The 72,089-nt window shown below is 41.5% G+C and overlaps 3 long non-coding RNA genes across 3 annotated transcripts; all 3 read left to right on the forward strand.

The window, feature by feature from the left end:
• Nucleotides 1-10,432: 10,432 nt before the first annotated feature.
• Nucleotides 10,433-14,685, forward strand: LOC140582865 (uncharacterized). Its single transcript, XR_011985658.1, has 9 exons — nt 10,433-10,642; nt 10,955-11,157; nt 11,498-11,566; nt 11,661-11,894; nt 12,279-12,385; nt 13,282-13,450; nt 13,583-14,274; nt 14,390-14,517; nt 14,604-14,685. It is a non-coding gene; the product is annotated as an uncharacterized lncRNA (long non-coding RNA).
• A 1,066-nt stretch (nt 14,686-15,751) lies between these two features.
• Nucleotides 15,752-16,797, forward strand: LOC140582682 (uncharacterized). Its single transcript, XR_011985493.1, has 3 exons — nt 15,752-15,833; nt 15,949-16,004; nt 16,598-16,797. It is a non-coding gene; the product is annotated as an uncharacterized lncRNA (long non-coding RNA).
• Nucleotides 16,798-29,585: 12,788 nt separating this feature from the next.
• On the forward strand, nt 29,586-30,397 carry LOC140582692 (uncharacterized). Its single transcript, XR_011985508.1, has 2 exons — nt 29,586-29,694; nt 29,802-30,397. It is a non-coding gene; the product is annotated as an uncharacterized lncRNA (long non-coding RNA).
• Nucleotides 30,398-72,089: the final 41,692 nt, after the last annotated feature.

Genomic DNA, 72,089 nt, shown 5'->3' on the forward strand with positions numbered 1-72,089 from the left:
AATGGAAAGACCTAGGGCCATGGATCAAAGACTGTGAAGACAGACAAGACTGGATTCCAGTCGAGGATGGCGGAAGTATTACTACTGATGGAACCATTCAAAGACATACCATCTCCCTCACAGTAGATGTCAGGAGAGAAGCGTTCCTCTCTGGAGAACATCGCCAGACCACGAACCAACCAGCCCCACTAACTGAACCTGAGTGGTTGTCTGAGATACCAGAAACCCTATGGGCAAGTGGCAAGAATGACTTTGGGAGAATCTGCACCGCGGCACCACTGCAAGTCCAGCCAAAGTCCAACCACAGACCAGTAAAAGCTCAGTACCCACTCTCACCTGAGGCAGAGAAGGGTATCACCATGGTGCACCAAGAACTGGTACAAAAGGGGGCTCTGAAGGAAATTCCCTACTCCCCCGTTAATTCTCCGATCCTGCCTGTGAAGAAGGCGGTTTGTACAGGACCTGAGGGGGTTGAATGACGCCATACATCCCCGTGCACCTATTGTTCCTAATCCAGTAACTATCCTATCATCCATACCACCTCAGGCTCAGTGGTTTTCTGTTATTGATCTAGCAAATGCATTTTTCTCTGTCCCTGTTCACCCAGACTCACAGTACTGGTTTGCGCACACCTTTAGAGGCAAGCGTTATACGTGGACAGTGGTGCCCCAGGGGTACACTGAGTCACCTAGCGTTTATGCTCAAGAATTAAAGCCCCCGGGCGGGAGCACACTAATTCGATATGTAGATGACCTGCTGTTGTGTTCCACCACTAGGCAGAGTTGTGAGCAAGATACCAAAGCGCTGTTGCTGTTTCTAGCCCAAAATGGCCATAAAGCCTCAAAGGCAAAACTGCAGTTAGTCAAACAGGAGGTTCAATATCTCGGACATGTCCTCAATCACCTAGGCAGACGGGTAGAAGGGATTCGCAAGCAGGGTTCCCGCTGCCGCTCGTCACTCTCGTCATTGACGAAAACGGAACCCATGGTGACGAAGAAAAACGGCATCAAATCGTCACTCTGGCGAATTCAATTTTCAAATGACGAATTTTGAATTTTTGAAAAGTCGTATTTCATTTTTTCCCAATTTTCAACCGTAGCACCCGTAGGGCCTAATCAAAACTGGCCCGGCGCCCCAGGGACATTCTAAAAAGCTTAATGTGAAAACGCTTAATGTGGTTTAATGTACCAAAATAGCGACCAATAATCACCAAATTTCGCACACACACATCAGGTCATAAAGACTTTCCCCTGACAAAAAATCAAAACCGAAATACAAGGAATATGGACTTTATTTTACGTTAAGCGTTTTCCCCTCCATTGACGCCCATTATAAGGAAAAGGCTTAATGTAACTTAAAGTACCAAGACAGCCACCAAAAATCACTATATTTCTCACACATATATCTGGTCATAAACACTTTCACCTGACAAGAAATCTAAACCGAAATGCTAAGAATAAAGACTTTATACTACGTTAAGTGTTTTCCCCTCCATTGACGCCCATTATACTATAAGGAAAAGGCTTAATGTAAAATAAAGTCAATATTCCTTGTATTTCGGTTTAGATTTTTTGTCAGGTGAAAGTGTTTATGACCAGATATATGTGTGAGAAATATAGTGATTTTTGGTGGCTGTCTTGGTACTTGTCACGTTCGCGGGGCAGGCGATCCGAAGCAGGAATCAGGGATACGGAACCAGGAAGTAAGGTAAACGGGGTTTATTCGCGCAGGATCCACAATACGGGGAATTAGGAAGGGTAACATCACTGACAACTCTGGGGAAGACTGACTCAGACGAGGACTAAATACAAAAGACAAGCTAAGGGTAACGAGCCACAGGTGGGAACAATCAGGCAGAAACAGGAGGTAACGAGGTGGGCGTGGCACACATTAGGATCGTACGGAGTGGGGCGTGACAGTACTTTAAGTTACATTAAGCCTTTTCCTTTACAGTTACAGTCAATGGGCCTACTACATCTCTTCTTTCTACTTCTCCGAACTGCAGAAAAAAAATGAACAAGAGATGTATATTCAGTGAGTTTAATGATTAATTTATTAAGAAGCGGCGAGAGAGTGACTAAAAAAAACGGATGCTGAAAAAAAGTGGAGAATTTGATTAGTAGAAGCAAAAATACAAAGAAAAGTGAAGAATTGAAATCAAACTCCAGGGGGAACCCTGCGCAAGGCCCCCATCCCAGATACTAAAAGGCAATTGATGAAATGGATGGGAATGGTCGGCTACTGCCGTCCCTGGATCCAGGATTTTGCTGAAAGATCCCAACCTTTACTAGACCTTATGCATGGGGGACAAGGACTTAGACCTAATGACAGACTGGACTGGACGACTAAGGCTGAGACGGCATTCTCTGACCTTAAACAAGCGCTATGCAATGCGCCCGCTTTAGGAGTACCAAATTTTTCCAAGCCATTTCAATTGTATGTGGATGAACGGCGTGGTTTCATGACCGCCGTCCTTGGCCAGATTCATGGTGACAGGTTGCGCCCCATTGCGTATTATTCCAAACGTCTGGACACAGTGGCCAGCTCTCTGCCAGCCTGCCTCAGAGCTGTGGCAGCCACTGCGGAGGCAGTCCTCATGTCTGCAGATTTAGTCCAAATGCATCCCCTTGTGGTGCACACCTCGCATGCTGTGCATGCCCTAATAACGCAGGCTAAAACATCTCACCTTACCACTGCGCGTCTGATTCACTACAAAAACATCCTGCTTGCTCTCTCCAATGTGACCCTCCAAAGGTGTTCCACAATAAACTCGGCCACACTTCTTCCCACTGAAATGGAAGGCTCCCCTCATGACTGTGTTGAGGTTGCTCAATCCCTCGCTAAGCCTAGATCAGACCTAGTTCATTTTTGTGGATGGGTGCTCCCTTAGGCTCCCTGATGGGAGCCCATCTACCTCTTACGCTGTGGTTGCGTCAGAGGGCCAATTGCTGTCTGGAGGTAAGTTACCGTCCACCTGGTCAGCACAGGCTGCAGAGCTGTTCGCCCTAGCCCAGGCCTGCCGCCAGTTCGCAGGTGAGGATGTCACGATATTCACAGATTCCAGGTATGCATTCGGGGTATGCCATGACCATGGAGCCCTCTGGAAACAGAGGGGCTTCCTCACCAGCACAGGTAAACCAATACAGCACCATGAGTTAGTCCGAGACCTTCTTTCTGCCATCCAACTGCCTCACTCCATTGCTGTGGTTAAGTGTAAGGCTCACACGGGGTGCTCTGACCCGGTCAGCATTGGTAACTCCTGGGCCGATTGGTGGGCTAAGAGGGCAGCCTTACACACTGATGCCCCAGTGGCGCTCATGCCTTCACGGGTATTACATGACACTCACACCCTCCTTGATGTCCAGTCGGGTGTGACAGAGGGGGAACTGGGGAAGTGGAAGAAAGGTGGTGTGAAAGGGCCAGATGGGCTATGGAGACAGAGGGAGACGCAGTTACCATTCATTCCAAAATCGGCATATCCGGGCCTGGCCCGAATGACACATGGATTAGACCATGCTTCAAAAACGGCTATGGTAGAGATGCTACCTGTGTGCCCAACACAATGTTGGAAGGCCAGTATCCGTTACACAATCAGTAACGAAACCTTCAGAAGGTCCGTTTCGGCATTTACAAATGGACTTCATTGAGCTCACCCCATGTAGGGGATACAAGTACTGTCTAGTGATCATAGATCTATTCTCCAGGTGGGCGGAAGTTTTTCCATGTCACAGAGCAGATGCCCTGTCAGTTGCAAAGAACCTCCTTCGGGAGATACTACCTAGGTGGGGAGTACCAGGAAAATTAACTACGGATAATGGCTCCCATTTTGCAAATCAAGTCATTCGTCACCTAGGTCAGTGGCTGGGGATTGATCTAAAGCACTACTGTGCTTATCACCCGCAGAGTGGTGGAATAGTGGAAAGAGCAAACCAGACGATTAAAGTAAAATTGGCGAAACTGTGTGCTGAAACTGGACTTGACTGGGTGACTGCTTTACCTCTTGTTCTCACGGCCATGAGGGGAAGAACACATAGTGGAATGGGGTTAGCTCCATTTGACCAATGCCGCTCCCATACCCGGGAGGCATGCTCACGTTAGAAACTGTTGATGGCGATTTACTAACCTATGTGTCTAGTTTACAGATTTCCTTGAAGAGGATCCATAGCCAGATCAGGGCTGCTCAGGTCGGACCGGAGCCAAATCAGCCAGAGACCATAGGACCAGGAGAGTGGATCCTGATCAAGTACCTGCGCCGGAAGCATTGGCATCAACCGAGGTGGCGAGGACCATACCAAGTCCTTCTCTCTACACCTAACGCCGTGAAGGTCGACAGTATCTCCTCCTGGGTCCATCAGTCGCACTGCAAGAGATCTTTAGTCCTCCTGAAAGACTATGATTTGGAGACGTAGATTGGGGTATTGGGCCCCAGGTATAAGCATTATTATTGGTTGTGTAATTTTGTGTTCTATTATTGCTTATGTAGGGTATATGTATGATCATGTGAATCTAAAGGAAAGCAGAGATGATAAAAAGGGTGTGGCCAAATTGGCTGACCACAAAGGGTCAAGATTGGTATTGGGAGTGTGGGAGCTCCATCTACCTATGGTTACCATCTAATTGGGTAGGTGTTTGTGGTCTTGTGCAACTACAAGCCGCAGTCCATATGGTGTTCACAGGAAACACTGGCCCCCTCCATGTCCAGACGAAGCGTTTTCTTAAGGCCATAGATAATAATGACTTTCCCCCAACTGAGCATCAGCTCTATACAAAGCTTCAAAAGTTTGGAATGAGCCTGTTTCCCCATTACGGCATGACACAGGTTTGGAACCAATTAGAGACCACTCATTACCAATTGGCCAAGTTCGTTAATGCCTCCATTGTTGCATTCACTGCAGTGAAAGAGGAACTCACGGCTGTCCGTTTAATGACCACCCAAAATAGATTAGCCCTAGACATACTGCTAGCCAAGGAAGGAGGAGTTTGCGCTATGGTGGGAGACCATTGCTGCACGTACATTCCCCCAAATGACGAGGACAACGGAAATTTGTCACAGGCCATCGCCAAAATGCATGAGGTAGCCCATGCGCTGTACAGTCAGGAGTCTCATGATAATGGCATATGGCCATGGCCCCTGAATGTGTTCCAGGCATGGTTTGGGAAGTGGACCTTGATTATCCTCTCTGCTCTCCTTATTGTTTTATTGCTTGTCTGTGTGTGCTTCTTTGTTCCATGCTGTATACCATGTTGTTCTACTATGGCTCAATTTCATCCTCGGGCGTCACATCATCAGATGGTACAACTTATGCAGGACGTTCCACCACAGAGGAAGAAGCAGCAGACAGCACGTTCTGCTGCCTCCCATGCCCAGCTGGAATGGACTGCTCCTGGGAAGCCTTACTCCTCGGACGAGGACGACGTCAGTGTGTGATACAAGAATGATTTTGTATCAAAGGGGGGAATGTAGTGGAAAATTACCACCAAACATGATGTCCGATGGTTACTAAGGAAGTTAGGCTGCAAAATAAGGTTGCTATGCTTGAAGAAACAGATGCAAGAGACTGGGGAGGGGGTTTTAGACCTTACCCATGTTAAGCTAGACAAGAGATGAATTTTTATTCTATATATGGTAAATATAAGATGCTTGTGCAAGACGAAAAGCTTGTCCTGAGCATAGAATGTGCAAAAGCAGACATGGGTCTTCCGGTTGTGGTTGCAGAGAAAGGTCATTTGTCTGTCAATATAAAATGAAAGCAGCTGCGTCTGCTATTTGGAGAACTTCTCAGCACTGTCTGTGGAGAGTCTCCCCGAGCTCGCATAGAAAGATATTTCAATAAAAGAAACCAAGCTAAACCATTGGACTCATCTGTTCCTTTCTACCTCCAAATTTCCATAACACTCTCTGATTGGCCGTGTTAATATATTAAAAATGTCAATTCTGCCTATATTGTTATACCTCTTCCAATCCATCCCACTTCCTCCGCATTCCTCTTTTTTTGTCCTAATGAAATTTTTTTTTACAAACTTTATTTGGAACAACAAGCGCCCTCGCCTCAGACTTTCCTTGCTTTACTTGCCCTATGATAGAGGGGGGTTAAACCTACCCAACCTGAAATGGTACTACTGGGCGGCTCAAATTACAGCAGCAATGTTTTACTTTAAGAAGGATTACCCTCCAACCTGGGTATCTATAGAGGCTCATTCTATTTCAATTCCTTTGAATTAATATCTTTATTCAGCAGATGTTAAAAAGCTGATTAAGTGCACAAAAAATCCATATACCAGAAATACTATAAGAGTTTGGTTTGAGGTTCTTACTCATTTAGGTGAATTACCACGACTTTCATGCTTTTCACCAGTTTTTGGTAAAGAAAATTTCCATCCCGGTAGAGCAGATCCCAGTTTTAAAATCTGGTCGACTCAAGGTATTAGCAAGGTGTCTGATCTCTATAATGAAGGAAAATTCATGTCCTTTGAAGGAATTAGGACAAGGTTTGGAATTCCGCAAAAACACTTTTTCAAATATTTGCAATTACGTAGCTTCATTCAATCAAGGCAAGGCCAAAGCCTGGTTGAGCCTCCTCTTTCTACTTTGGAAAATATTACACTAAAATGTTTGAAAGGTAGAGGTCAAATATCTCTATTATATAAACAATTTGTAGCCAATTCTAAAGAATCATTTAATGACAGACTTCAAGCATGGCGATCAGACCTGCAGGTTAATATAACCCGAGAAAGAGTGGCAAATCGTATGTTTAAAAGCCCAAACCCAGACAATGAACACTCATCTGAGACTGCTTCAGTATAAATGGATAGTAGACAATATATCACTCCAGTCAAGTTACACCATTTCAACCCGAATATTCCTGATGAATGCTATAAATGTAAGCAAGAGAAGGGAACTTTATTTCATTGTATGTGGGAATGCACTAAAGTTAATTGTTTTTGGGTTAAAATATTGAACATCGTAAGTAAAATCATCGGTAAAGTAATTCCTATTGATCCCAAGCTGTGTATATTACATATTTGTCCTTTGAATTTTAAAATTACCAAACATGAAAGATTGCTGCTGATTCTTTGTCTGCTGGAAGCCAAACGTGTAATTGCATGCTTTTGGAAAAAAAAAGAATGTCCTGACGTGCCTCAATGGATAAAGGGGATGACTTCATGTCTTGCTTTAGAAAAGATTACCTACTTTTTGAAGAACAGACTTTGTGTGTTCTGGTCCATCTGGAAGGTGTTCTATGACTACTTGCAGAGTCTGAATGGTGACTCTTTTGTGGAACTGATGGACATTGAGAGTATATAGACAAGTATCCTATAGTTACATAGGGTTATAATAGAAAACGCGAACGTTGTATTAATCTTTATGACAAAGTTTAAAAATAAAAATTGTTGTTTGAAAAAAAAAAAAAAGTTTCACTTATAGTAATGTTTTTTCAGAGCATAACGTTAGACCTTCTTATGCATTAACATTAGCCTAATAACAAACCACACAGGCGTATTAATTTCAGAAAGGCACAATTTATTCATGATAAAATGAGAATGAAAACATAGAGAGTTCATCTCCTAGGAAAATGACCATGATCGATTTTACCTCACCAAATAAGCCTGGATTAAACAGAAAACTTAGCTTATCTTGTTAGTTAAAGTGACTAACGTTGACTGTACCGGCCTCAGAAGGACAATGGTAAGTAATTCAACTTATAAAGACGTCAGCTTGCATTAGTAGATGAAACACTTAGACGAATAAATGAAGGTTGTAAAATAACACATTTTCAACAAGCTAGACTTCTGCTGACTACTTACTTTGACCAATTATGCACGACAAACAGTAAAATGACAGACGAACACAACGAACATGTCACTCAATGAGAATGAATGACGCAACCGACTGGCTGCTTCTAGCGCCGAGGTGATTTAAATGGTACGGTCCACATTAGGAGTGTCTGAAATTGTTTTACATAGAGGTGAGGTTAGCTTTTTTTTTTTTTACAACAAAAGAAAAATGTTAAGACCCCTTCAAACTGCTATTTTTGTCTCTTTGGGGGGGGGGGTCTGGGTCTTGATTGGGGGGTACTGTACCCCCCGTAATTCGAACCATGCGTGACAGGATAACCAATCAGAAGCATCGAATAGTTTAAAAAGTTCGGCTGTGGAGGGAAATAGCAAAAGAGGATGTTTTACATAAGAAAAACATGAAAAGCAATAAAAACACTTATTAAAGATATTAGCCAGGTTTAGCATACAATCTTATGATGTAACTAAAATTGTAATCATGAATAATTCCATAAGTAACTGTAATTTAATTACACTTTTTTAACTGTAACGGATTACAATTACATTTTTTTTAAATTAAATTACAAAGCTCCGTCGAGATTACTCACGTTAACTCTTACAAACGCAAACTCTGCGCGACCTCTGCAGTCTAGTTCAAATGTTCATTCAGTCCGAACACACTTCAGAACTAAAACAGTCTCTGACATTCAGATAAAACGTCAAATCTGATATCAGCACCTTGCATTTCGCGGACAGAAGGCTGAATGTATCTGCTTCCAACAACAAGTCATTTAAATTCGTTCATAAAACGCATTTGCTGCAGCGATTTTACGAGGATCCACAGACCATCTGTGACTCCTGGTATTAATCCATTGGAATTTTAACCTTGTATTATACACGCAGGCTACTCAGTGCGTCTGATGTGAAGTACCGGGGAGCGTGGTATTTAGCCGTGAACCGCCTAGGTAATATAGCCGACAACAGTAGGGAATAGGCGGCGCGATTTTTCATTGGCTAGGCTCAAAAATATTCAAAATGTAATAAAAAAACAGTGACACCAATGAGTACATGCAAACGTGAAAGTATGAGCCCAGAAGCTATTTCTATTACATTTAAATCACATTTTATTAAATTTAAATGACATTGAAATTAAAGTTAAACGTAGTCACACGGGTCTGGAAAATCAAAGCAGGTGTTACGGAAAATTCAGTTTCCCCATGTTCCCCCTGTCGCACGCTGATCTGAAATCACGACGTCACCCGCTGCTTCGTAGATATACGGTTTCGCTGTCGTCTTAATGTCTTACTTTATTTCTTTCATATCTTTCTTAATGTCTTTAGTGTGCTGCGGGAAACAAACTATTTATGCAAAAACATCGCCTGTCTTTTCGATATCTGTGTATTTAAAGAACTGAAACTATTTCAATCGCTGGTAATACTACTTTGCGTAATACTGTTTATTCTAATTATGGCGTAATTGTACGCAACTTACTCGTTACATTTAACTACTGCTGACAGCGCTGTACATGGAAATGCATGGCTGAATCACTTTTCATGAAACCATCAATACGTTTGCGTATAGATACGAAAGGGGAACACTATTAGCGTAAGGCTGGAATATATGGTTCCCCTCGATAAAGCAGACACACAGCAAGTCTGGACCTCGATACTGATAATACAACTTCATTATTACATTATGCAGTTATGTGCCTGAATGACTTTCAGCCATCTCACGTGGTTCTTCGCACAAATATGAAAGGGAAACACTATTTCCTAAAATCCAGGATATTCAGTTCCCCCTGCTAAAACAGGCATGCAGCAACTCTGGGCCTCAGTACTGATAGCAATAGTTTATAAGTATTTAATCATATCTAAATAACTTCTAGCCACCCCTCATACTTCCACAGACAGTAAGGCAGGGGGAACGGATTTTCCCAGTGCCCGGGAAAAACTGTTCCCCCTACTTAAATCACAAAGACAGTGTTTCTAAAACATGCTGCTCTTTATGTTAACTCTGCTATAGGTACATGGACATGTCATTGAATAACTTTCAGCCACCCCTCATACTCCCACAGCCAGTAAGGCAGGGGGAACGGATTTTCCCAGTGCCCGGGAAAATCTGTTCCCCCTACTTAAATCAGAAAGACAGTGTTTCTAAAACATGTTATAATGCAGAATGATTCACCACATTCCCACTTACTTAGGATTAAACCTAAGTTATGGTTTGAGATCTTTACTCAGACTCCCCAATTTCACTTGAACGTATCTTCAATTCTTAAATATCAAGAATAAAGACTAAAGTCTGTTGTTCATTAAAAAAAAAAATCACAAGTATTTCAATGCTGCCACAACTTTAATAATAAATCTAATAGATTTAGAAACATATTAATTTGATTTGTATGGACCTTTGCTTCATATGGTGAGCAATAACTGTACTGCCTGGATTTTGTTAAGAACATTCATAAACAAATAACTACATTTTACTTCCACTCAATCTTTTATACGCGCTATATTTTATTTATTCGTTTGTTTGTTTGTTTGGGGCAGTGGTACAGATTTTTTGTATAATCAGGCCCTGGTTTATTCCATGACGCATACGCTTTCTCTGAAAGATCATTTTAACAGCATTGCTCTGTCGTAAATATCTACGTCGTTTGCATCATTGTACGTTTCTCAGTTCTGGAAGGCGAAAGAAGATAGCGGTCGATTATAGTTTTTCGAGTGTGACTACTAACAGATTGACAAAATGGATCCAATACAGTATGGTATAATATATACATATTTAACAGCTGGCAAATATCCTGATTCCCGAACTAAGGCAGAAAAATATGTCATTCGACGACGTGCGCAACAGTATTCCATCAAAGGTAAAATGTATTCTAAACAGGCCTACCATAGTGATCTGTCTTAAATCATGAGTCATACAAATATTTTACATAGACCTACATTACTTAAGTAAAAGGTATAATTATGTTACATAAAAATATACTTTCCATGTCTATCCTAAGCCTGTTGACCACATCTTACCTAACAGGCCTAGCTTTATAGGCCATTATTTTACATTTTGCCTTTGTTACAATATATGGCGTTTTGTATCAAAATGAAAATACCAAATTGGTATGTGGCATACACATATTTTGCAATCGAGGTTCTGCTTTATTTATTTAATCTCTTGACAGATGGGGTGCTTTATTATGTCCGCCGAAAGGGCACAAATGAAGAGCGCTTGGTTAAAGTTGTGCGAAGTGCTGAAGAGGCAGATGACGTTTTTAAAGAGTTCCATGCCACTGCCACAGGTGGACAGAGTGGAAAAGAAAGAACGCAGGATGCAATTTCCAAACGGTATTACTGGCCTAGCATGACTGCCGATATCGAAAATTGGGTAAGTTTTTAATTATTTACAATTAGGCTAATTAAAGCCTATGATAAGCATTTGCATGGCAAATGACACGTAGACGATGTAACATGTCTTAAAGACTGAAATACAATTGTAATCATTATCTAAAATTATAATAAGTCTATAAATGTGTGTTCTTACTATGCTATAACACTAAATCAACTGTTGTCTTCCAAAATTAATGTATTGGTTCCTACATAATACATCATTGATATAATATCTTTTAAAGAATAGTTATTTTAGAATGGATTCATCTATACATTTATTAGAAAATAGTTCTTAACATTGCTCTTTAAATGTATTCATGTTATATGTTTAAATGCAGATTAAACAATGCCCAGCATGCCAGTCTAAAAGGGTAATAAAACTCAAAGAAGCTTATATTCCAATAACTGTAAGTAACTTAATTTGTTTCTCATTTCTGTGATTTTATAGCTATTAGCATTATTCCATTTAATAATTACTAATGAACTTATTTCTGTTTGTAGGTAAATGAACCATGGGAATTAGTTGGTATGGACCTTATTGGAAAATTGCCCTTGACTGAAAAAGGCAATCAGTACATTTGTGTACTGATTGATTATTTTACAAAGTGGGTAGAGGCATATCCATTACCCTCAAAAGCAGCAGGAGATGTCACCATGTGCATTGTGAATTTTTTTTACCGATTTGGAGCACCAAAGAGGATTCTCACTGATCAAGGCAGAGAATTTGTTAATCAGGTTGGATATATGTCATTTTTTGAATAGCAAGTATGGGCATTATAACAGCACACACATATCTTTTCATTTTAATTTTTCTGGTTTGACAAAGAGGAATGTGAAGTAGTTTAATACAATATTAATGAAAACATTACATTTAAGTTGGACATCGGAATAATTTTTATATTGAAAAATGTTCAAGAATAGCCTTGTACAGTTCAGATACATATTCATTCAGGGTTTGACTGAGAACAATTTTGTCTGGATAAAAGGTATATCAAAACCAGAAAATTATCTACATTATCAGCAATAAAAAAAAAACAACACTGTATACTAATTTTGGTTAGAAATGTCACCAAAAATGTGAAGTCCACGGTGTTATTTTTCCTGCTGGTCTTTCCCTAGGTAAACAGAGAAGTATGCACCTTGTTTGGTATTGAGAGAAGTCTCTGTTCACCTTACCACCCTCAAACTAATGGACTGGTGGAACGGATGAATGGTACTATACAGAGGTAACTTCCTGTTTGCATGACTTATTTAAGGTATTACACTGCATATTATGTGTAAACAGTGGTGGAATGTAACAAAGTATTTGTACTTTGTTACTGTACTTAAGTACATTTTTACATATCTGTACTTTACTTAAGTAAAAATAATAATGCATACTTTTTATTTTACTCCATTACATTTTGCGGCAATTATCTGTACTTTCTACTCCACTACATTTCTACAATTTATGCCGTTAGTCGTTACATTTCATGAACACAATTTCCTTAAAATCTTGCATGAAAAAATAGTTAGCCTATTGCATTCTGCCGTTGCTTGCCATTTCCTACCAATCAGGTGGCTTTATTAGCTCCAATGATGGCAGAGCGTGCGTCAATTAGCAGCACGAGCTGGTAGACTGGCTTGATTTCAAGAAGATGAGACATTCAACATGGACCCATTCAACATGGTTTATCTTAATGGTATATTAATGGTGATACCTAGTAGATAACTTGTCATCCACATAATTCTAAGTTAGGATACAGACAGTATTGCAGAGTGCACGCACAATAAGCACACCAAACTTTCCAATACACATATACTGTATAGTTCCTTGTAATTGTTACGAGCAATGACATCGGTAGAGGCGTAAGTCAGTATATCTACTATTCTTTTACAAAATGGCACACCCGAGACGTCGAGATAAACCATTGGTGAGTACTTTTACTTAAAAAAATACTTTAAAGTAAATTTAAAAGTAAGTACTTAGTACTTTCACTTAAGTAAGATTGTTGATGTAGCACTTCTACTTTTACTTGAGTACATATTTTGCACAATATTTGTACTTTTACTTAAGTACTAAGCTTCAGTACTTCCTCCACCACTGTGTGTAAACTCCTGAAACTCCTTCTGTTCTCTTTAGAACCCTTTCAAAAGTTTGTGATGAAAGACCCACATTATGGGACACCTATCTTGATGCCGTCCTTTTCAACATCAGGACCAAAAAACAACTGACTACAATGTTTTCCCCATACTTCCTTATGTTTGGCAGGGAGGCTCGTTATTTTTCAGAGGTCCCAGAGTCTTTTGATGTGAGTATATTTGTGGTAATAATTTATATTTCTCAAAACATCTGTTTCTTCACATTGAAAGATAGATATTATAATGATAACCTAAAAGTATCGGTGATGTAAAAGTAATGTTATTTATTTATTATTGCCTAGATTAATGAAACAGTGGAGACAGTTTTGGAGGACGAAATTGTCAGTCCTGCTCTTAAAACTCAGGACCTAATATTCAGTGCAGTGAAGAAAAATATGACAAAAGCAAGGGAAAAAACAAGGAGAAGAAAGCTGGGCCTTGGGGCTACACCACAAAATCTTAAAATTGGCGACAAAGTTCTCAGGAAGAATGTCAGGAGTCTGGAGAGAAAAGGAGGAAAGCTTGACAAAGAGCTTCTGGGGCCATTCACAATAACCTCGATTGAAGGGAAGAATGTTGGTTAATGAGAAAGGGATAAAGTTTCTCAAAATTAATTTGGATCATCTGGTTCCATATATTCAAGAACTGCCACGTGTGCCTCACAGACTTCAAAAAAGTTTCTCACAACCTCCAGCACCCACCCCTCAGGACCCACAGTCTCCTGCACTGACCCCTCAGGACCCACAGTCCCCTGCACTGACCCCTCAGGACCCACAGTCCCCTGCACTGACCCCTAAGGACCCACAGTCTCCTGCACTGACCCCTCAGGACCCACAGTCTCCTGCACCGACCCCTCAGGACCCACAGTCTCCTGCACTGACCCCTCAGGACCCACAGTCCCCTGCACTGACCCCTCAGGACCCACAGTCCCCTGCACTGACCCCTCAGGACCCACAGTCTCCAGCACCGACCACGTTTTCCAAAGTTGAGAAAAGTAGGTGATACATTTATTGTATAATGCTGTATTATTTTCATTTTAAGTTATTTAATTGTAAAAGGTTTTAAGGTTTTTAAGTGGCTCTTAACATTGTGTGTAATAACTTTGGCAGGTGTCAATGCAGCTTGGTCAGGCAAAGCTGAGGAAAAGAAAACGTTACTGCTCTCTAAGATTGGTTCCTATAAAATATTTAACTGGGATATAGCACGGATTGCACCTGGGAGAGAACTTGAGAGTGAGGTAGGCCAGTCACACATGATTCAGACAATATGACTCTACATGAAAATATATCAGTGTCATTAAAAATGTTGTCTGTCTTTCCAAAGGTTATAAATGGATACTTATTTGCACTGATAAGGCAGCATAACCAGGAGAGAGTTGAAAAGGCATTTCTTATTGATTCATATGCCATGACTAAGGTGTGGCGGGGATCCTACAGAATCCTTAGAAAGGTGCAGTATCAAAGTAACTGACAGTCTTTCATAATGAAAGCTGTGAATGAGTATTGTATTGTATTGTATTGTATTTTATTGTATTGTATTGTATTGTATTGTATTGTATTGTATGAAATTTTCAGTTGAGACAGTGCTGTTATGGTCTGCATAATTTAGGTGGACCCAAATGGGTTCAAGTTGTTTCTGGGTGTTATTGGGGAGCATGGACACTGGACTCTTGCTGTAAGTAGATATACACAATTATGACACATTAAATAATATATAATACAACATTTCCATACCCTTGCCCTTATTATGTTATGTAGTGCTGGGATACTGTAAGTACCTGCTCTAGTTGAGAGATCATTTCTGTCTCTTCTTCACTTCTCCACAATCAACCAATTTGTAATCATTAATTTATCTGCTGGTTTTTTTACATAGATTTCCTGTCAAATTATCTGCCTCATTTGTTTCAGTTTTTGGCTTTTGACTTTTTTGGGTGCAGTCATTCTGTAGCTTTATTTGCATAAATGTATTTTTATGTTGCAAGTACACGTCATTTAGTGTTTATTTCTGACTATAAATTTTTTGCACCGTGGTATTTGTTATATACCCATCTATAAAGAAAACTGTTTTTTTGGATCCACTGGGGGAATCAAAAGAGAAGATCCACAAACGCCTTGACAGCACAAGGTACCAATTACAGATATTGTCTGTCCCATTTGACAAATGAAAGACACACACGCATGCATGCACGCACACACATACACACACACGTATGAACTGTATAATAAAATAATATATATGACAAAATAAATATTCAATTAAATTACAGAGCATTTATGAGGAGTAAAGGATGCAATGTATCCAGATGGAGGTGTGAGACTCTCCCACATACACAGCAGAGAGATGTGGTATCGTGGGGTATTCGTGTGCAAGGTATGCAATAAATACAAAGTTTTTTTGTATTCTATTTGAAGTTTTGCATTTCTTTCTGACATTTTAAATATTTGTAGTTTGCAGAGAAAATACTGGAAGACCAGCCTGTCTGGTTCTCTAATAATCCACAGACGATTGACCAGTTCAGAAAGGAAATGGCCATAAGACTTCTCCAGGAGTCAGGTAAGTAACATAAAGGATCTACAACTCTGTTTGTTTTGTTGTATCAGCAAATATGCACTTTGTCATATCTTCCTTAATAAAGGGTTTTCTTCTGCATACATTTTATGTTTAACAGATGACATCACTGACGTCTGTTCAATCTGTGGAGAAGTTGAAACGGACAACTCATGGGTAAAGGAGCAATCAATAAATGCAGGCAGTCACATATGCACACTGACTTTTTAAAACTTATTTTATCTAAAAATGTGATAACCCGCTGTATTGCATGAGTACTGCCTGGATAAAGTGAGAGTTCACTATAGGACACATACACAAAACACACAATCACATTCACTCTCCACTTGGATACTTTAACACTCAGCTCAGCTACTGTCTATGTTTTTGAGATAAAACCAGAGTACCCCGTAGAAACCCCCACTGAAATGACTGTATAGAAAGTTGCAAACCTAGTGCTAAGAGACAAGCATACTGCCTTCACAGCCACTACGCTTAACAAAATGATTGGAATCTTCTATTTTAATCTGCTTCATTTGGTTTAGTATTGTACTCCATATAACATTTGCTTAATGAGAAATTTCACATAGTGCTGATTTCCTATAGGAGACTTGTTTATCGTTATATTTTTTAAATAATCAAAATTAGTCGGCAGTCTCAATGCTACACTAATAAACACTTGCAGTTACTATAAAACTACATGTCATATTTTTATTGAGATTTGATATTTATTAGAAATAATGTTGTGGTTATTTTTGTTATTTTTTCAGATTGCCTGCAATGGATGTGACAGGTGGTTCCATTTGTCTTGCAGTGGAAACCCAGCCACAGATGTGGACTTATTTTGTGCAGAATGTCTAATTACACATAAGACTGCTTAATTTTTTAATGAATAGTGAATTATTTTGGCATTTGCACTTTTAATAAGAAGTAGTTTGGAATCTTTGAAACTTCTGCCTTATTTATTTATTTATTTATTTACATGTGACGTTTTGTTTTTTTGTTGTTAAGTTTGGTTGTTTTTCTGTATTTATGTTAATTATTTTGTAATTATATTTTAACATTTTTTATTGTTAAGTTTTCGGAAAGATACCAAAAACTCGTTAAGCGAGTTTTCAACTTATGCATGTTAGCATTTTCTGAATGGTTCTTTTGCACTTTTAACTGAAGTTTGCAATTATTTAACTGGTTATATCTGTTAAACAGCTATTTAATTTATTTGATGTTGTTAACTTTAAAAGATTTATTAAAATAATGTATAAAATACCTAAGCTTATTCTTCTAAAAAAAAAAACCAAACAAACAAACACTGTCTTTCTGATTTAATTAGGGGGAACAGTTTTCCCCGGGCACTGGGAAAATCCGTTCCCCCCGCCTTACTGGCTGTGGGAGTATGAGGGGTGGCTGAAAGTTATTCAATGACACAGGAACCTATATCAGAGTTAACACAAAGAGTAGCATGTTTTAGAAACACTGTCTTTCTGATTTAAGTAGGGGGAACAGATTTTCCCGGGCACTGGGAAAATCTGTTCCCCCTGCCTTACTGGCTGTGGGAGTATGAGGGGTGGCTGAAAGTTATTCAATGACATGTGTACCTATAGCAGAGTTAACATAAAGAGCAGCGTGTTTTAGAAACACTGTCTTTGTGATTTAAGTAGGGGGAACAGATTTTCCCGGGCACTGGGAAAATCCGTTCCCCCTGCCTTGCTGGCTGTGGGAGTATGAGGGGTGGCTGAAAGTTATTCAATGACACAGGAACCTATATCAGAGTTAACACAAAGAGCAGCATGTTTTAGAAACACTGTCTTTGTGATTTAAGTAGGGGGAACAGATTTTCCCGGGCACTGGGAAAATCCGTTCCCCCTGCCTTACTGGCTGTGGGAGTATGAGGGGTGGCTGAAAGTTATTCAATGACATGTGTACCTATAGCAGAGTTAACACAAAGAGCAGCATGTTTTAGAAACACTGTCTTTGTGATTTAAGTAGGGGGAACAGATTTTCCCGGGCACTGGGAAAATCCGTTCCCCCTGCCTTACTGGCTGTGGGAGTATGAGGGGTGGCTGAAAGTTATTCAATGACATGTGTACCTATAGCAGAGTTAACACAAAGAGCAGCATGTTTTAGAAACACTGTCTTTGTGATTTAAGTAGGGGGAACAGATTTTCCCGGGCACTGGGAAAATCCGTTCCCCCTGCCTTACTGGCTGTGGGAGTATGAGGGGTGGCTGAAAGTTATTCAATGACATGTGTACCTATAGCAGAGTTAACACAAAGAGCAGCATGTTTTAGAAACACTGTCTTTGTGATTTAAGTAGGGGGAACAGATTTTCCCGGGCACTGGGAAAATCCGTTCCCCCTGCCTTACTGGCTGTGGGAGTATGAGGGGTGGCTGAAAGTTATTCAATGACATGTGTACCTATAGCAGAGTTAACATAAAGAGCAGCATGTTTTAGAAACACTGTCTTTGTGATTTAAGTAGGGGGAACAGATTTTCCCGGGCACTGGGAAAATCCGTTCCCCCTGCCTTACTGGCTGTGGGAGTATGAGGGGTGGCTGAAAGTTATTCAATGACATGTGTACCTATAGCAGAGTTAACATAAAGAGCAGCATGTTTTAGAAACACTGTCTTTGTGATTTAAGTAGGGGGAACAGATTTTCCCGGGCACTGGGAAAATCCGTTCCCCCTGCCTTGCTGGCTGTGGGAGTATGAGGGGTGGCTGAAAGTTATTCAATGACATGTGTACCTATATCAGAGTTAACACAAAGAGCAGCATGTTTTAGAAACACTGTCTTTGTGATTTAAGTAGGGGGAACAGATTTTCCCGGGCACTGGGAAAATCCGTTCCCCCCATCTTACTGTCTGTGGAAGTATGAGGGGTGGCTAGAAGTCATTTAGATATGATTAAATACTTATAAACTATTGCTATCAGTACTGAGGCCCAGAGTTGCTGCATGCCTGTTTTAGCAGGGGGAACTGAATATCCTGGATTTTAGGAAATAGTGTTTCCCTTTCATATTTGTGCGAAGAACCACGTGAGATGGCTGAAAGTCATTCAGGCACATAACTGCATAATGTAATAATGAAGTTGTATTATCAGTATCGAGGTCCAGACTTGCTGTGTGTCTGCTTTATCGAGGGGAACCATATATTCCAGCCTTACGCTAATAGTGTTCCCCTTTCGTATCTATACGCAAACGTATTGATGGTTTCATGAAAAGTGATTCAGCCATGCATTTCCATGTACAGCGCTGTCAGCAGTAGTTAAATGTAACGAGTAAGTTGCGTACAATTACGCCATAATTAGAATAAACAGTATTACGCAAAGGAGTATTACCAGCGATTGAAATAGTTTCAGTTCTTTAAATACACAGATATCGAAAAGACAGGCGATGTTTTTGCATAAATAGTTTGTTTCCCGGAGCACACTAAAGACATTAAGAAAGATATGAAAGAAATAAAGTAAGACATTAAGACGACAGCGAAACCGTATAACTACGAAGCAGCGGGTGACGTCGTGATTTCAGATCAGCGTGCGACAGGGGGAACATGGGGAAACTGAATTTTCCGTAACACCTGTTCTCCACCTTCTGTTCATTGAAAGGTGCTACACAGGCGCGCACCCTCTACGTAAACAAAATGCATTTCTTTCACTCACGAAATACATTTCGTCTACAAAGTGACATTCCTCCATTCAGTTCCAGTCCGTTTCCAAGAAGATTTTGGAACAGTAGTTTACGTGCATAAGCAGTTGTTTACATGCATAAACAGTTGCTTACGTGTGTAAGTTCTAGAACCCAGAGCATAAATTTGATCGTTGTCGGACGATCATCTCAGTTTGACATTTTCTGCAACACGCATTAACTGCAAACTTCTTTTAGTCACCAAAATGTGCAAGGTTAAGAGAGTAGTCTACCGTGTGGAGGTCTTTTATGAGCAGGGGGGCGTTACACGGTGTATCGAGTTCACCATCACAAAGGGCAGAAAAAGGTGCTTTGTCAAATATGACGCACCAAATGCCATCGTGAAAGCAGGGTCTGAGTGGAAGTTTGCTGGGCAGTACTTCGTGAGAAGTATTGTCCAGAATTTTCTCTCATTGGACCACACTCTGCATCAGTGCCTGGAATCATGCAGCCCTCCTGCTGACGATGATATCTGCAGCCCAGCTGCAGAGGCTGAGACAGGTAGGCCTACTGCATCACCTGTAGATCACACACCTTTCCACTGAGTGACTAGGAAGAAGGTAAAGAAAAGTGGAACAAATGCCTGTACACCCCATTCAGTATTGTTTTCAGGTGTGGGACCTGAGGCAGACAGTGAGGGAGACGCCACTGAAGCTGTGGGTAACAGACATGTGAGTTCTGTCCTCGTTGAGGTCCCAGAGACCAGCATCAAGGTACTGAGTTTAATCTTAAGGGGGCAGTTTCCCAGATACGGTTTAAATTAAGTCAGGGGTTGGCCTTAATCTGGAATAGTTAATCATGGTTTTAAAAATGGCTTTCTGAATGACTAATTACTGATTACTGCACTATGGAGTCCTGACTTGCGGTAGGCAAGATCAATTTAAAATCACCTATACTAGTCTGAATTAGCTGAACTGAGGTTGTCTTATTTACAATTTATAGGCAAATGAAGAACCCGATCAGTTGGATGATTCACGGCCTGGAATAATGGAGAGCCAGCCAATGTTGGAGCACATCTCAACTGACGACCATCCGGAGGGTTCAGATGAGGTGTCACACACATCTACCTCAAGTATGTGAGAACATTTCACTTTGCCTTTTCTTTCTCTACTTTAACACTTTCATTTACTTCTGTGTCATCTGATATGAAATATCTCTTCATGCAATCTGCATTTATTTGACCATACATATGGACTTTTCTTGTTTCAAGGACAAAATGATGTGGACAGTACTCAAGACCTGCAAGTTGATTCACCGCTCACATCTGCAGGAGCAATGTCAGCCAGTACTGCTCACCAAAGACTCTCTCTCCAGGAAAGGCTGGCAATTGAATTTTATTAGCAAAAGCTAAAGTATCTGCAGGAAGAGCATGATATTAAAATGAAGATTCTTCAGTTACAATTGGAAATGCTGATGGAGAGAAAGATGCAACCGTCTCAGATGTCTCATCAGTACCAGAAACAAAATAAATAAATATTGCTGTCTTAACTCATGTTGGATGTTATAGCTGTTTCTGTATCATACCAGATAACATGTACACTTCTGCTTTTAAAATGTATTTGCTCATTGAATAAGAAAATTTATCTGATCCGAGTAGAACGATGAAAATGTCACAAAGCTCTTTACGTTTAACCGGCCAGAACCTCAGCAAGCAAGCCTGAGGTGACAGTGGCAAGGAAAAACTCCCTCTAGCAGGAAGAAACCTTGAGAGGAACCTAGACTCGGAAAGGGATCCCATCCTCCTCTGGGCGACCGGGGAGCATGAAACTGTATTAACATTGATATTAATTTGAGTCCATATACTGTAGTTTTAAAGTCCCAGTTGGTTTCATGTAGTTATCTCCAAGGAGTCCAGGTGAGGGTTCAAGCGGTGTAGTGTCGGCTCGCGATCAGCTCGGAAAAGAGAAGATGGAGAAGAGTTATTGCCCTACACCTAACCTAACCTCCGGCAGTACTAAAGTAACTATGGCAGCCTGGCTAAAAGGGAGACCTGGAAGGAAGCACAGACATGAGGGTTTCCAGGGTTTTTGCCGTCAAGCCAAACTACCATCAACAGTTCAGGTGTTATGGTCACCAGCCCATCACAGGGCAGGGAATAACCCAGGAGTGGGCGCCAACACATCCACCTCGTAACACAATCCTAATTGGCTGCCTACCTGCCAGGATCTGTCTGTAGGGGTATGTAGGGTACGCTGAACAATCAGGGCACAGCAGGCTCATCACCCAGGCGGGATTAAAAGCCCTAATGGAGCATTTCAGGCAGAGGGTGAATAGAGATGTACATTATGAGAAAAAATATGTGCTTTTAGAACATTGAAGCATGTACATATATTCTTGTAGACCCCTAAAAATTGAATTATGAACAGTGAATATGAGCATAGTAATGGCCTTTTAAGCAACATTAGGTTGCTGTCCATGGTGCTGAAAACCTGAATTGGCAAGTTTTACGTGAATTTTTTACCCTCTTTAATTGTAACCCTCTTATTTTGTTGGCAGTGATGCTCTGTGAAGTCTACAGGGGTGGGTATAGAATGGATTACAGTGGGTAATAGGTGATTTACATTAACTTTTTACAATTAACAACCAAAATGGTTTGGACAATCAGTTTAACTTTGAACAATAACACTTCCCAAAAGTTTCTCTCTGTCTCTCTTGCCAGTTATTTATCGTTATACCCAAATCAAGGAGGAATCAACTGCAAAACGCATTGTAGGAGATATAAGATGCAAACCCATTAAATGTTCTTTTTGTTTAAACATTATAAAACAGACTAATATACATTAAGCAGTTTGAAACTTTACATTTAGTCCTACATCACTTAGAAAAAGCAGGCGATGACCAGCCCAACCAGCAGTTCCATCTCTGATTTTGCAGAATCCCTTGTCAGGATAACTTTCGAAGTCATGACTTAACTAATTTTCAGCTCTGTCTTTAACTTCATCATTTAGATTAAACTGATCTTTGCGGAGGGAAATGCAATGAAGTCACGAAACATACTGAATGTATACATTTTGACAGGCACAATATGGACAAAAGTATTGGGACACACCTTTCAATCACAGGTGTTTCATTCAGACCCATTGTCGTGGGTGCATAAAGTCAATCACCTAACCATGCATTCAGGTTTACAAACCTTTGTAAAAGAATGGGTTGTTCTGAAAAGCTCAGTGAATTCAAGCAGGCTATTGTCATAGGATACCTCCATGGCAATAAGTCAGTTTGTGAAATTCCTTTCCTGCTATATATTCCAGAGTCAACTGGAAGTGGTATTATTGAAATGTGGAAGTGTTTAGGAACAACAAAAGTGACAGAGTGCTAAGGTGCATAGTGCGGAAAATTCGCTAATGTTTTGTTGACTCAATAACTGCAGAGCTCCATACTTTCTCTAGCATTAAGTCTTATGCCAGAAGATTCAAGGAATGGGTTTCCATAGCCAAGCAGCTTCATGCAAGCCTCACATCACCAAACGCAATGTCAAGCATTGGATAAAGTGGTGTAAAGCAGCATGTCATTTGACTCTAGAACAGTAGAAATGTGTTCTGTGGAGTGACAAATCAAGTTTCTCTGTCTGGCAGTCTGATGGATGAGTCTGGGTTTGGCAGATGCCAGGAAAATGTTACCTGCCTGACTGGATTGTGCCAAGTTTGATGGAAGAGGGGTAATGGTATGGGGTTGTTTTTCAGGGGTTGGCCTAGACCGTTTAGTTCCAGTACCTCTGCCCTCCCTGCTGGACACCTACAATAAACACTGCAGGTCCAGAGGTACCAAGATAATTAAGGACTCCTCACACCCCGCAAACTGCCTATTCTGCAGGCTGAACTCAGGCAGACGGTTCCGTTGCCTGATGTCCAGGATGAGAGACTCAGGAAGAGTTTTTTCCCCCAAGCCATAAGGCTTCTCAATTTAAACTAACTCTGGCCTTTCTGTACACTATGTATGTTTGCACTGAATGCACAAATACTGCACATTTGCACTATATTCAGATTTTTGCACTGTATTTTAGATTCTTGATTTTAGGTTGTATATTTTGCACTGTATATTTTAGATTATATCTTGGTTCCATAGTATTTATATAATGTAATTTCTCTTTTTACTCCTACTTTACTTCTTACCTTTTTTCTTTTTTTCTTCTATTTCTATTTTTGCACAGCCAAATAAGGGTGACACAGAGATACATTTCACTGCATGTTGTACTGTATGTAACAAATAAATCTCTTGAATCTTGGTGTCAAGGTGTATCCAGAGGAGATGCCCCTGGAGTGTGCAGAGTGCTGCCTTGTCCTCTACTACCTGGAGGCCACGGTCATTCTGAAGCATCTCCAGCGACCAGGCGTGGTGGAGCACATGACCGTAACCCATAATGTTTTATCAAAAACAAAAAAAACAATGTCCAAGACAATTTGGACAATTCTATGTGTCCCTATTTGTGGGAAAAGTTTAGGGAAGAGGCCCTTTTCTATTCTAGCATTCTGGTAGTAAAATTATAAATTAACCTCTCTGATAACTCTAGTTGAGCCACTTAGAATAAAACTCAGGGCCTCTCACTTGGTGAGCAAAGGTATCTCTTTTATCCAGCAATCCAGCAAAGCGCTCCCATCACACTCTGGCACCAGGTACCAAGGACCCCGAGCACAAAGAGAAACCAGTTGATAAACCATAATTCTCAATTCCAGATAAGGACTTCTAAGTTCTGATTGGTCACAAAACACCAAAAAACCAGGCTCAAACGTATAACAAACACAATTCTCCTGCTCTATTGGTTCACCTTGGTAGCAAGGTAAAATCCACCCATTTTGCTCAATTTACCAGAACATGTCTCGACTGCTAGGTTGCTACTTGAAATATGAATATACACTCACCTAAAGGATTATTAGGAACACCTGTTCAATTTCTCATTAATGCAATTATCTAATCAACCAATCACATGGCAGTTGCTTCAATGCATTTAGGGGTGTGGTCCTGGTCAAGACAATCTCCTGAACTCCAAACTGAATGTCAGAATGGGAAAGAAAGGTGATTTAAGCAATTTTGAGCGTGGCATGGTTGTTGGTGCCAGATGGGCCGGTCTGAGTATTTCACAATCTGCTCAGTTACTGGGATTTTCACGCACAACCATTTCTAGGGTTTACAAAGAATGGTGTGCAAAGAAAAAAACATCCAGTATGCGGCAGTCCTGTGGGCGAAAATGCCTTGTTGATGCTAGAGGTCAGAGGAGAATGGGCCGACTGATTCAAGCTGATAGAAGAGCAACTTTGACTGAAATAACCACTCGTTACAACCGAGGTATGCAGCAAAGCATTTGTGAAGCCACAACACGCACAACCTTGAGGCGGATGGGCTACAACAGCAGAAGACCCCACCGGGTACCACTCATCTCCACTACAAATAGGAAAAAGGGGCTACAATTTGCACAAGCTCACCAAAATTGGACAGTTGAAGACTGGAAAAATGTTGCCTGGTCTGATGAGTCTCGATTTCTGTTGAGACATTCAAATGGTAGAGTCATAATTTGGCGTAAACAGAATGAGAACATGGATCCATCATGCCTTGTTACCACTGTGCAGGCTGGTGGTGGTGGTGTAATGGTGTGGGGGATGTTTTCTTGGCAGACTTTAGGCCCCTTAGTGCCAATTGGGCATCGTTTAAATGCCACGGCCTACCTGAGCATTGTTTCTGACCATGTCCATCCTTTTATGACCACCATGTACCCATCCTCTGATGGCTACTTCCAGCAGGATAATGCACCATGTCACAAAGCTCGAATCATTTCAAATTGGTTTCTTGAACATGACAATGAGTTCACTGTACTACAATGGCCCCCACAGTCACCAGATCTCAACCCAATAGAGCATCTTTGGGATGTGGTGGAACGGGAGCTTCGTGCCCTGGATGTGCATCCCACAAATCTCCATCAACTCACCTAAAGGATTATTAGGAACACCATACTAATACGGTGTTTGACCCCCTTTCGCCTTCAGAACTGCCTTAATTCTAAGTGGCATTGATTCAACAAGGTGCTGAAAGCATTCTTTAGAAATGTTGGCCCATATTGATAGGATAGCATCTTGCAGTTGATGGAGATTTGTGGGATGTCAAAAGTCAAAGTTGCTCTTCTATCAGCTTGAATCAGTTGGTCCATTCTCCTCTGACCTCTAGCATCAACAAGGCATTTTCGCCCACAGGACTGCCGCATACTGGATGTTTTTCCCTTTGCACACCATTCTTTGTAAACCCTAGAAATGGTTGTGCGTGAAAATCCCAGTAACTGAGCAGATTGTGAAATACTCAGACCGGCCTGTCTGGCACCAACAACCATGCCACGCTCAAAATTGCTTAAATCACCTTTCTTTCCCATTCTGACATTCAGTTTGGAGTTCAGGAGATTGTCTTGACCAGGACCACACCCCTAAATGCATTGAAGCAACTGCCATGTGATTGGTTGATTAGATAATTGCATTAATGAGAAATTGAACAGGTGTTCCTAATAATCCTTTAGGTGAGTGTATATGCACAGCAGTAAAAACGGTGGGTAACCATTTATATCCTTACCTTTTTTGAGATCACTAATGTTAAGTAAACGCTGTTTTGTAAATTTAAAAGGTGCGTAAATGGCGTTTGTGTGCATTTACTCTCCACTACACCACTGAATGAAGGATTTGCGTTAAGTAATCTGAATAATTGCATAAAATTATCCAAAAACTCCACAACGTCACATAATACATCAGTGTCTCTCCGACCTAATTTCAGCTAATTATCATCAAATTCTGGCTTCTAAAACAAGATTCTGCTGTGTCCGCCTCCGCCATTTTTAAACTTTTTTTTCAATTCTCCCAGAATTCATCACGTAAGCTTCTCAAGGCACGCCATTGGTTCTCGTCACCTTTTTCCTTTTATGGCGATCGGCATCCAGCTTAATCGTACTTTACTGCCACCGCGGCTTTGGTTAGCTTACTGCTCCCAAATTAGGAGGTAACCACTGTACTTGTGTGTGTAATAACGTAGACCCAACTAATCGATTATTAAATTAGTTGGCAACTATTTTAATAATCGATTTTAATCGATTAGTTGTTGCAGCCCTAGTTTTGTACAAACAGCATGATATCATCTGCACAGATTATTTTGTGTTGAGGTATCGGTATGAATTCCATTTATTTCACTTTTCTGTCGTATTGCTGCCGCATGTGGTTCTATGAAGATGCCAAACAATGAAGGAGAGAGTGGGCAGTGATCCCATCTGTGACTACTGTAGCTTTGGATGAGGTGTACGGTCAGTGATGGGCGGTAGCCATGTAGCGAAGCTATTTGTTTACTTACATTTTCTAGTAGCTTGCCTGTAGCGTCGCTGATTTCTGAATCAAATGATTTTCCAGTAGTTACGTTATTTTTTTGATAAAGTATAGCGACCTAGCGTCCATAAAAGCTACAATTCCCAGGACATGTCTGAGAAAAGCATCTTTGGGATGTGGTGGAACGGGAGCTTAATTCCCTGGATGTGCATCCCACAAATCTCCATCAACTGCAAGATGCTATCCAATCAATATGGGCCAACATTTCTAAAGAATGCTTTCAGCACCTTGTTGAATCAATGCCACGTAGAATTAAGGCAGCTCTGAAGGCGAAAGGGGGTCAAACACCGTATTAGTATGGTGTTCCTAATAATCCTTTAGGTGAGTGTAATATGATGTTATTTATCAAAGACATTGAGCACTAAACAATGGAGATGACAATTGGAAATTCAACTAAAAGTAAGTGATAAGCAGAAGAAAACAAGGGACAGGGAACAGGCCACACAGGCAAGTTAGCTGTAGTTGTGAGCAAATTACAATGATGCAAATATTTTTAATCCAACTATTTAGTTACAAATTCCTCAGCCTGGGAGTCATCAGCATTTGAATCAAGCAGGTCAGTTACTCAAGCCGTCAACATCAGCTTCTGAGATGAGGGGACAAATACCTGGATTGGGCTTGCCAGCCTAGGGCTATTGTTTCCTTGATTGCTGTTTTGCACTTCTCTGCGATGCACATGCAGGGCTACCCATCCCCCAACAATCTGCCAACGTAACAATTAGGCTGAGATCATGTAAACATCAGGTCACGTAAACAAACAGGGTGACTCAAATAAATGTATTAAAAAACCAGTAATGCCGAGCAATATACCAAAATATTCGGAACATTATACATTGAGCCTATCCTGCTAATATTGGTAGTCACTGTATGTCATGTCTGTGTCACAACAGTACGGATTAGAACAATATGTGGTACCATCAATAATGCGATCTGGGCCCTTTAAGGCTGGCTCGCTCCAATTAGTGAGCGAGTGCTTTCAGGCAGAAATTTCAGGGTAAAAACGACGAAATCGAAATTGGATCATACTGCCAATATTGCTCAGAATCGCTGTAGCTGTCCGATGGTACTGTATGCGGGGCGTTGCGGTTGCTTAGCGTGACCGACGCATAAGAAAGCAAACATTCTTTATCATCATCCTATGTATGTTAAATTACGATCTTCCACATTAATCAAGATATTGTAAAACGGAAATTATTACAGCTCCAATAGCTTATATTAAAGTCAGCCAAGAGTCACAACAAGGTTTTGAAATGGCAAACACAGACACAAATCAAATGTATATGAGCAAGCAACATAAGGGATCTGTTGTTTGGGTAAATTATATTATAGTATACACTATATATTTGTGGTGTGGTGGCGAATTGGTGCAGAAGTTTTAGAACTGCACTATCGATTTATCACTTTATTTAGAAATATAAATTCAGTTCTTATCCTTTTTAAAAGTTAAATTTTTTTTTATTGTCTTTCAAAGTGTCCCTCAGAATGACACTGGGGCTGGGGTGGGCGGGGCTACGAGGGGGAGGGGACGCGGTCAGAATGGTATATTAAGAGGAGACCTCCGCATGTACAGTTACTCTACCTCTACTTCCAGCGAGACAAGAGCTCCAGATTCTGCTCAAGATTTCATTTTTTGTCGAACAACTCGTCAAGAATGGCTTCCAAGGCGTAAGCTTTGATCAATTTATGATTGCATTTGAATGTGTAGAAACTGTGGATAAACTTGTTCATCCTTGTATGTAGTTTACTGACACTGTGCTTAAGTCTCTTAAACTGACTACTATTGTTAAAACTTAAATTGCATCCACTACAAAACGAAAACAATATTTCGAAGCAACTTTTATTAATTACTAAAAATTCATCTTTTTAGAAAGACATTTTAAGTTACTTTAAAGATTCTCCTGTTTTATCTCTTTATTTTTTTCTCTGTAGCACTTTTGAGATTGCTAAAATATAAAGTGCAATACAAATAAAATGTATTTTATTCTAATTATCTTTAAATTAGTAGTAAAGATGGTATTAAAGTGTAGAATACCATTTTTTAACTTGCAGTGTTCACAAAGGGCTTATATTGCTTGATATAAATGTAACTAATTAGTAAACATGTTTCAGTAGTTGTGATCATGTAGTTTACTAATTACTTTTCTCAGTCTGGGACCCATCAGGATGACAATAGATATGCAAATGTTATTTATCCAAACCACTGAGGAATGAACAATGTTGATGATGATGACTGGAATGGGTCCTGAAAATCATGAATTAAATCTAATCTTAAGTAACACTTCCTTGACTGTTACATAAAACTGTTAATTGTTTTTTTTTGTTGTTTTTTTTATATCCGCAGTACTTCCAACAGGCATTTCCTGCTCTGCCCCGTGTGCAAGAAGACACAGGCAAGCCTCTCGGTGCATCTGACTAAGGTGTGCATGAAGAGATCTTCGAAAGAAGCCATCCAAGAAGTAGTGGAGAAGGCAAAGCAGGATGCGCTTGAAGTTCTGCAGTGGGGCAGGGTGTTCAGCTACAGGCACCTGCGAGACATTATGGATGATGCTAATCCTATGAGCAGGTTGGTGGGAAAACTCTTCAGTCTTTTTTACACATCTCGCTTCGTTTCTTCAGTATGACATTTACTAACAGTTTTTTATTTACTTATTTATCTGAAAGGATGATCCAGGAGCTGGAGCGTCGCCACATGGTGGTGCCTGACACCCCCTCCCCAGCAGTAGTGGCGCAGACCAGCAGTGTTCCTGTGGTGGCTGGTACAACCGTGCAGCGACTGGAGAGCTCGGCGACTGAGCAGTCGGAGGACGCAGTCAGTGTCAGCAACGGCGAGATCTTTCAAGTGTGAGTATGAGTGTCTCGGATTTGCAGCTTCATTGATACCTTTTGCTTTTGCTTGTGAGCCAATTGAAGGTGCAATTTTAAGACGAAATATGTTTTCCACATGGCAGTACCCGGGAGGTGCAGTGGCCACAGACCTCCAGGCACATGATGCAGGAGAAGGGACTGTACCGGAAACATTCTCTGGACCATCCCCTCCTGAAGGGCTTCGCCGCATACTTGGAGAAGGATCTCCTGAATGAGGATTTCAAGCAGACGGTGAGGTCTCCCATAAAAGTTCACTCTATTATTTTACTCTATAACACCTTAACTGTTGACGGTAGTTTGGCTTGACGCCAAAACCCCTGGAAACCCTCGTGTCTGTGCTTCCTTCCAGGTCTCCCTTTTAGCCAGGCTGCCATAGTTACTTTAGTACTGCCGGAGGTTAGGTTAGGTGTAGGGCAATAACTCTTCTCCATCTTCTCTTTTACGAGCTGATCCCGAGCCGACACTACACCGCTTGAACCCTCACCTGGACTCCTTGGAGATAACTACATGAAACCAACTGGGACTTTAAAACTTTCTTGATTTAATTAGTGACTGGGCCGATACCTGGCAGATGAAATTTAACATAGACAAATGTAAGGTACTCCATATAGGGAGCAGAAATATAAAGTACAGGTATTTTATGGGACCAACTGAAATAAAGGTAGCTGATTATGAGAAAGACCTTGGTGTGTATGTTGATGCTTCCATGTCTCATTCTCGCCAGTGCGGGGAAGCAAATAAAATGGCCAATAGGATGTTGGGGTATATCTCCAGGTGTGTGGAGTTTAAGTCAAGGGAGGTAATGCTAAGATTATACAATTCCTTGGTGAGACCTCACCTAGAATATTGTGTGCAGGTTTGGTCGCCATATTTTAAAAAGGACATTGCGGCCTTAGAAAAGGTGCAGCGTAGGGCCACAAGAATGATTCCTGGTCTTAGAGTAATGTCATACAAGGAAAGGTTAGTTAAGCTAAATCTGTTCAGCCTCAAGCAAAGGAGACTGAGGGGGGACATGATCCAGGTCTATAAGATTCTAACAGGTTTGGATGCTGTTCAACCGAATAGTTACTTCAGCATTAGTTCAAATACAAGAACTCGTGGTCATAGGTGGAAATTAGCGGGAGAACATTTCAAACTGGATTTAAGGAAGCACTTCTTTACACAGTGTGTAGTCAGAGTATGGAATAGTCTTCCTGTTAATGTAGTGCAAGCTGAATCCTTGGGTTCCTTTAAATCAGAGCTAGATAAGATTTTAACAACTCTGAGCTATTAGTTAAGTTCTCCCCAAGCGAGCTCGATGGGCCGAATGGCCTCCTCTCGTTTGTATAGTTCTTATGTTCTTATATGGAATCAAATTATTGTCAATGTTAATGCAGTTTCAGAATCAGAATAACTTTATTGTCATTGTAACAAGTACAACGTAATTACAGTAGGTGCAATCCCCATGTCGGACATAAAGAATTTATGTAAATAACAACATGTCAGTGTAGACAACATTCACTCTACATGGGACAATATTGCACAAGTCCTTATTGCACATGAGGTAGAATTGAGGTGAAGAAAAAAAAAAAGTTAACTGATATTCAATGCCCTGATGGCAACAGGGTAGAAGCTGCTGTATAGTCCATTTGTCCTAGCTTTAATGCTTCTATATCTTTTGCCTGATGGCAGCAGTTGGAACAGATCATGAGCAGGGTGTGAGGGGTCTTTTAAAATGTTTTTCGCTCTGCTGAGGAAGCGTGAGTTGTGCAGTTCTTCTAGAGTGGGTAAATGACAGCCGATGATCTGCTGGGCGGTTCCTACGATCCTCTGTAATGTTTTTCTCTGTGCTAGTGTACAGCTGGAAAACCACGCGCAGAGGCAGTAGCACAGGATGCTCTCAATGGAACAGCGATAGAAGGACACCAGCAGTTTTTGAGAGATGTTGTTTTTCCTGAGGACTCTCAGAAAGTAAAGTCTCTGCTGGGCCTTCTTTGCCAGTTCTGTTGAGTTTGCGCCCCAGGACAGGTCGTCAGTGATACGAACACCCAGGAAGCGGAAGTCCCACACCCTCTCCACACAGTCCCCACTGATGTAAAGTGGTTTGGTGTCTGTTTTCTTTTTCCTGAAATCCACAACAATTTCCTTGGTCTTTGCTGTGTTCAGGAGCAGGTTGTTGTCAGTGCACCACGATGTCAGCCGCGCCACTTCGTGCCTGTAAGCAGACTCCTCTCCCCCAGAAATGAGCCCCACCACAGTGGTCTCATCTGCAAATTTGACAAAGGTGTTGCTGTTGTGGGCGGGAGCACAGTCGTGTGTGTACAACGTGAAGAGCAGGGGGCTCAGCACGCAGCCCTGGGGGGAGCCAGTGCTGACAGTGATTGCTGAGGAGATATGGGGGCCCACCCTAACCCTTTGTTTACGGTCTGTCAGGAAGTCCTTAATCCACAGACAGGTGGAGAAGGGGAGTCCCAGGTGTGACAGTTTGCACACCAGTCTGTGGGGGAGGATGGTGTTAAAAGCAGAGCTAAAGTCAATAAAGAGGAGACGTGCATAGTTCCCCTGATGCTCCAGATGGGACAGAGTAGCATGAAAAGCAACAGCTACCGCATCCTCCGTAGACCTATTTGCTCTGTAGGCAAATTGGTGCACATCAAAGGTGGGAGGGATAAAGGACATGATATGACTCCGGACCAGTCTTTCAAAGCACTTCATCAGGACTGGGGTGAGCGCTACTGGCCGGTAGTCATTCAGGCAGGTTACGGATGATGTTTTTGGTAAGGGGACTATGGTTGAGGATTTCAGACAGGGTGGACAAGTCATTAGACTCGCCTTTCATGCTCCCCGGTCGCCCAGAGGAGGATGGGGTCCCCTTCCGAGTCTAGGTTCCTCTCAAGGTTTCTTCCTGCTAGAGGGAGTTTTTCCTTGCCACTGTCGCCTCAGGCTTGCTTGCTGGGGTTCTGGCCGGTTAAACATAAAGTGCTTTGTGACAATGACTGTTGTTAAAAGCGCTATATAAATAAAATTGAATTGAACTGAACTGCAATAACTCCTAATGACTCTGAAACAAATTAGTCCAGCAAGCATTAAACTCGTTGGCCCGGTTTACCAGACAGAGACTAAGCCTAGTCCTACAATAAAAAGGTCTTTTAATCCAGAATAACTGAAGTATGCTTTCTCAGTCAAGGATTGAAACAGTTTTGGACTTAGCCTAGTCCTGAACTAATTGAGCCAATTTCCTGATGGAAGATTAGAGTGACTGCAGGAGTAAATGATGCCTTAAATTAAGCCTCCAAGGAGGCAGGTTTAACTTCAGATTAATGCTGCTTGTCAGAAAAGACACATGGATTATTTAACCTATGTCAGTTAAGATCAACGAGTACCAGTGTCATGACGGCTGACGAGGCGGCTGCAATTAATTAGCACCACGCCTACCCAACTACTTAAACTTATTGTTGGTCATGCCACTTCCGAGCGATTCTCACCCTTGTCTTTGTTACAGCTCCGCTCCGCCCTACTCTCCCCACTCCCTCTGAGTGTTCTGTCCTGACAACCACCAGATGGACAAGTTCTTGCTGACAGAAATGACCCATTGCAACATTTTCATGAATGTAATTTTCAAAATCATTTTTGAAGGCATAAAGAAAATGCAATGGAGATCATTTCTCTTTTGGAGGCCAGGCTTCCATCTATGATCCAAAGAGGAAAATCTGTTCCGGTATGTGTCCAGGTACTTATAACTTTAAGGTTTTTAGCGTGTGGCACTTTTCACCAAGAGACTGGGTACTGGTGTAGTGTCATTCACAGAGTATACAGGGCAATATGTGAATTAAGAGCACATTACATAATCTTCTCTGACCCTACAGCTCAGACTAAGTACAAGACACAGGCGGAACTCATCTTCCCATAAAATATACCTCTACTCCAGATGCTGAGGAATATAGGAACCGCAAAAACTTTCTTTCCATAATTGCGCAAGGTGTACGCACATCAAAGTTACAATTTTCAAACATCCTTGAACATTGGAAAGATGCAACTCATGATTTGTGAATTTCCATTAAATCATTTCTGTATACTCAGCTTGAAAGAGGAGAGCATAATGGAATATTGCTTGACGACAGTGCGTATGCTCAGAAGAATTTTGTGTTTACTTCATGCTCTCACCCAACAGCTGAGTGATGTCACTACAACCAGGCTCATGCACACTAGCAGTCTAGTAGAGCACGTTTGGTGTTTGGAAGAGTCAATGTCAGTGCCTCGGGAAAGCACTTTGGTTCAAATTAAGAAGCTGTTGCACTGTCATCACTGCAACAGCTGTCCTTCACAAATGTCTGAAATGCATGGATGCCCAGATCCTCCAAGAGAAGAGGACAACAATGCAGATGTTCCACCATTTACAACAGACTATAGAGATGGACTTGCATACAGAGATGCTTTTGCATTGTGCCACATTGTTGACTTTATTTACATTTTCATCGTTCTACTCGGATCAGATAAATTTTCTTATTCAATGAGCAAATACATTTTAAAAGCAGAAGTGTACATTTTATCTGGTATGATACAGAAACAGCCATAACATCCAACATGAGTTAAGACGACAATATTTATTTATTTTGTTTCTGGTACTGATGAGACATCTGAGACGGTTGCATCTTTCTCTCCATCAGCATTTCCAATTGTAACTGAAGAATCTTCATTTTAATATCATGCTCTTCCTGCAGATACTTTAGCTTTTGCTCATAAAATTCAATTGCCAGCCTTTCCTGGAGAGAGAGTCTTTGGTGAGCAGTAGTGGCTGACACTGCCACCCTTGCTCCTGCAGATGTGAGCGGTGAATCAACTTGCAGGTCTTGAGTACTGTCCACATCATTTTGTCCTTGAAACAAGAAAAGTCCATATGTATGGTCAAATAAATGCAGATTGCATGAAGAGATATTTCATATCAGATGACACAGAAGTAAATGAAAGTTTTAAAGTAGAGAAAGAAAAGGCAAAGTGAAATGTTCTCACGTACTTGAGGTAGATGTGTGTGACACCTCATCTGAACCCTCCGGATGGTCGTCAGTTGAGATGTTCTCCAACATTGGCTGGCTCTCCGTTATTCCAGGCGGTGAATCATCCAACTGATCGGGTTCTTCATTTGCCTATAAATTGCATTTAAAGACAACCTCAGTTCAGCTAATTCAGACTAGTATAGGTGATTTTAAATTGATCTCGTCTACTACAAGTCATAGTGCAGTAATCAGTAATTAATCATTTTTAAAACCATGATTAACTATTCCAGATTTAAGGCCAACCCCTGACTTAATTTAAACCCTGTCTGGGAAACTGCCCCCTTAAGATTAAACTCAGTACCTTGATGCTGGTCTCTGGGACCTCAACGAGGACAGAACTCTCACGTCTGTTACCCACAGCTTCAGTGGCGTCTCCCTCACTGTCTGCCTCAGGTCCCACACCTGAAAACAATACTGCATGGTGAGTACAGGCATTTGTTCCACTTTTTTTACCTCCTTCCTCAGCTTAGCCCATGGGCACAGGCTAGTCACTCAGTGGAAAGGTGTGTGATCTACAGGTGATGCAGTAGGCCTACCTGTCTCAGCCTCTGCAGCTGGGCTGCAGAAATCATGGTCAGCAGGAGGGCTGCATGATTCCAGGCACTGATGCAGAGTGTGGTCCAATGAGAGAAAATTCTGGACAATACTTCTCACAAAGTACTGTCCAGCAAACTTCCACTCAGACCCTGCTTTCACGATGGCATTTGGTGCGTCATATTTGACAAAGCACCTTTTTCTGCCCTTTATGATGGTGAACTCGATACACCGTGTAACGCCCCCCTGCTCATAAAAGACCTCCACACGGTAGACTACTCTCTTAACCTTGCACATTTTGGTGACTAAAAGAAGTTTGCAGTTAATGCGTGTTGCAGAAAATGTCAAACTGAGATGATCGTCCGACAACGATCAAATTTGTACTCTGGGTTCTAGAACTTTCAACTTACACACGTAAGCAACTGTTTATGCACGTAAACAACTGCTTATGCACGTAAACTACTCTTCCAAGATCTCATTGGAAACGGACTGGAACTGAATGGAAGAACGTCACTTTGTAGACGAAATGTATTTCGTGAGTGAAAGAAATGCATTTTGTTTACGTGGAGGGTGCGCGCCTGTGTAGTACCTTTCAATGACCAGAAGGTGGAGCGCCGGCTTTGATTTTGCAGACCCGTGTGACTACGTTTAACTGTAATTTCAATGTCATTTAAATTTTAATAGAAATAGCTTCTGGGCTCATACTTTCACGTTTGCATGTACTCATTGGTGTCACTGTTTTTTTATTACATTTTGAATATTTTTGAGCCTAGCCAATGAAAAATCGCGCCGCCTATTCCCTACTGTTGTCGGCTATATTACCTAGGCGGTTCACCGCTGAATACCACGCTCCCCGGTACTTCACATCAGACACACTGAGTAGCCTGCGTGTAGAATACAAGGTTAAAATTCCAATGGATTAATACCAGGAGTCACAGATGGTCTGCGGATCCTCGTAAAATCGCTGCAGCAAATGCGTTTTATGAACGAAATGACTTGTTGTTGGAAGCAGATACATTCAGCCTTCTGTCCGCGAAATGCAAGGTGCTGATATCAGATTTGACGTTTTATCTGAATGTCAGAGACTGTTTTAGTTCTGAAGTGTGTTCGGACTGAATGAACATTTGAACCAGACTGTAGCGGTCGCGCAGAGTTTGTTTACAGAGTTTGTAAGAGTTAACGTGAGTAATCTTGACGGAGCTTTGTAATTTAAATGCAAAAAAAATGTAATTGTAATCCGTTACAGTTACTAAAGAAAAAAGTGTAATTAAATTACAGTTACTTATGGAAATATTCATGATTACAATTTTAGTTACATCATAAGATTGTATGCTAAACCTTGCTAATATCTTTAATAAGTGTTTTTATTGCTTTTCATGTTTTTTTTATATAAAACATCCTCTTTTGCTATTTCCACAGACGAACGTTTGAAACTATTCGATGCTTCTGATTGGTTATACTGTCACGCATGGTTCGAATTACGGGGGGTACTGGTACCCCCGATCAAGATCCAGACCCCCCCCCCCCCCCCAAAGAGACAAAAATAGCAGTTTGGGGGGGTCTTAACGTTTTTCTTTTGTTGTAAAAAAGAAAAGAAAAAGCTAACCTAACCTCAATGTAAAACAATTCCAGACACCCCTAATGTGGACCGTACCATTTAAATCACCTCGGCGCTAGAAGCAGCCAGTCGGTTGCGTCATTCATTCTCATTGAGTGACATGTTCGTTGTATTCGTCTATCGTGGTACTGTTTGTCGTGCATTGGTCAAAGTAAGTAGTCAGCAGAAGTCTAGCCTGTTGAAAATGCGTTATTTTACAACCTTCATTTATTCGTTTAAGTGTTTCATCTACTAATGCAAGCTGACGTCTTTATAAGTTGAATTACGTACCATTGTCCTTCTGAGGCCGGTATAGTCAACGTTCGTCACTTTAACTAGCAAGACAAGCTAAGTTCTCTATTTAAACCAGGCTTATTTGGTGAGGTAAAATCGATCATGGTTATTTTCCAAGGAGATTAACTCTCTATGTTTTCATTCTCATTTTATCATGAATAAACTGTGCCTTTCTGAAATTAATACGCCATTTAGCCTGTGTGGTTTATTACTATTAGGCTAATGTTAATGCATAAGAAGGTCTAACGTTATGCTCTGAAAAAACATTACTATAAGTGAAACTTTTTTTTCCAAACAATTTTTATTTTTAAACTTTGTCATAAAGATTAATACAACGTTCGAGTTTTCTATTATAACCCGATATAAAATAAACTATGTAGGTATGTCACAAAAAAATTCAAAGTTGTTGGATTTTTACAAAAATAGCACAAAAAGGGCTTGATACGACCTTTCCAATGATACCAAGAACTTCTTTCTGTGATGAATGGCAAGAAAGTTATAGGATATTTTGTAACGCCAATTAAGGCTTATTAACGTCCACTTAGTAACAGATAAAACAATGGAGAACCATACTTGACTTTGTGACCTGTTTATGGTGTTCAGAAAAATGAGCATAACTCTGTTATTGTTTATCAGATTTTAATAAACTAGGTATCATTAGAAAGCTTATTCCTTGCCTAACAGTCTCAGATACACTGAAAATAAAACAAATAATTATTTAATTTATTTGTCTGTCAATTAATACTCACCGGAGAATGTATGTAGTGAATAATACAAAGAATGTCTTTTCAAAGAGTCCACAGCATCAAATTAAAAAGTACTCTGTGTTATCATTATAATCCATTCAATAATAATAGATTTGAAAAGCATTGTCCATAGTAAAGTATCAAAAGGTACAGGTAAATATGCAGTATGTGCCCGTAAAGAACTGTCTGATCTCCGGGAGTTGAAGAAAAGAAGTCTCTGAGATGCTGCCTTGCTATGCCAGCCCGTGCTGGTTGTGGAGGATTACGTTTTCTCTTCATGTTAAAGGTAACTGAAAAGACAATATGCAACTATTTCTAGCCTTTCCAACCCATTCAAAATTATCAATCATCTGTGTTACAAAAGCAAGCGATGGGTATCTACTCCATTTTATTACAAGAATATATATTCATAAACACATATAACCTCATTTAAAAGCCTTCACATCATTTTAAAGCTGTAAATTCCATGCTGAAAATCATGCTATTTTCGGCTCTTGCTGCACTGTTCACCACAAAACATGGCCGGCTCTCGCGGCGGATCCAAAAAAGTGAACTGCTGATCGATACATTTTGCTCAAAATACACCTAAATACAATAAACTAACTAAGAAATATAATTATCATAGTTTGAAGAATAATTCTGCTTACCTTTATTGTCCCAACGAAGGTTTTAACGAGTGAAATTTTCGGTAAGATCGGAAGGAAATTTTGAAGTTATCAGAAAGTCAGATTACCGTGTTTTGAATGGAAATCCCCAGATGAAGGTGTGTTTTACGTTATCAGAACGGGTTACCCTAATAGACACAAAAATAACACAACAAAAAGGCAAAAACTATTGGGATACCCTGGTGCTCTGGGGAATGGCGACCAAATTGAAAACGAGGCTGCCTGCCAAAGCCCCTATGGCGCAGAACTGGTGATAGTGACATACCTAAACTATGTAACTATAGGATACTTGTCTATATATTCTCAATGTCCATCAGTTCCACAAAAGAGTCACCATTCAGACTCTGCAAGTAGTCACAGAACACCTTCCAGATGGACCAGAACACACGAAGTCTGTTCTTCAAAAAGTAGGTAATCTTTTCTAAAGCAAGAAATGAAGTCATCCCCTATATCCATTGAGGCACGTCAGGACATTCTTCTTTTTTCCAAGAGCATGCAATTACACGTTTGGCTTCCAGCAGACAAAGAATCAGCAGCAATCTTTCATGTTTGGTAATTTAAAAATTCAAAGGACAAATATGTAATATACACAGCTTGGGATCAATAGGAATTACTTTACAGATGATTTTACTTACGATGTTCAATATTTTAACCCAAAAACAATTAACTTTAGTGCATTCCCACATACAATGAAATAAAGTTCCCTTCTCTTGCTTACATTTATAGCATTCATCAGGAATATTCCGGTTGAAGTGGTGTAACTTGACTGGAGTGATATATTGTCTACTATCCATTTAGCCATTTATACTGAAGCAGTCTCAGATGAGTGTTCATTGTCTGGGTTTGGGCTTTTAAACATACGATTTGCCACTCTTTCTCGGTTATATTAACCTGCAGGTCAGATCGCCATGCTTGAAGTCTGTCATGAAATGATTCTTTAGAATTGGCTACAAATTGTTTATATAATAGAGATATTTGACCTCTACCTTTCAAACATTTAAGTGTAATATTTTCCAAAGTAGAAAGAGGAGGCTCAACCAGGCTTTGGCCTTGCCTTGATTGAATGAAGCTACGTAATTGCAAATATTTGAAAAAGTGTTTTTGCGGAATTCTAAACCTTGTCCTAATGTCTTCAAAGGACATGAATTTTCCTTCATTATAGAGATCAGGCACCTTGCTAATACCTTGAGTCGACCAGATTTTAAAACCTGGATCTACCCTACCAGGATGGAAATTTTCATTACCAAAAGTGAAAAGCATGAAAGTCGTGGTAATTCACCTAAATGAGTAAGTGCCTCAAACCAAACCCTTATAGTATTTCTGGTATATGGATTTTTTGTGCACTTAATCAACTTTTTAACATTTGCTGAATAAAGATATAAATTCAAAGGAATTGAAATAGAATGAGCCTCTATAGATACCCAGGTTGGAGGGTAATCCTTCTCAAAGTAAAACATTGCTGCTCTAATTTGAGCCGCCCAGTAGTACCATTTCAGGTTGGGTAGGTTTAACCCCCCTCTATCATAGGGCAAGTAAAGCAAGGAAAGTCTGAGGCGAGGGCGCTTGTTGTTCCAAATAAAGTTTGTAAAAAAAAATTTCATTAGGACAAAAAAAGAGGAATGTGGAGGAAGTGGGATGGATTGGAAGAGGTATAACAATTTAGGCAGAATTGACATTTATAATATATTAACACGGCCAATCAGAGAGATGGGGAGTTTTGTCCACCTGTTCAGCAGACCAATTATTGAATCTGATACAGGCTTAAAATTAGCTGATACAATTTCATTAACAGTTGGTGTAATTTCAATCCCAAGATAAATGAAACCGTCTTGTGAAATTCTAAAGGGTGTCTGAACTGGGGGGAGAAGCCTTTCCGCTTTATGAAGGAACATCAACACAGATTTAGAATTATTAATTTTATAGCCTGAGAATTCTCCAAATGTTTCAATCAAATTTAGCAATGCTGGGATAGATTGTTTTAAATTGGAAAGGAATATGACAATATCATCTGCATATAGTGAGATACGATGTTCTGAAGGGCCAATTGTAATACCTGAAATGTGTATATGTTACGGATTGCCATAGCCAGTGGCTCCGTCGCTAGGGTAAAAAGTAAGGGAGAGAGCGGGCAGCCCTGGCGTGTTCCCCGGTGGAGTCTGAAAGGGGCAGATATTATTCCATTTGTTATTATCTCAGCTGAAGGGTTAGTATACAGGATCCGTACCCATTTCAAAAACTCATCCCCAAACCCCATTCTTTCCATAGTTTTAAACAGGTACTGCACTCAATCCTATCAAACGCTTTTTCAGCGTCTAATGACAGAAATGCATTATCACAAGTATTCGATTTCTCATGTAATATATTTAATACTCTACGAATATTATGCAATCCTTACCTCCCCCAAACAAAGCCATTTTGATCCATGTTAACAAGCCTAGGCAAATGTATTTCTAATCTTTTTGCTAGCACCTTGCAAAGAATCTTTAATTCATTATTCAGAAGGGAGATGGGTCTATATGAACCACAAGCAGTTGGTGGCTTGCCGGGTTTTAACAGCAGAGTTATTATCGCCGTATTCAAAGAGGGAGGCAAAGCCTCATTTTCCAAGGATTCCAGGAACATGTCTAAAAGGGGGCCAATTAATTTATGATGGAAAATTTTATATAACTCTATTGGTATGTCATCAGGCCCTGGGGTCTTCCCTTCTTTCATACTGGTAATGGCCTCAGACAGCTCCTCAGATTTTAGGTCCTCTTCAAGAGATGCCATGAAGCCTGAACCTGTGGATTTAAAGTCCAAAGCATCTAGAAAAGCTTTTTCTCTCACTGCAGCACTTTCCGAATATTCAGAGCTGTAAAGGGTCTGATAGTAATTCCTAAAGACGTCATTTATCTCAGTCTGATCCGATGTTACCTCTCTCTCTCTCCTTTATCTGAATGGAATTTATGGCTCTTTCAGTTTGTAACTGCTTAATACACCAAGCCAGTAACCTGCCCGCTCTCTTCCCCCCTTCATAATAAGTCTGTTTGAGTCTTAGCAAGCTTTTCTTTACGCGTTCCAATGAAAGTTTGTTATATTTCATCTTCAATTTGTGCAGCTCCAGAAGAAGATCAGGTGAAGTTTTTTTGGTATACTTCAAATTCAATTTTCTTTATTTTGTTTTGAAGGTCTACCATTTCTACTTGACAATGTGTCATGGTTCCGGACGGCATCTCGGGCACGGGAACGGGGCATGATGAACAAATAAGGGGCGGACGACCCACTTGCGGCTCCAGGAACAATAGAGGGGTTTATTAAAACAAAGACAACAAAAACACAAGAAAACCAAAAACACCACGAGGGGTCAAAACTAAAACAGGGAGGAATTTACTAGACTAAAACACACAAGGAAAACTAACTAGCACGACACTAAGGTAAACTACAATCAAGGGAAAACCAGAGACAAGACTAGACTAGACAAGGGCATAGATGACTTAGACCAACCATAGACGAGTGTAGACCTCAGAGACAATAGTCCAGACACGATGAACCAGCGGGGAACAGAACAAAGGCAGGAACTAATATACTACAAGGGGTAATGACTAACACAGGGCAGGTGAGACTGATTAACAAGGACTAGGGAAACAAGACACAGGTGAAACCAATTAACTCAAAGAAACTAACAATCAGGGAAACTAAGAACTAACCAAGAATGCATATAATCAACACTAGGGAAGTACATAGGAATAACACAGGCAGGGGAACAAGAAACAAAACCAAAACCGATTACTAAATCAGACACCAGGGTTTAACAAGCACAACAGAAAAGAACCAGGGAGCTAAATACAAAAACAGAGGAGGTGGGATTCGAACACAAGACAAGAGGGAACTCAGGACAAGGGGCAAACAGACAGCACATGCTAAATACATTGAGCCACGAGACCAGACAAGTGACAGGGGAGAAACAAGGACTGACGTATGGACGGGATGACCAGCACCACCTGCTGGTCAAACGGGGAAGGGGCACGGAAGGACCACAGCGGGAGGCCGACCCTGACACAATGTTTGTATTTATAATTTGTATAGCTACTCATTCATCCTCTTATAAAGGCTTAAAATGCTTCCCACCGGACTGAAGCAGATGTTTGATTTGTGTTCATTTCAAAATAATAATCTATCTGTTCATCAATTAACTCCAAAAATTCGGGATCTCTCAACCAGGTCATATGTAGGTGTGAAACTGCCATCAATCAAACAAAAGTCCTGGCAGTAACAGGAGGACAGGCACAGCCTATAATGATCCATATGAATTTAACAGTATGACTTAGAAGGGTATAACTTTGAGAAGACAGGAATCTCACTGATAAAAAAAGTATAGGTACATTTTCTAGCAAAAATGCAATAAACCATTATTACATTTATCTGACTCACTCTATTTGTTTATGCGACCTGCAGGTCAGCCATGGCTGTGTTCCCAGTGTGTTGGGGGACGGGTACCTCTGTGTGTGCATCAGAGAGAGGTGTGAAACAGCCATCAAGGAAACAGAAGCCCTAGCAGCAGCAGGAGGACAGATATTTCTACAATGTGCCTAACATTTTGATGTGTTGCTCTAAAACTAGTTGGATGAAGGACAACTACATATTAAGAAGCATTAACATTAAGAGTCTTTGCTGTAGGTGAGCATATATTACACAGGTCTACAAAAAAAAAACATTCAGGTAATTCTGCTGTAGGACTGATAGCGGTTTTATTCTCTCCATCATGGTTGGTTTCAGTTGGCATTGGTTTCAGTTGGCATATTTTTACATTATGACTTTCACTCTACACCAAAATCAAAACGAAGTTCTTCACCAAGATCAATTTTCCTCTGAGCTAAGAAAATGATGACGTCCTGCTCTTTCCCGTCCATCTCCACGGTGTAGAGCCTGGGCCGAATGTTGGCTTTCTTCCTGGAATGATTAATTAGCCGTCCAAAAGTTTGCTTCTTGGGGTGGCACTCACATTGAGGTGCGTGTGAATCAATGCACATGTGATTATTTTTACTGTCATATACCCAGTCTGCTCCTCAGTTGTAGCCTGGTGGATCTGCCAGCCCTCTGTGGCTGTGACTACCCGCCCATGGTAGTCACAGACCACCTCACCAGCCTGGAAATGCCGGGTCGTGCAGACGCCGTCTTCACAGATCCGGTGCAGACGCCGTCTTCACAGATCCGGTGGGCTTCCAGTCTTTTTGGATGCTGGCAGCGCTGGGGACGTTGCCCTTCCAACCCTGCTTCTTTATCCAAGCGTTGATCCTCGACTCTGTGGGTTCCCGTCTGCCAAAGTGTGCTGTCAAAAGCAAATGAAATTGGTTGGTTAGTCAAGATGACTATGTGAATCGTGTACATAGGATAGTTTCTCAGTAAAAAGGTCATTAATTAGTGTCAATAACAATACTCAACAGAGGACATGCTTCATGCGCAGTTTCATCTGGGCCTTCAGCCAGCGCTCGTAAAGCTGCCTCTGGAACTGGCCTGACGTCTGTGAACGAACGGTCCTGTCTGGCACGTCTCCATCCAGGGTCACCGGATGAGTCTGCAGAAGCCGGTCATATGCTGCCTGGACGTCGGTCCGTTGATTTGATCCGGGGGCAGCACTACGCACAGCACCACGGGTAGCACGGATGGTTCCCTCTTCTGCAGAGGAGGCACTGAAATACAAACAGTTTAAGATTAGTGTTCAGTTATGAGGGCTTTGATTGTGTGTGTTGAAAGTCCGACAGCAAACATAAAACATGCTTACCTTAAGTCACCTGCCAGCTTGCTCAGCAGCTTACTGGCTGCCACCACATTTTTAGCCGTCTCGGCAGAATGACTGAGATAATCAGCCACCAAAGTCTTTTCAGAGTCTGTCATGTTCTTGGTGGCTGTCCCAAACACTCGCCGGGCAGTCTGGCTGGTCACTGGGTCCAGCTGGTATCTAAAGTGCAAAATTAACATGGCCTTTATTAATACTTCTCACATGACGCCTGATAACGTGTAATCAGAACATATTGTGGGGGAAATGCATCACGATGGTTAGCTTACCTTTGGTGCAGCCGGTGGAGGTCGGCTGATGCATTGTATATCGGCCTCCCTGAGGAGGAGACAAAGAACCTCTCATCTCCCCCCTGGTGATCGGTGGTTCTTTTGCTCCAATTGGAGGCCAGGAGCTGCGGACGCACGTGACTGAAGTAGGTATCAAACCACTGTCGACAGAGGAAAAACATGAACAAGGATTTAATTTTGAAAAGGTGCTGTTTGGTTGGGGCAGAAAATATGAAATAAATCTCAACCAGTTTGAATAACTTACCTTCTCCTCCTCAGAGGATAGGGCAAACGCAGCCACTCGCCGTGTGGACGATCTGTGCTCCTTTACCCCAATGACCGTGTAGCCCGACTCATCTCTGGTCCTCTCCATCCACTCCTGGACCTGCACAAAACAAGGACGTCACACTGATTAATAAAGGTAACGGCAAAAGTGTCAGTGACAGACAAAAAAAGAGTACAATACTTACAGTCATGTGCTCCACCACGCCTGCTTGCTGGAGATGCTTCAGGATGACAATGGCCTCCAGGTAGTTGAGCAGGAGGCAGCACTCTTTCAACTCCAGGGGTGTTTCTTCTGGATAAACCTTTCCGACGATCGCCAAGAAGTCGTGCTTGGCAGCCCTCAGCACGGCCCAGCAATCTTGTGGATTCAGAGGGTTCTTCTCTGTCAGAATGGCATGCCTATAGAAAAATCAATTATTCTCAATCCTGATTTATATAGTCCACATTTTAAAATGCGAGTAAGACGGAGGAGACTATGGGCAGAATTTATAAGCAAATCATGATGTCAAATGAAATATAACAATGGAACTTACCTCCTTTGAATGATCTCCTTACATGCCAGCTTAGCACAGCTCAGCTGTAGTGAGCTCAGTTCCTCCATGAAGAACTTGGCGTCGTTCCACAGTCCTCTGCTGTCCTGCCGGAGGTCGGTCATGACAGTGTGGTACTTCAGGAATCTGTCAGAGGAAGTACGGGTATCTAAGTATTCATATGTACGATATACACACATGTTCATATGCACATATATACATATACACCTAAACACATATATAAAATACACATTAAGTACTATTAAAAAAAATATACAAAACATGCTACCAACCTCTTCAAGTTCTTCAGGTATTTCACCTGGGTCTGCCCGGACAGCCCGGCCTCACTCAGCTCCCGAAAGAAGAGTCTGGCCTTCTCCCTCTCCCTGACAAATTCCAGGGAAGGCTTCAGAGGGTTCATATAAAACATGAACCTGCTGACATTTTCCACCTAAAAAGAAAAAAACATGAATGAAAATATGAATATATTACTTACTATAAAGCTAAAGTGCATTTTAAGGGAATCCTCACCTCCTGCTTAAAATTTTCATTCAGGAGATCCTTCTCCAAGTATGTGGCGAAGCCCTTCAGGAGGGGATGGTCCAGAGAATGTTTCCTGTACAGTCCCTTCTTCTGCATCATGTGCCTGGAGGTCTGTGTCCACTGCACCTCCCGGGTACTGCCATGGGGAAAATATATTTTGTCATAAAATCGCACATTCAATTGGCTCACAAACAAAAGCAAAGAATATCAATGAAGCTGTAAAGCCGAGATACTCATACTCACACTTGAAAGGTCTCTTCAAGCTGCCCGCTGCTGACACTGACAATGTCTTCCGACTGCTCACTCTCTGTGCTCTCCGGTCGCTGCCCGGCTGTGACTGTACCAGCCACCACAGGAACACTGCTGGTCTGCGCCACCACTGCTGGGGAGGGTGTGTCTGTCACCACCATGTGCCGACGCTCCAGCTCCTGGATCAGCCTTTCAGATAAATAAGTAAATAAAAAAACTGTTGGTAAATGTCATACAGAAGAAACGACGTGAGATGTGTAAAAGACTTAAGAGTTTTTCCACCAACCTGCTAGTTGGATTAGCATCATCCATAATCTCTCGCAGGTGCCTGTAGCTAAACACCCTGCCACACTGCAGAACTTCAAGCGAATCCTGCTTCGCCTTCTTCACTACTTCATGGATGTCCTTCTTCGAAGACCTCTTCATGCACACCCTAGTCAGATGCACTGAGAGGCTTGCCTGTGTCTTCTTGCACATGGGGCAGAGCAAGAAATGCCTGTTGGAAGCACTGGGGATTAAAAAAAAAAACCATTTATTGACAGTTAAGTCATGGAAGTGTTACTCAAGATTAGATGTGATTCATGATTTTTAGTTGAATAAGGAAACATTCCAGTCATCCTCTCCATTGTTCATTCCTCTCTGGTTTGGATAAATAACATTTGCATATTTATTCTCATCCTGATGGGTCCCAGACTGAGAAAAGTAATTAGTTAACTACATCTATCACAACTACAGAAACAAGTACAGGTAGACTACAGTCAGTTCAGATTGGGGGCCGCTCCTCTGCTGTACAAATTCTCAACACAGGGACTCCCAGGGGCGGACTGGGACAATAATTCAGCCCTGGCACTGTAGCCACACCAGCCCACATTACCACACTGACACAGCCCCACCCACGGACACGCACATTCACTACTTATATTGGTGTACAGATGGTGAAATAATATAAGCAGTACCATATGTAATAGATATTTAAACATGTAATGTATGTGACTGGAACAAAAATAACTCGTTTATAACAAATTTATACATACAGTAAAAACTAAATAAAAAACAATCTGTGAATCTTGTAGAGTCTTGTAGAGTACAATTAAGTAATAACAGTAGCACAAAAAGGAATAGAATATATAGCAAAAAAAATCCTTCATGATATATAGTTATTTGTGAATTAAAGTATGCTGAAGTGTTGCTAGTGCTGCATCTCCATTTGTGTGTAAAGGTGTGTATGTGTGTGTGTGATACACATTCACAGGTTACTCCTATCATAAGGGTTAATTTATCGTTAATTAGAGCCACAGTGTTAAAAAGGCTCACATGAGGTTTTATTTTGAAGTGTTTCTGGCAATCAGTCAGTGATCTCATACTCATGTTGATTGTACATGGAAGTGTTTTAGTATCTTTATTTGTATACGTTTTTCTGATTCCTTAATTTGTTTATTCTAATTTGTTGTAGACCACACATACACACCAACCCACATGGATACCCCAAAGTGATTGTTAGCACTTGCATGCTCAGTACTTGTTGGAAACTTTGTGGAAAGAATAAAGAATCAAAGGAATTCTGGATTGATTGCATCTCATTGTCTCTGATCGGACATCTGTGGTGAACTAGTCCCCCACTGGCAACCCCTAACTGGTTTCTATATCAGTTTTCTATACACAGTATTAAGAAACTCTCAGCATTTGTGTCAGGGTGTGTCTCTCTCATTGCTGTCTTCCTACCTCCATGATACTTGACTCTGCTGCAGCAGCTGAGCTATCTGCACTGGGTCCAGAAACATTCTAGTTTTGAATAGATGAACACACGATTCAGTCAAGGGAGAACATAAGCAAGCCAATGTCTCATTTTACATTGTCTAACTATTGCATAGATGTATTACACTATTGCCTGTAATAGAAGTCTATGTTCCACCCTACCTAAGGATTAATTACATACTGTAACCTATGTATGTATTTAATGTTTTACCTTAAAGACTAGCTATGTATTCAGAGTTCACTACAAATGCCTACAGTACTATGGCTATAGCTATAGGTTCTTTTGCATGTTAGACTATATCGCTAGTAGCATACAGCAGTCTGTATACCCTAAATCCCACGTTATCTGCTGATAATGACATTTTAAAATGTACGGGAGTTCTACGCTAAGCTTACAACTGTTAAACACCGTGTAGGTTACTGTCAAAAACTGTCAGAAGTAGCGTGAATGGTGTGAAAATTACTTAGTATATTTTAGTATAATGACTTAGAAGTATATTTTCTGTTTTCTTCTTACCTCCTCTACCGCGCTACTGTCCTCCGATGCAGCAGCCGAATTTAAACCTTTGGAGAATATTTCAGTAAATTTTATGCATTTGGCAGCGTCTGATTTTAGAGCCTTTTTTTTGCTTTCTCTGAGCTTTTCGGCACCGCCTTTCCTTTTTTTACGGTCCATCTCTGACAATTAGCTTGTGTTGCACTTACTGTTCGACATTCTTGCCAGATTTTGATTACGTTCGCGTAACCTCTGATTGGGTCGGATCGGGTCGGCCCATCTCGAAACCAGCCAGCTGTCGCCGATTGGGCCAAATGCTTAACATTTATTATTATTATTATTACTATTATTAATATCATCATCATCATCATCATCATCATAATATTCACATCTTGCAAGAGATAAAAGCTGCCTGCATGTAAAAACAATACATATTAAAAAAAAAAAAACTGACCGGCCCACATTTAAAAAATGGTCCGGCCCTTCTGGCATTTGCCAGAATTGCCAGATGGCCAATCCGCCCCTGGGGACTCCTCAAGGTTGCGTGTTTAGTCCCCTGCTTTATACCCTCTTTACTTCTGACTGTACTGCATCACAGAGCAACACCAGTATCATCAAATTTGCTGATGATACAATGGTCACTGGAGTGATTACTGGTAGTGATGAGACAGCATATAGGAGACAGGTGGTGAGTTTAGTGTCAGGACAATAATCTCCCCCTAAATGCTGACAAAACCAAGGAGATGATTGTAGACCCACGGAAGAAACAAAAATAACACACACCACTGCATATTGGAGAGAAGGAGGTGGAGAGAGTGAAGACATTTAAATATCTTGGTGTTCACTTGAGGGATGACCTCACTTGGTCTCACAACATCAATAAGCTGGTCTCAACAGCGTTTGTATTTCCTAAGAAGGCTGAGGAAATTTGGAATGGCAACCAGAATTTTTTAAAACTTCTACAGAAGTACTATTGAGAGTATTCTCACCAGCAACATCACAGTTTGGTTTGGGAACTCAACTGCAAAGAACGGGTGGTGAGAATTGCCCAAATCATTATTGGAGCCGCTCTACCATCACTGGAGGACAACTATCACCCTAGAGTCATCAGGAAAGCCCGTAGCATCATTAGAGACAATAGCCACCCTCAGCATAGACTGTTCACACTTCTGCCTTCAGGCAGATGCTACAGAAGTGTGAAATCAAGAACCACCAGATTAAAGGACAGTTTTTATTCACAGGCCATCAGGCCGGTGAATGATTCACACCCACTATCCCTTCCCCCCATAACACTGACTTAATTGTCAGGACAATTACCCTGTGAACAAGGAGAACCATAACCACTCTCCACCCATGCACACACATACACACACACAGAACAATTTCTGCAGACTCTGTACACCACATCGGCCAGTCGGTGAACTTTATATTCACTTCAGGTCTCATTTAATTGCTCTTTTGCACAATACTGTAAATTATTTCTGAAGGTTTATGTGTTTGCACAATAGCCTTTGTCTAAATATTATTTATTTTTGTAATGCACATTGTATTGTCACTCTGTGTTTACTGTTCTATCTTTAGGGCAATGCGACGGAACATGTGGAGTTAGATTTTCATTGTATGCAGTGCTTGAAGTGGGCCGGAACGCAGCGGAACACAGTTCCGGAACTTCTGTATTTTCGTCTTTTGGGTTCCGCCACTTTTTTCTGCGTTCCGGTACTTACTGGACCTGATCCGACGCAGCGACAGTGGCCCGAGAATAGACAATATCACAAGACCGATAAAAGACTACATTACCCACGAGCCACGACAGTGCCCTATCATATGCATCCACTGAGTCCCAACCAATCGCATCAGCTTTAGCCCTAGTCTATTGTTATGACTACAAGTATCACACTGGTCTGGTTCATGTTGTTTTAATGCTTTTTCAATATTCCATTTGTGAATTAGAAAAAAGTAGCCTATGCCTATAGGTTATTGCTTGGAAGAATGATTAAATTAAAATAGTTTTTGAACCAACACATCCTAAAGACTTGATTTTTTTTTCACCGCACAAATGTCAAATGTCGGAAAATTAGAGTTCCTGCACTTATTTTTTCCCACTTCAAGCACTGATTGTATGGTGTAACTGACTGTTTTTACCATGCATATGACAATAAATTTCTTTTTCAAGGCCACTTGAAATTAATAAATTGTTTTACATGACTCAAACTTCTAAAATATTGGTGAGTAGGGGATTTTATATTTTATATTTTTAGCGAAAAGACGAACGGCAACAGAGATATACTAAAACTAGAAAAGTTCTCAAACAGCTCGCGAAGGGTAATATTACTCGGTATTTTGATGCCCTGCCAAGATTTTAATACCGTGGGCCCACACACAATCTGACAAACGATAAAAACCATTGTCCGAGAAGCGTCAAATTGAAAAATCCGAGGCGGACATTCAAGATTTTTCACCCACAGTTTCTGAGGTGAAAAAAACGGATTTTTTGAAAAATCTAAAATATAAAAAAAATCGAGGCGGCACCAAAAAATTGAGGCGGGCGGCCATGTAAAACAATTTATTAATTTTAAGTGGCCTAATCATAATCATGTTGACTATTTAGTTACATTGATATTAAGCAATATAAGCCTTTTGTGAACACTGCAAATGAAAAAATAGTATTCTACCCTTAAATTGCTTCAAAAAATTGTTTTAGTTTTGTAATGGATGGTAATACATACAAAAATACATAAGTACATACATACAAAAATACATAAGTAAAGTACATACAAGGAAGAACAAATTTATCCACAGTTTTTACAGATTCAAATGCAATAATAAATTGATCATAACTTACCATTTGGAAGCCATTCTTGATAAATTCTTCAACAATAGATGAAATCTTCTACAGAGTCTGGAGCTCTTGTCTCGCTGGAAGCAGAGGTAGAGTAACTGTACATGTGGAGGTCTCCTCTTAATATACCATTCTGACCGCGTCCCCCCTACGTAGCCCCCCCCCCCACGTAGCCCCGCCCACGCCACCCCCAGTGGCATTGTGAGGGACACTTTGAAAGACGATTTCAAATGTGAAACAAAGTAACTTTTAAGAAGGATGAATCTTTTAAGAACTTTTATAATTTATATTTCTAAATAGAGTGATAAATGAATAGTGCAGTTCTAAAATTTCTGCACCAATTCGCCACCACACCACATATGAATATAGTATACTCTAATATAATTAACCCAAACAACAGATCTCTTATGTTGCTGCTCATATACATTTGATTTGTGTCTGTCTTTGCCATTTCAAAACCATTTTGTGACTCTCGGGTGACTTTAATATAAGATATCGGAGCTGTAATTATGTCAGTTTTACCTTTTGATTAATGTGGAAGATCGCAATTTTACGTAAATAGAATGTAATAATGAATGTTTGTTTTCTTATGTGTCGCCCCACATACCATCGGAAAGCTACAGCGATTCTGAGCAACATTGCCAGTATGATCCAATTTCGATTTCCCCCTTTTTACCCTGAAATTTCTGCCTGAAATTGCCACCCCGCCCCCGTCTTGCTCTAACGCACACTCGCACTCGCTCACTATTTGCAGCGAGCCAGCCTTAAAGGGCCCAGATCGCATTACAGATGGCACCACAGATTGTTCAAATCGTACTGTTCTGACACAGACAAATTGACATACAGTGACTACTAGTATTAGCAGGAGGATAGGCTCAGTCTAAAATCTTCCTAAAATTTTGGTGTATTGCTCTTCATCCAATGGGGCTATCGGCATTACTGGTTAAAAAAAAAAAAAGCTTCCAAAATAAGTCATTAACGCTAGAACTACTAAGCCTGCACAAATTTGCCTACATTTTCTAGCACTACTAGGCCTGCCGCAGATTCTCGCTGAGCCATTAGCTCCATTGCCCTCCTGCTTTTGTTGTGCAAACACACCAATTACCTGTGAAGCCTGGCACATTTGCATTTACTCAGACTGGTAGCTCAAATAAGCCTTTGTGTGTGACATGGAAACCTTCACAAAAGCCTGCCATATCTATACAAAATATCCCACACACTGACTGACCTGCAAATATGAAAGACACATATTCACAAAATATATTGAAACAAAAGACTGATTTATTTATAAAAAATAGAATTAAATGAATAGAGTGAAAACATGCTTACACATCAGTCTCCAATGTATGTTTGTTCACAAATGTCATAAGAACATAAGAAATTTACAAATGAGAGGGGGCCGTTTCTCAGACTCCCTCTGCAGAATCGAACCCTGATTCCCCATGTACACTGTATGTTTTTTGTGTAATGTCGCTGCAGATTCGGCCTGCTATTTTCTCCGATGGCGTTGCTTTGACCTCTGTGATACTGATATGTTTTATTTATTTTTTTGCTAATTTCTATAAAATGAAAGCACACTTCCTTGAGCAGACAGGTTTTGTGATTAAGCTAAAATAAAGAGAACAGCATATGTGACCTGCAGATCTGCCCAAGGTGTGACGTCTGGATTTCACAGTGTGCTGGGGGATGGGTAGCTGTCTGTGTGCATCACAGAGGTGTGAAACTGCCATCAATCAAACAAAAGTCCTGGCAGCAACAGGAGGACAGGCACAGCCTGTAATGATCGTAATATTTTGTTGCATTAAGACCACTGGGGTCATAATCAGTATTTTAAAGGTTATTTTTTCCCAGCACCTGGCCGTTGCTTAACAAAATGTTACTTTACTCGCACTCTGTGTTTATGACTATGTTTATGACAGCATATATTACATGTAAATATATGTATTAATCTTATTGATTTTTAGCTGGTGACAAGTGTTGCAGCTAAATCTCGTCGGGCTATAAACATGTGTTTTGGGCTATTTGTGGAGCACAAATCCCATACTTTAATTTACTTAATAAATCCCCTGTGTGGCCTGTTGTTGTAGTGGTCCACACAGGCTGCATTTCAAGCTCGCTTACAGACTGTAAGAGCCTTCCCAAGTGTAGGTGCTTTCAGCACACATGGAGATCTTAAGGAAGTGACCTGAGTATTTCTGCTGTAATACTTCAGGCTGTGTTTTCTTATACGTTTGTGTTCTTATATGTGTAGGTCACTGTGATCAACATGTGTTGACACAGACAGAGACATATGAATTTAACAGTATGACTTAGAAGGGTGTAACTTTGAGAAGACAGGAATCTCACTGGTAAAAAAAAGTATAGGCACATTTTATAGCAAAAATGCAATAAACACCTTTATTACATTTATCTGACTCACTCTATTTGTTTATGCGACCTGCAGGTCAGCCATGGCTGTGTTCCCAGTGTGTTGGGGGACGGGTATCTCTGTGTGTGCATCAGAGAGAGGTGTGAAACAGCCATCAAGGAAACAGAAGCCCTAGCAGCAGCAGGAGGACAGATATTTCTACAATGTGCCTAACATTTTCATGTGTTGCTCTAAAACTAGTTGGATGAAGGACAACTACATATTAAGAAGCATTAACATTAAGAGTCTTTGCTGTAGGTGAGTATATATTACACAGGTCTACAAAAAAAAACATTCAGGTAATTCTGCTGTAGGACTGATAGCGGTTTTATTCTCTCCATCATGGTTGGTTTCAGTTGGCATTGGTGTCAGCGGTATGTAAACTGTGTAACATGAATAACTGCAGCATCTTTAACGTACCCTATTAGAGCTGGACTCACTTGGCTTCACAATCTCTAGTTTAATGTGGAAGATCATATTTTTACATTATGTCACACAAATTCATACATTATCTAACTATATATTGAGGTCAGCGGAGAACTTCTTGTACATGAACCCACACATGTACAGAGCCCCATGCAGGTTTTTACACCCAGCATAGGTCTAAACCCTCTCCTCTGAATGACTTTCGCTCTACACCAAAATCAAAACGAAGTTCTTCACCAAGATCAATTTTCATCTGAGCTAAGAAAAGGATGACGTCCTGCTCTTTCCCGTCCATCTCCACGGTGCAGAGCCTGGGCCGAATGTTGGCTTTCTTCCTGGAATGATTAATTAGCCGTCCAAAAGTTTGCTTCTTGGGGTGGCACTCACATTGAGGTGCGTGTGCATCAATGCACATGTGATTATTTTTACTGTCATATACCCAGTCTGCTCCTCAGTTGTAGCCTGGTGGATCTGCCAGCCCTCTGTGGCTGTGACTACCCGCCCATGGTAGTCACAGACCACCTCACCAGCCTGGAAATGCCGGGTCGTGCAGACGCCGTCTTCACAGATCCGGTGCAGACGCCGTCTTCACAGATCCGGTGGGCTTCCAGTCTTTTTGGATGCTGGCAGCGCTGGGGACGTTGCCCTTCCAACCCTGCTTCTTTATCCAAGCGTTGAACCTCGACTCTGTGGGTTCCCGTCTGCCAAAGTGTGCTGTCAAAAGCAAATGAAATTGGTTGGTTAGTCAAGATGACTATGTGAATCGTGTACATAGGATAGTTTCTCAGTAAAAAGGTCATTAATTAGTGTCAATAACAATACTCAACAGAGGACATGCTTCACGCGCAGTTTCATCTGGGCCTTCAGCCAGCGCTCGTAAAGCTGCCTCTGGAACTGGCCTGACGTCTGTGAACGAACGGTCCTGTCTGGCACGTCTCCATCCAGGGTCACCGGATGAGTCTGCAGAAGCCGGTCATATGCTGCCTGGACGTCGGTCCGTTGATTTGATCCGGGGGCAGCACTACGCACAGCACCACGGGTAGCACGGATGGTTCCCTCTTCTGCAGAGGAGGCACTGAAATACAAACAGTTTAAGATTAGTGTTCAGTTATGAGGGCTTTGATTGTGTGTGTTGAAAGTCCGACAGCAAACATAAAACATGCTTACCTTAAGTCACCTGCCAGCTTGCTCAGCAGCTTACTGGCTGCCACCACATTTTTAGCCGTCGCAGCAGAATGACTGAGATAATCAGCCACCAAAGTCTTTTCAGAGTCGGTCATGTTCTTGGTGGCTGTCCCAAACACTCGCCGGGCAGTCTGGCTGGTCACTGGGTCCAGCTGGTATCTAAAGTGCAAAATTAACATGGCCTTTATTAATACTTCTCACATGACGCCTGATAACGTGTAATCAGAACATATTGTGGGGGAAATGCATCACGATGGTTAGCTTACCTTTGGTGCAGCCGGTGGAGGTCGGCTGATGCATTGTATATCGGCCTCCCTGAGGAGGAGACAAAGAACCTCTCATCTCCCCCCTGGTGATCGGTGGTTCTTTTGCTCCAATTGGAGGCCAGGAGCTGCGGACGCACGTGACTGAAGTAGGTATCAAACCACTGTCGACAGAGGAAAAACATGAACAAGGATTTAATTTTGAAAAGGTGCTGTTTGGTTGGGGCAGAAAATATGAAATAAATCTCAACCAGTTTGAATAACTTACCTTCTCCTCCTCAGAGGATAGGGCAAACGCAGCCACTCGCCGTGTGGATGATCTGTGCTCCTTTACCCCAATGACCGTGTAGCCCGACTCGTCTCTGGTCCTCTCCATCCACTCCTGGACCTGCACAAAACAAGGACGTCACACTGGTTAATAAAGGTAACGGCAAAAGTGTCAGTGACAGACAAAAAAAGAGTACAATACTTACAGTCATGTGCTCCACCACGCCTGCTTGCTGGAGATGCTTCAGGATGACAATGGCCTCCAGGTAGTAGAGCAGGAGGCAGCACTCTTTCAACTCCAGGGGTGTTTCTTCTGGATAAACCTTTCCGACGATCGCCAAGAAGTCGTGCTTGGCAGCCCTCAGCACGGCCCAGCAATCTTCTGGATTCAGAGGGTTCTTCTCTGTCAGAATGGCATGCCTATAGAAAAATCAATTATTCTCAATCCTGATTTATACAGTCCACATTTTAAAATGCGAGTAAGACGGAGGAGACTATGGGCAGAATTTATAAGAAAATCATGATGTCAAATGAAATATAACAATGGAACTTACCTCCTTTGAATGATCTCCTTACATGCCAGCTTAGCACAGCTCAGCTGTAGTGAGCTCAGTTCCTCCATGAAGAACTTGGCGTCGTTCCACAGTCCTCTGCTGTCCTGCCGGAGGTCGGTCATGACAGTGTGGTACTTCAGGAATCTGTCAGAGGAAGTACGGGTATCTAAGTATTCATATGTACGATATACACACATGTTCATATGCACATATATACATATACACCTAAACACATATATAAAATACACATTAAGTACTATTAAAAAAAATATACAAAACATGCTACCAACCTCTTCAAGTTCTTCAGGTATTTCACCTGGGTCTGCCCGGACAGCCCGGCCTCACTCAGCTCCCGAAAGAAGAGTCTGGCCTTCTCCCTCTCCCTGACAAATTCCAGGGAAGGCTTCAGAGGGTTCATATAAAACATGAACCTGCTGACATTTTCCACCTAAAAAGAAAAAAACGTGAATGAAAATATGAATATATTACTTACTATAAAGCTAAAGTGCATTTTAAGGGAATCCTCACCTCCTGCTTAAAATTTTCATTCAGGAGATCCTTCTCCAAGTATGTGGCGAAGCCCTTCAGGAGGGGATGGTCCAGAGAATGTTTCCTGTACAGTCCCTTCTTCTGCATCATGTGCCTGGAGGTCTGTGTCCACTGCACCTCCCGGGTACTGCCATGGGGAAAATATATTTTGTCATAAAATCGCACATTCAATTGGCTCACAAACAAAAGCAAAGAATATCAATGAAGCTGTAAAGCCGAGATACTCATACTCACACTTGAAAGGTCTCTTCAAGCTGCCCGCTGCTGACACTGACAATGTCTTCCGACTGCTCACTCTCTGTGCTCTCCGGTCGCTGCACGGCTGTGACTGTACCAGCCACCACAGGAACACTGCTGGTCTGCGCCACCACTGCTGGGGAGGGTGTGTCTGTCACCACCATGTGCCGACGCTCCAGCTCCTGGATCAGCCTTTCAGATAAATAAGTAAATAAAAAAACTGTTGGTAAATGTCATACAGAAGAAACGACGTGAGATGTGTAAAAGACTTAAGAGTTTTTCCACCAACCTGCTAGTTGGATTAGCATCATCCATAATCTCTCGCAGGTGCCTGTAGCTAAACACCCTGCCACACTGCAGAACTTCAAGAATCCTGCTTCGCCTTCTTCACTACTTCATGGATGTCCTTCTTCGAAGACCTCTTCATGCACACCCTAGTCAGATGCACTGAGAGGCTTGCCTGTGTCTTCTTGCACATGGGGCAGAGCAAGAAATGCCTGTTGGAAGCACTGGGGATTAAAAAAAAAAACCATTTATTGACAGTTAAGTCATGGAAGTGTTACTCAAGATTAGATGTGATTCATGATTTTTAGTTGAATAAGGAAACATTCCAGTCATCCTCTCCATTGTTCATTCCTCTCTGGTTTGGATAAATAACATTTGCATATTTATTCTCATCCTGATGGGTCCCAGACTGAGAAAAGTAATTAGTTAACTACATCTATCACAACTACAGAAACAAGTACAGGTAGACTACAGTCAGTTCAGATTGGGGGCCGCTCCTCTGCTGTACAAATTCTCAACACAGGGACTCCTCAAGGTTGCGTGTTTAGTCCCCTGCTTTATACCCTCTTTACTTCTGACTGTACTGCATCACAGAGCAACACCAGTATCATCAAATTTGCTGATGATACAATGGTCACTGGAGTGATTACTGGTAGTGATGAGACAGCATATAGGAGACAGGTGGTGAGTTTAGTGTCAGGACAATAATCTCCCCCTAAATGCTGACAAAACCAAGGAGATGATTGTAGACCCACGGAAGAAACAAAAATAACACACACCACTGCATATTGGAGAGAAGGAGGTGGAGAGAGTGAAGACATTTAAATATCTTGGTGTTCACTTGAGGGATGACCTCACTTGGTCTCACAACATCAATAAGCTGGTCTCAACAGCGTTTGTATTTCCTAAGAAGGCTGAGGAAATTTGGAATGGCAACCAGAATTTTTTAAAACTTCTACAGAAGTACTATTGAGAGTATTCTCACCAGCAACATCACAGTTTGGTTTGGGAACTCAACTGCAAAGAACGGGTGGTGAGAATTGCCCAAATCATTATTGGAGCCGCTCTACCATCACTGGAGGACAACTATCACCCTAGAGTCATCAGGAAAGCCCGTAGCATCATTAGAGACAATAGCCACCCTCAGCATAGACTGTTCACACTTCTGCCTTCAGGCAGATGCTACAGAAGTGTGAAATCAAGAACCACCAGATTAAAGGACAGTTTTTATTCACAGGCCATCAGGCCGGTGAATGATTCGCACCCACTATCCCTTCCCCCCATAACACTGACTTAATTGTCAGGACAATTACCCTGTGAACAAGGAGAACCATAACCACTCTCCACCCATGCACACACATACACACACACAGAACAATTTCTGCAGACTCTGTACACCACATCGGCCAGTCGGTGAACTTTATATTCACTTCAGGTCTCATTTAATTGCTCTTTTGCACAATACTGTAAATTATTTCTGAAGGTTTATGTGTTTGCACAATAGCCTTTGTCTAAATATTATTTATTTTTGTAATGCACATTGTATTGTCACTCTGTGTTTACTGTTCTATCTTTAGGGCAATGCGGCGGAACATGTGGAGTTAGATTTTCATTGTATGCAGTGCTTGAAGTGGGCCGGAACGCAGCGGAACACAGTTCCGGAACTTCTGTATTTTCGTCTTTTGGGTTCCGCCACTTTTTTCTGCGTTCCGGTACTTACTGAAACTGATCCGACGCAGCGACAGTGGCCCGAGAATAGACAATATCACAAGACCGATAAAAGACTACATTACCCACGAGCCACGACAGTGCCCTATCATATGCATCCACTGAGTCCCAACCAATCGCATCAGCTTTAGCCCTAGTCTATTGTTATGACTACAAGTATCACACTGGTCTGGTTCATGTTGTTTTAATGCTTTTTCAATATTCCATTTGTGAATTAGAAAAAAGTAGCCTATGCCTATAGGTTATTGCTTGGAAGAATGATTAAATTAAAATAGTTTTTGAACCAACACATCCTAAAGACTTGATTTTTTTTTCACCGCACAAATGTCAAATGTCGGAAAATTAGAGTTCCTGCACTTATTTTTTCCCACTTCAAGCACTGATTGTATGGTGTAACTGACTGTTTTTACCATGCATATGACAATAAATTTCTTAAGGCCACTTGAAATTAATAAATTGTTTTACATGACTCAAACTTCTAAAATATTGGTGAGTAGGGGATTTTATATTTTATATTTTTAGCGAAAAGACGAACGGCAACAGAGATATACTAAAACTAGAAAAGTTCTCAAACAGCTCGCGAAGGGTAATATTACTCGGTATTTTGATGCCCTGCCAAGATTTTAATACCGTGGGCCCACACACAATCTGACAAACGATAAAAAACATTGTCCGAGAAGCGTCAAATTGAAATATCCGAGGCTGACATTTAAGATTTTTCACCCACAGTTTCTGAGGTGAAAAAAACGGATTTTTTGAAAAATATAAAATATTAAAAAAATCGAGGCGGCACCAAAAAATTGAGGCGGGCGGCCATGTAAAACAATTTATTAATTTTAAGTGGCCTAATCATAATCATGTTGACTATTTAGTTACATTGATATTAAGCAATATAAGCCTTTTGTGAACACTGCAAATGAAAAAATAGTATTCTACCCTTAAATTGCTTCAAAAAATTGTTTTAGTTTTGTAATGGATGGTAATACATACAAAAATACATAAGTACATACATACAAAAATACATAAGTAAAGTACATACAAGGAAGAACAAATTTATCCACAGTTTTTACAGATTCAAATGCAATAATAAATTGATCATAACTTACCATTTGGAAGCCATTCTTGATAAATTCTTCAACAATAGATGAAATCTTCTACAGAGTCTGGAGCTCTTGTCTCGCTGGAAGCAGAGGTAGAGTAACTGTACATGTGGAGGTCTCCTCTTAATATACCATTCTGACCGCGTCCCCCCTACGTAGCCCCCCCCCCCACACGTAGCCCCGCCCACGCCACCCCCAGTGGCATTGTGAGGGACACTTTGAAAGACGATTTCAAATGTGAAACAAAGTAACTTTTAAGAAGGATGAATCTTTTAAGAACTTTTATAATTTATATTTCTAAATAGAGTGATAAATGAATAGTGCAGTTCTAACATTTCTGCACCAATTCGCCACCACACCACATATGAATATAGTATACTCTAATATAATTAACCCAAACAACAGATCTCTTATGTTGCTGCTCATATACATTTGATTTGTGTCTGTCTTTGCCATTTCAAAACCATTTTGTGACTCTCGGGTGACTTTAATATAAGATATCGGAGCTGTAATTATGTCAGTTTTACCTTTTGATTAATGTGGAAGATCGCAATTTTACGTAAATAGAATGTAATAATGAATGTTTGTTTTCTTATGTGTCGCCCCACATACCATCGGAAAGCTACAGCGATTCTGAGCAACATTGCCAGTATGATCCAATTTCGATTTCCCCCTTTTTACCCTGAAATTTCTGCCTGAAATTGCCACCCCGCCCCCGTCTTGCTCTAACGCACACTCGCACTCGCTCACTATTTGCAGCGAGCCAGCCTTAAAGGGCCCAGATCGCATTACAGATGGCACCACAGATTGTTCAAATCGTACTGTTCTGACACAGACAAATTGACATACAGTGACTACTAGTATTAGCAGGAGGATAGGCTCAGTCTAAAATCTTCCTAAAATTTTGGTGTATTGCTCTTCATCCAATGGGGCTATCGGCATTACTGGTTAAAAAAAAAAAAGCTTCCAAAATAAGTCATTAACGCTAGAACTACTAAGCCTGCACAAATTTGCCTACATTTTCTAGCACTACTAGGCCTGCCGCAGATTCTCGCTGAGCCATTAGCTCCATTGCCCTCCTGCTTTTGTTGTGCAAACACACCAATTACCTGTGAAGCCTGGCACATTTGCATTTACTCAGACTGGTAGCTCAAATAAGCCTTTGTGTGTGACATGGAAACCTTCACAAAAGCCTGCCATATCTATACAAAATATCCCACACACTGACTGACCTGCAAATATGAAAGACACATATTCACAAAATATATTGAAACAAAAGACTGATTTATTTATAAAAAATAGAATTAAATGAATAGAGTGAAAACATGCTTACACATCAGTCTCCAATGTATGTTTGTTCACAAATGTCATAAGAACATAAGAAATTTACAAATGAGAGGGGGCCGTTTCTCAGACTCCCTCTGCAGAATCGAACCCTGATTCCCCATGTACATTGTATGTTTTTTGTGTAATGTCGCTGCAGATTCGGCCTGCTATTTTCTCCGATGGCGTTGCTTTGACCTCTGTGATACTGATATGTTTTATTTATTTTTTTGCTAATTTCTATAAAATGAAAGCACACTTCCTTGAGCAGACAGGTTTTGTGATTAAGCTAAAATAAAGAGAACAGCATATGTGACCTGCAGATCTGCCCAAGGTGTGACGTCTGGATTTCACAGTGTGCTGGGGGATGGGTAGCTGTCTGTGTGCATCACAGAGGTGTGAAACTGCCATCAATCAAACAAAAGTCCTGGCAGCAACAGGAGGACAGGCACAGCCTGTAATGATCGTAATATTTTGTTGCATTAAGACCACTGGGGTCATAATCAGTATTTTAAAGGTTATTTTTTCCCAGCACCTGGCCGTTGCTTAACAAAATGTTACTTTACTCGCACTCTGTGTTTATGACTATGTTTATGACAGCATATATTACATGTAAATATATGTATTAATCTTATTGATTTTTAGCTGGTGACAAGTGTTGCAGCTAAATCTCGTCGGGCTATAAACATGTGTTTTGGGCTATTTGTGGAGCACAAATCCCATACTTTAATTTACTTAATAAATCCCCTGTGTGGCCTGTTGTTGTAGTGGTCCACACAGGCTACATTTCAAGCTCGCTTACAGACTGTAAGAGCCTTCCCAAGTGTAGGTGCTTTCAGCACACATGGAGATCTTAAGGAAGTGACCTGAGTATTTCTGCTGTAATACTTCAGGCTGTGTTTTCTTATACGTTTGTGTTCTTATATGTGTAGGTCACTGTGATCAACATGTGTTGACACAGACAGAGACATATGAATTTAACAGTATGACTTAGAAGGGTGTAACTTTGAGAAGACAGGAATCTCACTGGTAAAAAAAAGTATAGGCACATTTTATAGCAAAAATGCAATAAACACCTTTATTACATTTATCTGACTCACTCTATTTGTTTATGCGACCTGCAGGTCAGCCATGGCTGTGTTCCCAGTGTGTTGGGGGACGGGTACCTCTGTGTGTGCATCAGAGAGAGGTGTGAAACAGCCATCAAGGAAACAGAAGCCCTAGCAGCAGCAGGAGGACAGATATTTCTACAATGTGCCTAACATTTTGATGTGTTGCTCTAAAACTAGTTGGATGAAGGACAACTACATATTAAGAAGCATTAACATTAAGAGTCTTTGCTGTAGGTGAGCATATATTACACAGGTCTACAAAAAAAAACATTCAGGTAATTCTGCTGTAGGACTGATAGCGGTTTTATTCTCTCCATCATGGTTGGTTTCAGTTGGCATTGGTGTCAGCGGTATGTAAACTGTGTAACATGAATAACTGCAGCATCTTTAACGTACCCTATTAGAGCTGGACTCACTTGGCTTCACAATCTCTAGTTTAATGTGGAAGATCATATTTTTACATTATGTCACAGAAATTCATACATTATCTAACTATATATTGAGGTCAGCGGAGAACTTCTTGTACATGAACCCACACATGTACAGAGCCCCATGCAGGTTTTCACACCCAGCATAGGTCTAAACCCTCTCCTCTGAATGACTTTCGCTCTACACCAAAATCAAAACGAACTTCTTCACCAAGATCAATTTTCCTCTGAGCTAAGAAAAGGATGACGTCCTGCTCTTTCCCGTCCATCTCCACGGTGCAGAGCCTGGGCCGAATGTTGGCTTTCTTCCTGGAATGATTAATTAGCCGTCCAAAAGTTTGCTTCTTGGGGTGGCACTCACATTGAGGTGCGTGTGCATCAATGCACATGTGATTATTTTTACTGTCATATACCCAGTCTGCTCCTCAGTTGTAGCCTGGTGGATCTGCCAGCCCTCTGTGGCTGTGACTACCCGCCCATGGTAGTCACAGACCACCTCACCAGCCTGGAAATGCCGGGTCGTGCAGACGCCGTCTTCACAGATCCGGTGCAGACGCCGTCTTCACAGATCCGGTGGGCTTCCAGTCTTTTTGGATGCTGGCAGCGCTGGGGACGTTGCCCTTCCAACCCTGCTTCTTTATCCAAGCGTTGATCCTCGACTCTGTGGGTTCCCGTCTGCCAAAGTGTGCTGTCAAAAGCAAATGAAATTGGTTGGTTAGTCAAGATGACTATGTGAATCGTGTACATAGGATAGTTTCTCAGTAAAAAGGTCATTAATTAGTGTCAATAACAATACTCAACAGAGGACATGCTTCACGCGCAGTTTCATCTGGGCCTTCAGCCAGCGCTCGTAAAGCTGCCTCTGGAACTGGCCTGACGTCTGTGAACGAACGGTCCTGTCTGGCACGTCTCCATCCAGGGTCACCGGATGAGTCTGCAGAAGCCGGTCATATGCTGCCTGGACGTCGGTCCGTTGATTTGATCCGGGGGCAGCACTACGCACAGCACCACGGGTAGCACGGATGGTTCCCTCTTCTGCAGAGGAGGCACTGAAATACAAACAGTTTAAGATTAGTGTTCAGTTATGAGGGCTTTGATTGTGTGTGTTGAAAGTCCGACAGCAAACATAAAACATGCTTACCTTAAGTCACCTGCCAGCTTGCTCAGCAGCTTACTGGCTGCCACCACATTTTTAGCCGTCGCAGCAGAATGACTGAGATAATCAGCCACCAAAGTCTTTTCAGAGTCGGTCATGTTCTTGGTGGCTGTCCCAAACACTCACCGGGCAGTCTGGCTGGTCACTGGGTCCAGCTGGTATCTAAAGTTCAAAATTAACATGGCCTTTATTAAAACTTCTCACATGACGCCTGATAATGTGTATTCAGCACATATTGTGGGGGAAATGCATCACGATGGTTAGCTTACCTTTGGTGCAGCCGGTGGAGGTCGGCTGATGCATTGTATATCGGCCTCCCTGAGGTGGAGACAAAGAACCTCTCATCTCCCCCCTGGTGATCGGTGGTTCTTTTGCTCCAATTGGAGGCCAGGAGCTGCGGACGCACGTGACTGAAGTAGGTATCAAACCACTGTCGACAGAGGAAAAACATGAACAAGGATTTAATTTTGAAAAGGTGCTGTTTGGTTGGGGCAGAAAATATGAAATAAATCTCAACCAGTTTGAATAAGTTACCTTCTCCTCCTCAGAGGATAGGGCAAACGCAGCCACTCGTCGTGTGGACGATCTGTGCTCCTTTACCCCAATGACCGTGTAGCCCGACTCGTCTCTGGTCCTCTCCATCCACTCCTGGACCTGCACGAAACAAGGACGTCACACTGATTAATAAAGGTAACGGCAAAAGTGTCAGTGACAGACAAAAAAAAGAGTACAATACTTACAGTCATGTGCTCCACCACGCCTGCTTGCTGGAGATGCTTCAGGATGACAATGGCCTCCAGGTAGTTGAGCAGGAGGCAGCACTCTTTCAGCTCCAGGGGTGTTTCTTCTGGATAAACCTTTCCGACGATCGCCAAGAAGTCGTGCTTGGCAGCCCTCAGCACGGCCCAGCAATCTTCTGGATTCAGAGGGTGGTTCTCTGTCAGAATGGCATGCCTATAGAAAAATCAATTATTCTCAATCCTGATTTATACAGTCCACATTTTAAAATGCGAGTAAGACGGAGGAGACTATGGGCAGAATTTATGAGCAAATCATGATGTCAAATGAAATATAACAATGGAACTTACCTCCTTTGAATGATCTCCTTACATGCCAGCTTAGCACAGCTCAGCTGTCCTCCATGAAGAACTTGGCGTCGTTCCACAGTCCTCTGCTGTCGTGCCAGAGGTCGGTCATGACAGTGTGGTACTTCAGGAATCTGTCAGAGGAAGTACGGGTATCTAAGTATTCATATGTACGATATACACACATGTTCATATGCACATATATACATATACACCTAAACACATATATAAAATACACATTAAGTACTATTAAAAAAAATATACAAAACATGCTACCAACCTCTTCAAGTTCTTCAGGTATTTCACCTGGGTCTGCCCGGACAGCCCGGCCTCACTCAGCTCCCGAAAGAAGAGTCTGGCCTTCTCCCTCTCCCTGACAAATTCCAGGGAAGGCTTCAGAGGGTTCATATAAAACATGAACCTGCTGACATTTTCCACCTAAAAAGAAAAAAACATGAATGAAAATATGAATATATTACTTACTATAAAGCTAAAGTGCATTTTAAGGGAATCCTCACCTCCTGCTTAAAATTTTCATTCAGGAGATCCTTCTCCAAGTATGTGGCGAAGCCCTTCAGGAGGGGATGGTCCAGAGAATGTTTCCTGTACAGTCCCTTCTTCTGCATCATGTGCCTGGAGGTCTGTGTCCACTGCACCTCCCGGGTACTGCCATGGGGAAAATATATTTTGTCATAAAATCGCACATTCAATTGGCTCACAAACAAAAGCAAAGAATATCAATGAAGCTGTAAAGCCGAGATACTCATACTCACACTTGAAAGGTCTCTTCAAGCTGCCCGCTGCTGACACTGACAATGTCTTCCGACTGCTCACTCTCTGTGCTCTCCGGTCGCTGCCCGGCTGTGACTGTACCAGCCACCACAGGAACACTGCTGGTCTGCGCCACCACTGCTGGGGAGGGTGTGTCTGTCACCACCATGTGCCGACGCTCCAGCTCCTGGATCAGCCTTTCAGATAAATAAGTAAATAAAAAAAACTGTTGGTAAATGTCATACAGAAGAAACGACGTGAGATGTGTAAAAGACTTAAGAGTTTTTCCACCAACCTGCTAGTTGGATTAGCATCATCCATAATCTCTCGCAGGTGCCTGTAGCTGAACACCCTGCCCCACTGCAGAACTTCAAGCGCATCCTGCTTTGCCTTCTCCACTACTTCTTGGATGGCTTCTTTCGAAGATCTCTTCATGCACACCCTAGTCAGATGCACCGAGAGGCTTGCCTGTGTCTTCTTGCACACGGGGCAGAGCAGGAAATGCCTGTTGGAAGTACTGCGGATATAAAAAAACAACAACAAAAAAAAACAATTAACAGTTTTATGTAACAGTCAAGGAAGTGTTACTTAAGATTAGATTTAATTCATGATTTTCAGGACCCATTCCAGTCATCATCATCAACATTGTTCATTCCTCAGTGGTTTGGATAAATAACATTTGCATATCTATTGTCATCCTGATGGGTCCCAGACTGAGAAAAGTAATTAGTAAACTACATGATCACAACTACTAAAAGATTTTTACTAATTACAGTCGAACTTCGTTACAACGTACCTCGGGGGACATTAAGAATTTGTACGTTATAACCATAGTATGTTGTAACCAGGTCCCTCAAAATGAATGGAACGGGGGCTGCATGCAAGAAGTGCGGCCGGCGTGGAATGCTTCGTGAGGATATATAGTTCATACAGTTAGGCGTTGCTAAGCGATGTAGATGGCCGGCAACAGCCGATTCTGAATTGTGCACGCGCTCGGAAGATGAGGCTGTACGTTGTAACGATGGTCAGTTTGCCTATTTTCCTCTGAAAATCATACGTTATATCGAAATTTACGCTGTAAAGGTGTATGTTCTAAGTGATACCGGCAAATGGAATAATGCAATACGCGAATTCGGGACATCGAAATTTGAACGTTGTATTGGTGTAAACGTTATAAACGGGGTATGTTGTAACGAGGTTCGACTGTAGTTACATTTATATCAAGCAATATAAGCCCTTATATTTTAGCAATCTGAAAGTGCTACAGAGTAAAAATAAAGAGATTAAATAGGAGAATCTATAAAATGTCTTTCTAAAAAGATGAGTTTTTGTAATTAAAAAAAGTTGCTTCGAAATATTGTTTTAGTTTTGTAGTGGATGCAATTTAAGTTTAAACAATAGTACTGTAGTCAGTTTAAGAGACTTAAGCAGTGTCAGTAAACTACATACAAAGATGAACAACACAGTTTCTACACATTCAAAAGCAATAATAAATTGATCGTAATTACTTACGCCTTGGAAGCCATTCTTCACGAGTTGTTCAACAAAAGATGAAATCTTGAGCAGAATCTGGAGCTCTTGTCTCGCTGGAAGCAGAGGTAGAGTGACTGTACATGCGGAGGTCTGCTCTTAATATACGATTCTGACCGCCCCCCCGCCCCCTCGTAGCCCCGCCCACCCCATCCCACCCCACTCCACCCCCGGTGTCACTCTGAGGGACACTTCCACTGGAAGACAGTTTCAAACAATATAACTTTTAAAAAGGATAAGAACTGAATTTTTATTTCTAAATAAGGTGATAAATCGATAGTGCAGTTATAAAACTTCTGCACGATTTCGCCACCACACCACAAAAATATAGTAGCCTATTTAATATAATATAAATCTACCCAAACAAAAGATCCCTTATGTTGCTTGCTGACATACATTTCATTTGTGTCTGTCTTTGCCATTTCAAAACCATGTTGTGACTCTTGTGTGACTTTAATATAAGCTATTGGAGCTGTAATATTGTCAGTTTTACAATCTCTTGATTAATGTGGAAGATCGTAATTTAACATACATAGGATGGTAATAAAGAATGTTTGCTTTCTTATGTGTCGGTCACGGTAAGCAACCGCAACGGCCCGCATACCAAGCTACAGCGATTCTGAGCAATATTGGCAGTATGATCCAATTTCGATTTCGCCGTTTTTACCCCGAAATTTCTGCACGAATTCGCCACCACACCACATATATATAGTATACTATAATATAATTTACCCAAACAACGGATCCCTTATGTTGCTTGCTTATATACATTTAATTTCTGTCTGTCTTTGCCATTTCAAAACCATGTTGTGACTCTTGGGTGACTTTAATATAAGCTATTGGAGCTGTAATATTGTCCGTTTTACAATCTCTTGATTAATGTGGAAGATCATAATTTAACATACATAGGATGATAATAAATAATGTTTGCTTTCTTATGTGTCGGTCACGGTAAGCAACCGCAACGGCCCGCATACCATCGGAAAGCTGCAGCGATTCTGAGCAATATTGGCAGTATGATCCAATTTCGATTTCGCCGTTTTTACCCTGAAATTTCTGCCTGAATTTGCCCCCCCTCCCCGCCGCCTTGCTCTAACCCACTCTCGCACTCGCTCACTATTTGGAGCGAGCCAGCCTTAAAGGGCCCAGATCGCATTACTGATGGTACCATATATTGTTCTAATCCGTACTGTTGTGACACAGACAAATTGACATACAGTGACTACTAATATTAGCAGGATAGACTCAGTGTATAATGTTCCGAATATTTTGGTGTATTGCTCGGCATTACTGGTTGTTTAATACATTTATTTTAGTCACTCTGTTTACCTGATCTCAGCCTAATTGTTGCGCTGGCAGATAGTTGGGGGATGGGTAGCCGTGCATGTGCATCGCAGAGAGGTGAAAAACAGCAATCAAGGAAACAATAGCCCTCATCTCAGAAGCCGATGTTAACGACTTGAGTAACTGACCTGCTTGATTCAAATGCTGATGACTCCCAGGCTGAGGAATTTGTAACTAAATAGTTGGATTAAAAATATTTGCATCATTGTAATTTGCTCACAACTACAGCTAACTTGCCTGTGTGGCCCTGTTCCCTGTTTTCTTCTGCTTATTACTTACTTTTAGTTGAATTTCCAATTGTCATCTCCATTGTTTAGTGCTCAATGTCTTTGATAAATAACATCATATATATAATATGTCTAATATAAGTTTAATAACTTTATAATTTAATATAAGTTAGGACAAGCTTAATACTCTAATTGTATATCAACTATATATATCATAATTAGCCCTTCTGAAGTCTGTTACCCGTCATCTCAGATGTTGATGTTAACCGCTTCAGTAAGTAACCTGTGGGTCGCACTGGTAAAATAGTTGAGGTTATTTTTCCTTAAAACGGTCATCATGTTTTTATGCTCCACAAATACTGTAGGTTGTCAGCTTTATTTGCCTGTGTACATTTTATATTGTCTGTCATTGCTTTGACCTCTGTGATTTTGCTAAGGTTATCCTGCTAATTCCCTTGCAAACTGTAAAATAAAAGCGTGATTATTTGAGTAGACGGGCTGTGTGTTTCAGTTCGTCACGTGCTTTGGTGTATTTGTGGTGTATTACAGGTCAGTGTGCCATGCATCAGATAGGTAGTGGCCCAGTCTATAATGCTCCAAATATTTTGAAGGGTTACTCTAAAACTGCTGGGGCTATTGACATGTGTCTGGTCTCTGTGTGGACCACAAATGTTGTGCTTTAATTTGATGCTTAATTTGGCTTTATAGCCTGAGGTAGGAGCTCAAACAGACCTCATTCTAGGCATCCGTACAGATTGTCAGGCCCTTCCGAAGTCTGTTACCCCTCATCTCAGATGTTGATGTTAACCGCTTGAGTAAGTGACCTGTGGGTCGCACTTAAACTACTGTAATACTTGGGGCAACGACAAGGTCTTAAACTTTATACATTGTCAAAAAAAACCCCAAAACAATTATACTAGAAAAGTGTCACTTTATTTCACATTTAAAGAGTTATTTCACATAAAAACTGCATACAAGAAAATAGTACAGTGCAATCAGGATGTACTTGGGCCAATTGATTAGAAATTAAGAGCTTTAAATTTGATGAATGAATAATCTGCCCGACCTTGCATGGTGGAATAATCTACCCACATCACTTTTGGGAAGAGTAGCAAACAATCAAAATGATGATCTTGCCAAAAATTAACTACATGTTCTCAATGGTTCTCAGTCCCTCTCCCCTGAACGATTTCCTCTGCACCCCATAATCGAACAACAGTTCCTCCCCAACATTAATCCTGTTCAGGGCCAAAAGCAAAATAACATCCTGTCCCCCGACGGCTGGGCTGTACAGTCTTGGCCGGAGGTTGGCCTTCTTATGGGAATGATTAATCAGCCGGCCAAAAGGCTGTATGCCCGGGTGACAGGCACACTCAGACTTATGGCTGTTCCGGAAGAAGAACATGTAGCCAGATTCTTCTTCCTTCGTCGATGAGTGAATCCGCTGGCCCTCAGTGGCTGTGACTACCGGCCCGTGGTAGTCACACACCACCTCACCAGCCTGGAACTGCCGGGTGGCGCAGACTCCCTTCCCCTTCCCCGCAATGTCCATCACCACAAGTCCCTTCCACTTCTGGTTGTGGATGAGCTCCTGGATGTGGCTAGAGTCCATGGCAGTGTCCACCGAACCCACTGGTCTCCAGTCCTTCAGAACGCTGGCCGCGCTGGGAACGTTACTTTTCCAGCCTTGGTTCCTGATCCAAGCGTCGACCCGGGACTCTGTGGGCTGCCGTCTGCCAAAGTGTGCTGTCAAGAACAAAGTAAATTGTTGTTAGTTAAGAAGCCTATGTAGATAGGACCGTTTCACAGTAAAAAAATGTCATTAGTGCTACAAACAATACTCACACAAGACATGCCGTACGCGCATCCTCATCTGGGCCTTCAGCCAGCGATCATAGAGCTGCCGCTGAAACCGGCCCGACGTCTGCGAGCGTGCTGTCTTGTCTGGGATGTCGCCATCCAGGGTCACGGGGTGGGTCCGAAGGAGCTGATCGAACGCTGCCTGGACATCCATCTGTTGGTTGGATGCCAGAGCAGCATCCCGTGCGGCACCACGGGCAGAACAGCTGGGTCCTTCCTCTGCGGAGTCAGCGCTGAGATAAATATAAAAATAAAAAAAATAAAAAAAAACCCACAAACGTTTAAGGTTAGTGTTCAGTGGTGAGGGCTTTGGTTGTGTGTCTTGATGTTGGTAAGTGTGTTGACAAACAGAAAACATGCCTACCTTGAGTCACCTGCCAGCTTCTTCAGCAGCTTACTGGCCAGCACCACATTCCGCGACTGCTTCATCCGGTAGTGCTCGTCAGCCGTCGCAGTGGAATGAGTGAGGTAATCGAAGTCCACCAAGGACTTCTCTTGGTCCGTCAAGTCCTTGGTGGCCGTCTCAAAGATGCGCCGGGCCGTCTGGTAGGTGACTGGATCCAGCTTGTATCTAAAATACAAAAATACATTTATTAATACGTCTCACACAACACGTATGTAGAACATATTATAGGGGGAATTAATCATGACGATCAGCTCACTTTTGGTGCAGCCGGTTGAGGTCATTCGAAGCGTTGAATGCCGGCCTGCCTGCGGTGGAGACGAAGAACCGTTTGTCTCCTCCCAGGTCATCCAGTGTCGTCCGGCTCCTCTTGGAGCTCAGGAGCTGTGGCCGTACCTGGGTGAAGTAGATGTCGAACCACTGTTGGCAGAGGAAAACAGATTAAATCGCTGCTCTTGAAATAAACTATGAAATAAATCTTATCAAACTTGATATACTTACCGTCTCCTCCTCAGAGGAC

Source organism: Paramormyrops kingsleyae, chromosome 25 (genome assembly GCF_048594095.1).
Source record: "Paramormyrops kingsleyae isolate MSU_618 chromosome 25, PKINGS_0.4, whole genome shotgun sequence".
NCBI classification, from domain to species: domain Eukaryota; kingdom Metazoa; phylum Chordata; class Actinopteri; order Osteoglossiformes; family Mormyridae; genus Paramormyrops; species Paramormyrops kingsleyae.